The 71,282-nt window shown below is 40.8% G+C and overlaps 4 protein-coding genes and 2 long non-coding RNA genes across 8 annotated transcripts; 5 read left to right on the forward strand and 1 right to left on the reverse strand.

Moving 5' to 3' along the window:
• Positions 1–5,475: 5,475 nt before the first annotated feature.
• Positions 5,476–7,753, forward strand: LOC113138727 (uncharacterized). The gene is made up of 3 exons (XR_003296490.2): positions 5,476–7,188; positions 7,337–7,459; positions 7,583–7,753. It is a non-coding gene; the product is annotated as an uncharacterized LOC113138727 (long non-coding RNA).
• A 2,795-nt stretch (positions 7,754–10,548) lies between these two features.
• LOC113138725 (endosomal/lysosomal potassium channel TMEM175-like) lies at positions 10,549–23,372 on the forward strand. 2 transcript variants are annotated; one of them, XR_003296488.2, is made up of 9 exons: positions 10,549–10,845; positions 11,595–11,633; positions 11,772–11,869; positions 11,948–11,999; positions 12,364–12,399; positions 12,505–12,588; positions 12,756–15,580; positions 15,727–15,849; positions 15,973–16,143. XR_003296488.2 is itself a non-coding variant. In XM_026321409.2 (8 exons), the coding sequence occupies exons 1-7, from the start codon at positions 10,666–10,668 to the stop codon at positions 12,858–12,860; spliced, it is 594 nt and encodes a 197-aa protein (XP_026177194.1). In that variant the 5' UTR covers positions 10,549–10,665; the 3' UTR covers positions 12,861–12,866; positions 23,145–23,372. The 2 variants fall into 2 exon arrangements, 1 of the variants encoding a protein (XP_026177194.1); XM_026321409.2 differs by lacking the exons at positions 15,727–15,849; positions 15,973–16,143 and adding an exon at positions 23,145–23,372 and having other exon boundaries at positions 12,756–12,866.
• A 135-nt stretch (positions 23,373–23,507) lies between these two features.
• On the forward strand, positions 23,508–26,619 carry LOC113138726 (uncharacterized). The gene is made up of 3 exons (XR_003296489.2): positions 23,508–26,056; positions 26,203–26,325; positions 26,449–26,619. It is a non-coding gene; the product is annotated as an uncharacterized LOC113138726 (long non-coding RNA).
• Positions 26,620–31,217: 4,598 nt separating this feature from the next.
• Positions 31,218–37,126, forward strand: LOC113139234 (LIM domain transcription factor LMO4-B). Its single transcript, XM_026322295.2, has 5 exons — positions 31,218–31,588; positions 32,306–32,544; positions 32,652–32,748; positions 33,130–33,288; positions 33,552–37,126. The coding sequence occupies exons 2-5, from the start codon at positions 32,330–32,332 to the stop codon at positions 33,558–33,560; spliced, it is 480 nt and encodes a 159-aa protein (XP_026178080.1). The 5' UTR covers positions 31,218–31,588; positions 32,306–32,329; the 3' UTR covers positions 33,561–37,126.
• A 28,296-nt stretch (positions 37,127–65,422) lies between these two features.
• bcl2l16 (BCL2 like 16) lies at positions 65,423–68,169 on the forward strand. 2 transcript variants are annotated; one of them, XM_026321145.1, is made up of 3 exons: positions 65,423–65,563; positions 65,662–66,268; positions 67,611–68,169. In XM_026321145.1, the coding sequence occupies exons 2-3, from the start codon at positions 65,786–65,788 to the stop codon at positions 67,737–67,739; spliced, it is 612 nt and encodes a 203-aa protein (XP_026176930.1). In that variant the 5' UTR covers positions 65,423–65,563; positions 65,662–65,785; the 3' UTR covers positions 67,740–68,169. The 2 variants fall into 2 exon arrangements, with proteins under 2 accessions (XP_026176930.1, XP_026176931.1); XM_026321146.1 differs by having other exon boundaries at positions 65,454–65,559.
• Positions 68,170–68,231: 62 nt separating this feature from the next.
• On the reverse strand, positions 68,232–70,843 carry tubb2b (tubulin, beta 2b). The gene is made up of 4 exons (XM_026321144.1): positions 70,694–70,843; positions 69,714–69,822; positions 69,510–69,620; positions 68,232–69,406 (listed from the first exon to the last, which is right to left on the reverse strand). Exons 1-4 carry the CDS (start codon positions 70,748–70,750, stop codon positions 68,346–68,348), a joined length of 1,338 nt encoding a protein of 445 aa, XP_026176929.1. The 5' UTR covers positions 70,751–70,843; the 3' UTR covers positions 68,232–68,345.
• Positions 70,844–71,282: the final 439 nt, after the last annotated feature.

Raw genomic sequence — 71,282 nt, forward strand, 5'->3', positions numbered from 1 at the left:
CATCAAGAAAGAAATTATCGGATTTTACAACACACGACCAGTACCTGAGTTTTTCACGTGCAAAAAGTCGGAAGGAAGGAGTGAGAGACCTTCGACTAAAGAAAGACCTCGCCCCACCCACCCCCTGGGAAGGGGTCACCCTTTCCACCTGTGACCAGCCATAGGACAGAAAAGGTGAAAGAAGGAGAGAGAAGGGAGAGGAGAGAGATGAAAACAACAGAGGAGGTGAAAGAACAACAAAAAGAGGAGAGGAGAGAGATGAAAACACCAGAGGAGGTGAAAGAACAACAAAAAGAGGAGAGGAGAGAGATGAAAACACCAGAGGAGGTGAAAGAACAACAAAAGGAGGAGAGGAGAGAGATGAAAACACCAGAGGAGGTGAAAGAACAACAAAAAGAGGAGAGGAGAGAGATGAAAACACCAGAGGAGGTGAAAGAACAACAAAAGGAGGAGAGGAGAGAGATGAAAACACCAGAGGAGGTGAAAGAACAACAAAAGGAGGAGAGGAGAGAGATGAAAACACCAGAGGAGGTGAAAGAACAACAAAAGGAGGAGAGGAGAGAGATGAAAACACCAGAGGAGGTGAAAGAACAACAAAAGGAGGAGAGGAGAGAGATGAAAACACCAGAGGAGGTGAAAGAACAACAAAAGGAGGAGAGGAGAGAGATGAAAACACCAGAGGAGGTGAAAGAACAACAAAAAGAGGCGAGGAGAGAGATGAAAACACCAGAGGAGGTGAAAGAACAACAAAAAGAGGAGAGGAGAGAGATGAAAACACCAGAGGAGGTGAAAGAACAACAAAAGGAGGAGAAAGCAATGCAGAAGAGGGAGAAAAAGGAGAAACAAAGATTAGAGAAGGAGGAGAAAGCAATACAGAAGAGGGAGAAAAAGGAGAAACAAAGATTAGAGAAGGAGGAGAAAGCATTGCAGAAGAGGGAGAAAAAGGAGAAACAAAGATTAAAGAAGGAGGAGAAAGCATTGCAGAAGAGGGAGAAAAAGGAGAAACAAAGATTAAAGAAGGAGGAGAAAGCAATGCAGAAGAGGGAGAAAAAGGAGAAGCAAAGATTAGAGAAGGAGGAGAGGAAAAGTGCAAAAGAGGATCAAAAAGAAATGAAGATGAGAGAGAAGGAACAAAGAGAGAGAGAGAAAAGGTTGAGGAAAGAGAGAGAAAAAATAAAAAAGGCAGCCAAAAAACAACAAAACATGGAGGAGAAAGCAATGCAGAAGAGGAAGAAAAAGGAGAAACAAGGACCGGAGAAGTATAGGGAGGACATGGTCAGAAGAAAAAAGGCGGTCCCAGAGAGAACAGGGAGAACACACACTAATGTCACTCTGTGGACACATATTTATGCCTTGTGGCTCCGCTTTAAAAGAAACAGGCTTGAAAAGGACCTGGAGTACCATCGTAAAATGAGGAGCTACATCAGCTTATGTAAGAAAATCAACTTACAATTTCTCACATACAGTTTCATAGACATGTGCATTGTCTCCTACTCACACACTTTGAACTGCATATTACAAAGTCTGAGATCTTAGATTATTTGGTCCCTGCTATTAATATAGAAAATGAATTCACCTTAATTATGCTCTGTATTATGCTATCCTCAGTATGTGGTTTCTGTGTACTTTAATGCTGAGAGGAAGTGACAGGACATGTTTTCATGTTACTTAATAATACAAATGGTGTCTGTTGACTCTTTGTCGCTGGTGCACAACTGCACTACAGAATGACCCCTTCTTTTACTTTCAGTTGAACTTGGGCCCCCTGACTACAACTACAAGGAACTGTTGAAGCATCATCGTGAAATGAGGAAGGTGATGGAGAAACTAGAGAAAATAAACATCAACTGCAACACCTCAATGGAAAGACCTGCAGATCACAAAGTGCAAAGAAGCAAAAAGAAACAGAAAAAGAGGAAAAAGAAGGTACATCGCAACCCCCCCCCAAAAAAACTGTGTGTGCAGTACATGGCTGAATATTAATTGATCACGCAATCGTGTGACAATTGCCTAATTTTAAAAAAAAAGTTTTTAAAAAAAGTTTAAAAAAAAATTAAAAATGAGAGAAGCAAATAATATAGGGGAGAGTGGGGTGAGTTGTGCCAGTTTTTACTTAAAGTGACTTTAAAGTGAGGCCATGATAGTAAGGTCTCCAACTACAAAATGAACTTAAATTTCAGGATGTGGTGCATCTCTGGGAACAATCACTTTTGACCTGAAATGTAGTGTTACGCCCCAGCCTAGGGGTTGCCGGAGCGTAACACGATTGAGGAGTTTTCCTCCAAACCTCTTCCACTCTCAACAAACACGAACCAATAATCAAATTACAATTAACACGAATATTTATTCTGTTTAAACACAGAATACAATACAGAAGGTTCAAAACAAACATAAGCGAATTTAGCCCTACTCAAACAAAAACGCTCCGTGAGCCCTACGATACTATATGAATAATGGAAAACAAACACAAACGCTAAATATAGCCCTATGGTCTCAAACAAACAAAAGATCAAATAACAAAAACGCTAAACAGCCCTATAATAGCTAATCAAAAGAAATAACACAAAATCACAGGTCGCTAGCCTGGAAACTCCTAAAACAAATAGGAGAAAACAAAACACAAACGTAACCTAAGTGTCTAAATATTTCTAATCTAAATAACGAAAATCCTATCATTAACACTACCTACAAAACGAAACAAAACCTAATATCTAACTAACTAACTCGAAGTCGAAATCTCTAGCAAAGTAGTTGGGAATGGCAAAGGTGGGAGAATAGCTCTCCTGAGCAGCAGTCCGTGGGCTTCTTATAGTCCTTCCGGAAGTGTTGGACCAATCCCGGAAGTCCAATCCACGGGCTTCCTACATCCACGCCCACTCCATCCTCCGTCACACCCACACACATACACACGTAATGGGGAGGGCCAATAACACACAACCACACACACAATGACCCCTAGGGTCATAACAATAGTATTTAAGAAATATAGCTTTCCATCCATCTTCTACCGCTTATCCGGGGCCGGGTCGCGGGGGCAGTAGCCGAATCAGGGATACCCAGACTTCCTTCTCCCTGGACACTTCCTCCAGCTCTTCCGGGGGGACACCGAGGCGTTCCCAGGCCAGCCGGGAGACATAGTCCCTCCAGCGTGTCCTGGGTCTTCCCCGGGGCCTCCTCCCGGTGGGACATGCCCGGAACACCTCCCCAGGAAGACGCCCAGGAGGCATCCGAAACAGATGCCCGAGCCACCTCAACTGACTCCTCTCGATTTGGAGGAGCTGCGGCTCTACTCCGAGCTCCTCCCGGGTGACCGAGCTCCTCACCCTATCTCTAAGGGAGCGCCCGGCCACCCTGCGGAGGAAGCTCATTTCAGCCGCTTGTATCCGCGATCTTGTTCTTTCGGTCATGACCCAGAGCTCATGACCATAGGTGAGAGTAGGAACGTAGATTGACCGGTAAATCGAGAGCTTCGCCTTCCGGCTCAGCTCCTTCTTCACCACAACGGACCGGTACACCGACCGCATTACTGCTGCCGATGCCCTGATCCGTCTGTCAATCTCACGTTCCGTCCTTCCCTCACTCNNGTGAACAAGACCCCGAGATACTTAAACTCCTCCACTTGAGGCAGGATCTCTCCCCTGGCCTGGAGATGGCAAACCACCTTTTTCCGGTTGAGTACCATGGCCTCGGACTTGGAGGTGCTGATTCTCATCCCAGCCGCTTCACACTCGGTTGCAAACCGCCCCAGCGCACGCTGGAGATCCTGGCTCGATGGAGCCAACAGGACAACATCATCTGCAAAAAGCAGAGATGAAATCCTGTGGTCCCCGAACTGGACTCCCTCCGGGCCCCTGGCTGCGCCTAGAAATTCTGTCCATAAAAGTAATTAACAGAACCGGTGACAAAGGGCAACCCTGCCGGAGTCCAACGTGTACTGGGAACAGGTCTGACTTACTACCAGCAATGCGAACCGAGCACCTGCTCCGTTTGTACAGAGACCGGATAGCCCCCAGCAAAGAGCCCCGGACCCCATACTAATGATGACTCCTTCATCATTTTCTTTGAAAGTGACGATGGGTTTTCCATCCAAAGACTTCTTACTACTTCGCCTTAGAAACTTTGCATTGATGTCGGCACCATCTACCTTCTCAACCAATCCAATGTAGTTGTAGGATTTGGTTTTGCCTGCAAAGTTCACAATGACAAAGTCCCCAGCAGACAGATCCTTGTCACCATCATCATCATCATTCTGGACATCTGAAATCTCATAGTCAGTGGTGTCGTTAAGTGGAATGGAAATGTCACTATCTTCTGAGCTACTGGAGACAACCACTTTCTTTTGTTGTGAGCAGTTGTGAGCTAACATCATGCTAGCTGTATAGACTCATAGTGTAGCTTACCAAAGCACTAAAACGTGTGAAATGTTTTCAAACTTGTCTATAACTGTTCAAACACGATAATCAACAAAACATGATCATAAAAACTTGACTTTGAAAGGCAAAAAACAGTTTTTTGAGCTTAAATGTGTTTACCTCCCATGCAATAAGGTTCTCCTCTTAGTAGGATGAGTGAAATGGCTGAGTCTTCAAAAAAAATTGATCACATGATCAATTTCTTCTATGGTTCCCTAGAAACAGGGGGTGGCACAACTCACCCTATGGCACAAATCACCCCACTCTCCCCTAAGTAAAAAAAAACAAAAAACAAAAAGGCAACCACCAGAAAGTTTATAACATCCTAGATGTTTGCTTCAGAAAATAGATTTAAAGTAAATAGAATAACGTTGACCATGACCTGGATGACTGAGAATCTCCACAGAAGTGTGAAGTCTTAAAAATACATGTAAAGACAGTATTACTCACTAGGACATCTGGAACAAGTCCTAGTCCTGTTGGAGAATCTGCATGTCACTGACATTTCAGTTGGTTCATTATTTTTACCAGTCCAGGCCTGAATCCAACATGCAGTTCAACACTGTTAAAGTGTGGCTGAAGTTCAGGTTTTAGAGCTCGATCCAAATGTGTGTCAGAGCATAGCACCACAGAGCAAATACCTCAATGTCAAATCTACTGGCTGTCAGAAAAATATATGAAGACTCCTCCTATTAGGTCCAGTCTCATGTCTGGCCACTAAGAATGGAACTATAATTTAAGATCATAGTTTTGGGGGGGCAGAAGACACTGAATGTTCATTAGAGGACAATGAGCGGGCGTCTCTCTCAGTCCCATAAGTTTTGATTCTGCATTCATTGGGTGATGCACATTCAGATTCTCCTGAAAGCTGGACTGATTAGACAAAATAAGTAAAAGTCATGCCTCTAATAAGAAAGGGTCAAGCACAGATGACTGGTTCTGGCCTGTGATGGCAAGATCCCCCTGCAGGACCTTGAGACAACCTGAGGCACACACAGCCACGAGTACTTGACCTTGACGCTACTGTGAGCAGGCACGGTGTGCGAGAACACTGACTTGTGTTTTTGTATAGTGCAGAAACACAGGACACAGTTTGACAGGAGGCATGAAAAATTAATTCAAATGTTAATAAATAAATTCAATAAATTTAAATAAAAGGCAGGTATGGAAGACTGGTTCGCCTATGACGGGTAAGATCCCCCCTGCAGAACCTCGGGACAACCTAAGGCAGGCACAGCCACGAGTACCTGACCTCACCGCCACTGTGAGCAGGCACGGTGTGCGAGAACACTGACTTGTGTTTTTGTACAACGCAGAAACACAGGACACAGTTTGACATTAAACCGAAACATGGATTAGAATTTACTAATCAAACAAAAACAAATTCAAAAACAGGCTGGTATGGAAGACTGGTTCGCCAATGACGGTTAGATCCCCCCTGCCGAACCCCGGGACAACCTGAGGCACAGCCACGAGTACCTGACCTCAACGCCACTGTGAGCAGGCACAGTGTGTGAGAACATTTACTTGTGTTTTTGTACAGCACAGAAACACAGGACACAAATTGACAAATTTAATAAAGAGATAACAGAAAAATAAGTTAAAAAACAGGCCAATATGGAAGACTGTTCGCCTATGACGGGTAAGATCCCCCCCTGCAGAACCTCGGGACAACCTAAGGCAGGCACAGCCACAAGTACTTAGCCTGGTTGCCACTGGGAGCAGGACCAGTGTGCGACACAGTGTTTAACACTGTTTGCTGCTCTTGCATAATAGCACGAAACCTTATTTAACAGGAATGCAGGAGCAAGAGTATGGATAAAATCCAGAACAGCCTTGGAGGGTCTGGTGTGCTCTGCCTTTGAGTGGAACATGGTTATTGAAACCTGGGACTGAGAGAGACGCCCGCTCATTGTCCTCTAATGAACTTTCTGTTTCTTCTGCCCCCCCTAAAACTGTGATCTTAAATAATACTTCCATTCTTAGTGTCGAGACAATATTGGCGACACCAACAACACCAAGCAAAGTCCAGGTGCCAACAAATAGCACTTCTGTTGCTGCCCGTTTAAATTTTTTAGGATGGATCAGGTGGTTGTCACAGTGTGTTTAGCGGGCGGCTAAACACATTTGAATGGGGAATGTTTAATTATTACACTTCTCTCTCTAGTGAAGAACAGACTACATTTCTGCCTCAAAACCTCTGTAAGACAACATTTGCTACAGGGTTTGGGCCATTGGCTAAAAATCATAGTTACTTCATGGGGGTGGTTGCAAGGTACCTTGTAGTGATCTCTGCACGACACGGGGAAAAGCCTCTCCTGAGTGCTCCAGCATTGCATCACCACAGAGATCAATTGTTCTACTTACTGCCGGACAACATCAACAGTCAAATTCAGCCTGCACAAAGTCCTGCCTCCCACTCCTCAGTCTACTAACAGTTTGCAAGAACCTGCTCACGGCCCCTTAAACACCGTCTAGTCCAATGTCCAAGTGTATGTACATTCTCTTCCACTGTGAGAAGCCCACACAAAGACCTTCCTGTCCTTCCTCAATCGACTGATGTTTCCTGGAACTGGATCCTCCTTACAGACTCAGTCTACTAACAGTTTGCAAGAACCTGCTCACGGCCCCTTGAACATTGTCTAGCCCAATGTCCAAGTGTACATACATTCTCTTCCACTCTAAGAAGCCCACACAAAGACCTTCCTCTCCTTCCTCAATCGACTGATGTTTCCTGGATCCTCCTTACAGCCCTCAGTCTAGTCTACTAAATGAGGTGTGTGACTTTTTAATACTAAGAATACTTGATATATATATATATATATATGTATCTCTCTCATGACTTGTCTTGACAAAACAGTAACTATTTCTGGTGTCATGATGACAAAAATTTTAAAACATTCTTTGATTTACTTTTCTGTCAGCTAACGGGGTCTCAAACCCTTGATAACGTCCATCCTGAGCCTGAACACACCTGGTCTCCTCTACTGAGAAAAGCCTCCTCAAATCCTTCCCTCTCGTTCCTCAGTCCTCAGACTTTTTATCAGGTTTGTTTGTTAATACAAAAATTACTTTAAACACATTTTTCATTAATTGCCTTGATAATCTTAAGTAATTCTGGTGTCCAGATGAGAAAACTTTTAAAACATTTTTTGATTTTCTTTTTTCAGCTAACCTGGTCTCCAACACTTCAGACCTTTAACGGTACTACACCAACTATATGAACCTGAAGACGCCTGCTGGTCTCCTCTTCTGTAAAAAGCCTCCTTGAATCCTGGAGCTGCTCTCTCTATATCATTAATTCTTTTTTTTATTGATAATAAAAATTAACTAAAGATAAATTCTTGTTTTATTGAATTCATTCATATTTAATAATGTAGACTATTATTTTCTTATGTAAGATAAGAAACTATTAATATTGTCTCTAAAATTTCAATTAGCCAAAGACTTAAAAAACAAACTGCTTATAAAAAAATCCAGTTCATACCATCATATTCAAACAGGTGACAAATTAAAGGAAAAAGACTATTTAGAACCATAGAGCTCACTTTGCTTAACAGTAATGTTTTTGAGGACAGTGTTACCCAACACACAACACATAAACATTATACACACTTATCATTTCACACTTCCTCTAATGTACGTCTCTAATGCTCTTTACCACTGGTAAACACAGGAAGGGAAAACATTATTTGAACAGTGAGCAAACTATAAATGCCAGTTGTATCCAGCTTCAATAGAGCAGAGTTTTTCATGACTTGGTTCCATATCAGTTGTCAGGATGTACATGTATATTCACATGGGTGATTAGTGTGACACACAATCCCAACAATGGTTTCACAACTACCTACAGGTGCTGTAACACACTAGGAAACACAGCAAAAGCTCCAACATCAATAAACTGCTCAGAAATGTCAGATTATTGTAGATTCCACTTCAATGAATGTGATCAAGTGGCATTATCACCATGTGGTCTTCACTAATTGTAAACTTTCTCACCTGGTCTTTGCTGTCTCTGTCAATCCTGCTCTCTTTCCTTCTCTCCCTCGCTACCCCCCTGTCGTCCTCTTGGTGCTGTCAACCAAAAGGCAAATATTACAACCAAACAGTGACTTTACTATTGATTCATGAGTCATTCAACAAACTGATTACTGGGTTGACCTGGGCAGAAAACATCATGTTCACCTTTAATTGGTGCCAGAGGTTTGGACTGTAGCTGCTTCATGTTACTGCAGTAAAAGGAGCATGAAGCAGAATTAATTATTACATTAAGTCTATTAGAAATACCTTAGTTATATAAAGTCTATGCGTGTTTAACCGTATAATTAACGAATATCTGTAATGTAACCATGGAAACTGTGAAATAGGGCTGGTTTACTACTCAAACTTTGATCTCAGCTGAACATTGGTGACAAACCAACTCTGCTTCCACCTACAAATATTAAATCACACTAATTATAGTGACATATGATACAATTTAATAGTTATGGCTTTCTTACAAAACACATCAGAAATTAATTTAAATTTGGCCTAGGCAAATGATGGTAAACATGTACAGTCATCAGAAAAGGTTTTAATTTAGCTTTGCAGTTAATTTGTTATTGCCAAGGACTAATAATGTAGTTGACTTCAGCCTGACTACAACACTTGAAGAAGAAATTCAGTTCCTTTTTATACTACTACAGCATACTCTGTAAAGTACACAGCTTGTACTCTTAAGAAAACATCATTACCCCAAGTAAAAGCATAGTAGCGTGTGCAGCTCCTCCAGACCTTGCTCCAGACAGCTTTTAAAACATCAGTACTCGTGTATAAGTTGAAATAAGTTTGCATTAACGTTATCGGTTTTGTGAAAAAGCTCCGCTTCATGCTATGATCAATCTTTAATGTTAGCCCACCTGGGCACCGATAACACCTGGGTGTCCGAAGACATCGCTGCACCCTCTCTGTTGCTCACCCACTAATGGGTGTTAGCTTTGCCCATTAGTAGCCCACATATGCAGTTAAGAACGCTAACTTTTGATAAGACTTTAAAACATCTAACAGCCCAAAAACAGTTATTTGGGATTATTCATTTAAATCCAAAAATATTCACAGTTGACACTGAGCTCTAAAAGAGCATTTTAATACTAATCTAGCTAGTTGCTTACTGGATGTCCGGCTGCTAGCTAGCCAACATTCATTTTAGCTAGCTAGGCTAACCAACTTGACTAGCTAGCTAACTCACTGCCAAACTAGGCAACTACTGAGTTAGCTAACCGGAGCGGCAGTAAACAATGTTAGCCCATATTCATCATGTATAATAACAATACCACACATGCTGTTACAGACTATTGTTAATATAAATATACATACTCAAATATTTGTTTGACTTTGCCAAAACTCATTTCAATCAGCTTTACCAGTCGCTTCAGTCCGATTGGCGCCATTTTTTTGGGGGACTCTTTTTCCCGTCGTCCCACATTCCTGGAGAGTTTCTGAGCATGCGCACAGCCTGTCGATGAAAACAGCGCTTTATTTTTATTTCATCAAATTAAGAGGTTTTTGTGGTATTTACAACTTCTATTTTAAATCAGAATAGACAACATACAAATGGGGGAATAAGGGCATTTAATTCATTTAACAGCTCACAAAGTTCACTTAATTAATTTTCAAATCAGTGGGATATTAATACACTTAAAAGCTCTACAATTTCAGAATCTGATCATTAAAAAACATTTAAAGTAGAAATTAAATGACTGTATCATACTGTAATTATTTGAAAATTTTCAGGAACAATGTAAATTTGCCTTATGACCCTGACTTTGACTCTCTCTGAAATAATTTCAACAAAAAACTGAACATTATCGCTTTCATAAAGGGACATATTACAAGACATTTGGGTTAGACAAACTTTTTTTTAACCATTTTTAGCACAGTGGCACATTATTTTAAAAATGGACCCTGTCTTCTTTTAAGACAGGGATCTTATAATAAACTAATAATTAGCTTTATTCGTATAACATTTTTAAAACGTTATTTACAATGATTAACTAAAGACAATCAAAATACAGTAATTGGAATAAACTAAGAAAACACCAGTTCAGGTTTTAATGACCGCGTGACTACTCTTCCCTCGTCAACGATCTTTGCTGAGGACGCTGCTTCCTGTTTCCTGCCTTGAATCAGCTGTGCGTCCGGTGTTTGTAAACAGATCTGTCCGCAGGGTCCATGGTCTCTGCTGCGCCCTCTGTCAGCCTGTAGCTCCTCCACGATGGGGGACAGCGACATCATAGAGCACCACGTCGACGAGGACATGGAGAAGAAAGGAGCGTCCTCCTCGGTCCTGGAGAGCGTGAGTCCGTCCGACAGAGAGGGCCACAGCAGCACCCAGTCCTCCCACAGACTGCTGGCCTACAGCGATGCTCTCATCTCCATCATCGCCACTGTCATGGTAGGACACGCTGAGCTTTGCGTCTGAATAATGACGTCTGATGGTTTAATGGGCAGGGCTGGTGTTTGGACCGCAGAGACCAGGATTAGTCAGATTATTGGATCAATACTGGTGGAGGATGTATGAAAATCATTCAGTCAAGCAAAGCAGCAGTGCAAAAAGTCAACTCTCACCGTTATACTAGTATAAATAAATATATAATTTGCAGTTTCTGAAGGTGGAGCTAGTTTGAGATAAGATCTCAGGCAGGAAACTTACAGCAGCAGCAGCAGATGAAAAAAACATATATTATTAGCATTTGTGGTATATAAAGTGGAGTATGACAAAACAAAAACAAATAGCAGCATATTAAATACTGCATCCAAAAAGTTACTACAACTGAGACTGAGAAATAAAGTGAGGAGTCAAGGACACTGTTATACATATAAACTGCACTTTTAGATACTTTACTTCCTTAATACACTAAGTATGTAGTAGCTAACCTTGGCAGAGAAATACAATGCAAAGTAAAATTGTTCTTAAGTACATTTTTGTGTGTCTTAGAGTACCCAGTCCCTAAAACTGGAGTTTTATGGCGTCAAAGAACAAATAGTCCCCATTTCATAGTATTTAGCACTTGTTCACCAGTGCTTATAATATTTTCAGTCGAAAATCTGATTTCAGTTCACAGAACAGGATTTCCACGGAGTATCATCGTAGTATCATTACTACATTTGATAGTTTTCTAATACTGTTCTGTCTTTCCACAGATTTTACCTGTTGCCCATACAAAAGTGGAAGATAATGAGGTAATATGAAACATAAATCCTACAGTCAGTGAGTAAAACTGCTACCGGACAGGTCGGTGTGATTACAGTGAGCCCACAGACGACTGGGTCAGGTATATGGGACATTTAATGCAACTTCCTGGTTTGTGTGCACTGCAGGAGCTGACGGAGAGTGTTCATCTTCTGCTAACAACAAAAATCGCTGTTTATTTAATGACGTTCCTCATTGGGACTGTTGCCTGGGCTGCACATATCAGGCAAGTTATTGGTTAATAATAATTATTGTTTGTATGGTTTCATATTTATTAATCGCCGCTTTGTGTCTTGTTTCACAGGTTGTTTCAGGTGATTGTACGCATTGATGATTGCCTTGCCTTGCTGAACCTTGTAAGTACAACTGAGCTCATATGCAGTTTGGCTGTTGGTCAGATGTTAGATGTGGCTTTGTCACATTAGCTTCAAAGTTACTATTCCAAAGACTAAAAGGTTCAAATTATTTTTAATTGTGGCACTAAACATCCACAGGTTTGTACGTTCAGACTGTTACATCAATGAGAGTTGACTGTTAGCATCTAAGTGCATTATAACTGCAGCACAGGGGACATGAATGTGGTGTTAGGATCAAATAATTCTGACAGGTGTCCCTACTGCTAAGCGAGTACAGAGTGGTACTAGAAGTATACTGTTTGCATTTTACCCGAGAGTGAAACCGTCCGTCTACTGTGAAGTTCTGCTTTCGGTTCTATTTCAGCCCTGTATGATGCTGATAACCTTCCTACCATACACAGTGAGTATGATTCTGCAGCAGCAGCTGAATCAGTCACCCTGTTTGCAAAGTCAGTGTTTATTTTGTTAACTACTTACTTTACTTTGTTGTTTATTTTCTTTGCAGTTCTCACTGATGGCAACTTTCCCTAAAAACATCCTCGGGCTTTTACTCTTCTGTGGGTGTGTGATGGTGATCGGCGTCATTCAGGTGAGCCGGAGAGTTTCATTCAAATCCTTCCTGAAAGAATTTGTTACCTTGAAATACAAACAGCAAATAATAATAATAATAATACTGCCTACTAATAGTACTACCTGCAGTATATAATCTTTTTAGTTTTGATTTACAAAAACAAAAAACCCTTATCCTTTCCACAGTCGGTGATTGTGTTGTACGCCTTCAATGACACAATGACAAAGTCCCCAGCAGACAGATCCTTGTCACCATCATCATCATCATTCTGGACATCTGAAATCTCATAGTCAGTGGTGTCGTTAAGTGGAATGGAAATGTCACTATCTTCTGAGCTACTGGAGACAACCACTTTCTTTTGTTGTGAGCAGTTGTGAGCTAACATCATGCTAGCTGTATAGACTCATAGTGTAGCTTACCAAAGCACTAAAACGTGTGAAATGTTTTCAAACTTGTCTATAACTGTTCAAACACGATAATCAACAAAACATGATCATAAAAACTTGACTTTGAAAGGCAAAAAACAGTTTTTTGAGCTTAAATGTGTTTACCTCCCATGCAATAAGGTTCTCCTCTTAGTAGGATGAGTGAAATGGCTGAGTCTTCAAAATAAATTGATCACATGATCAATTTCTTCTATGGTTCCCTAGAAACAGGGGGTGGCACAACTCACCCTATGGCACAAATCACCCCACTCTCCCCTAAGTAAAAAAAAAACAAAAAACAAAAAAGCAACCACCAGAAAGTTTATAACATCCTAGATGTTTGCTTCAGAAAATAGATTTAAAGTAAATAGAATAACGTTGACCATGACCTGGATGACTGAGAATCTCCACAGAAGTGTGAAGTCTTAAAAATACATGTAAAGACAGTATTACTCACTAGGACATCTGGAACAAGTCCTAGCCCTGTTGGAGAATCTGCATGTCACTGACATTTCAGTTGGTTCATTATTTTTACCAGTCCAGGCCTGAATCCAACATGCAGTTCAACACTGTTAAAGTGTGGCTGAAGTTCAGGTTTTAGAGCTCGATCCAAATGTGTGTCAGAGCATAGCACCACAGAGCAAATACCTCAATGTCAAATCTACTGGCTGTCAGAAAAATATATGAAGACTCCTCCTATTAGGTCCAGTCTCATGTCTGGCCACTAAGAATGGAACTATAATTTAAGATCATAGTTTTGGGGGGGCAGAAGACACTGAATGTTCATTAGAGGACAATGAGCGGGCGTCTCTCTCAGTCCCATAAGTTTTGATTCTGCATTCATTGGGTGATGCACATTCAGATTCTCCTGAAAGCTGGACTGATTAGACAAAATAAGTAAAAGTCATGCCTCTAATAAGAAAGGGTCAAGCACAGATGACTGGTTCTGGCCTGTGATGGCAAGATCCCCCTGCAGGACCTTGAGACAACCTTGCTTTTGTATAGTGCAGAAACACAGGACACAGTTTGACAGGAGGCATGAAAAATTTATTCAAATGTTAATAAATAAATTCAATAAATTTAAATAAAAGGCAGGTATGGAAGACTGGTTCTTGTACAACGCAGAAACACAGGACACAGTTTGACATTAAACCGAAACATGGATTAGAATTTACTAATCAAACAAAAACAAATTCAAAAACAGGCTGGTATGGAAGACTGGTTCGCCAATGACGGTTAGATCCCCCCTGCCGAACCCCGGGACAACCTGAGGCACAGCCACGAGTACCTGACCTCAACGCCACTGTGAGCAGGCACAGTGTGTGAGAACATTTACTTGTGTTTTTGTACAGCACAGAAACACAGGACACAAATTGACAAATTTAATAAAGAGATAACAGAAAAATAAGTTAAAAAACAGGCCAATATGGAAGACTGTTCGCCTATGACGGGTAAGATCCCCCCCTGCAGAACCTCGGGACAACCTAAGGCAGGCACAGCCACAAGTACTTAGCCTGGTTGCCACTGGGAGCAGGACCAGTGTGCGACACAGTGTTTAACACTGTTTGCTGCTCTTGCATAATAGCACGAAACCTTATTTAACAGGAATGCAGGAGCAAGAGTATGGATAAAATCCAGAACAGCCTTGGAGGGTCTGGTGTGCTCTGCCTTTGAGTGGAACATGGTTATTGAAACCTGGGACTGAGAGAGACGCCCGCTCATTGTCCTCTAATGAACTTTCTGTTTCTTCTGCCCCCCCTAAAACTGTGATCTTAAATAATACTTCCATTCTTAGTGTCGAGACAATATTGGCGACACCAACAACACCAAGCAAAGTCCAGGTGCCAACAAATAGCACTTCTGTTGCTGCCCGTTTAAATTTTTTAGGATGGATCAGGTGGTTGTCACAGTGTGTTTAGCGGGCGGCTAAACACATTTGAATGGGGAATGTTTAATTATTACACTTCTCTCTCTAGTGAAGAACAGACTACATTTCTGCCTCAAAACCTCTGTAAGACAACATTTGCTACAGGGTTTGGGCCATTGGCTAAAAATCATAGTTACTTCATGGGGGTGGTTGCAAGGTACCTTGTAGTGATCTCTGCACGACACGGGGAAAAGCCTCTCCTGAGTGCTCCAGCATTGCATCACCACAGAGATCAATTGTTCTACTTACTGCCGGACAACATCAACAGTCAAATTCAGCCTGCACAAAGTCCTGCCTCCCACTCCTCAGTCTACTAACAGTTTGCAAGAACCTGCTCACGGCCCCTTAAACACCGTCTAGTCCAATGTCCAAGTGTATGTACATTCTCTTCCACTGTGAGAAGCCCACACAAAGACCTTCCTGTCCTTCCTCAATCGACTGATGTTTCCTGGAACTGGATCCTCCTTACAGCCTCAGTCTACTAACAGTTTGCAAGAACCTGCTCACGGCCCCTTGAACATTGTCTAGCCCAATGTCCAAGTGTACATACATTCTCTTCCACTCTAAGAAGCCCACACAAAGACCTTCCTCTCCTTCCTCAATCGACTGATGTTTCCTGGATCCTCCTTACAGCCCTCAGTCTAGTCTACTAAATGAGGTGTGTGACTTTTTAATACTAAGAATACTTGATATATATATATATATATGTATCTCTCTCATGACTTGTCTTGACAAAACAGTAACTATTTCTGGTGTCATGATGACAAAAATTTTAAAACATTCTTTGATTTACTTTTCTGTCAGCTAACGGGGTCTCAAACCCTTGATAACGTCCATCCTGAGCCTGAACACACCTGGTCTCCTCTACTGAGAAAAGCCTCCTCAAATCCTTCCCTCTCGTTCCTCAGTCCTCAGACTTTTTATCAGGTTTGTTTGTTAATACAAAAATTACTTTAAACACATTTTTCATTAATTGCCTTGATAATCTTAAGTAATTCTGGTGTCCAGATGAGAAAACTTTTAAAACATTTTTTGATTTTCTTTTTTCAGCTAACCTGGTCTCCAACACTTCAGACCTTTAACGGTACTACACCAACTATATGAACCTGAAGACGCCTGCTGGTCTCCTCTTCTGTAAAAAGCCTCCTTGAATCCTGGAGCTGCTCTCTCTATATCATTAATTCTTTTTTTTATTGATAATAAAAATTAACTAAAGATAAATTCTTGTTTTATTGAATTCATTCATATTTAATAATGTAGACTATTATTTTCTTATGTAAGATAAGAAACTATTAATATTGTCTCTAAAATTTCAATTAGCCAAAGACTTAAAAAACAAACTGCTTATAAAAAAATCCAGTTCATACCATCATATTCAAACAGGTGACAAATTAAAGGAAAAAGACTATTTAGAACCATAGAGCTCACTTTGCTTAACAGTAATGATTATGATGACAGTGTTATGTCTGAGCAGTTCCTAAATTATGACACATGGGAATAAATTAAACTCCAACTTATTTCAACATTATTTAAAATAACATAAAATCTGCTTATTTCTACATGAAAATAAAGATTTTCTCTTTTTGATGTCAGACAACAGGAAATTTGTAAGAAAATCAGTTTGTTTTCTCCAAATGAAGTTTGGATGCCAGGATTAAATTCATCTATCAGACAAAAAAGATGAATGTCTGTTATTGGGGCCTTTATAAGTCCTGGTTCATTTGTTGGTAACAGTTGATTTGTTGATTTGGTTGGAAAGAAATAAATTCACATCCAATGGATCTAAAACATGCAGCAGACAACAAATTGCTGACTAGAGTTAAACTTCTGAGTAAAGTCACTGCAGTCGGCCCAGAAAAACACTGAGAACAAGACAAAGCTGTGGCTCATAGTGACACAGGGTCAAAGTTCAGTCTAATGGCTGCTTCAAATGCAAAACATCCTTCAAACAACAGGAGATAAAAAGCCTTATACTGTGACACTTTCATCAGTTTCTCTTCTAACATTTCAGTTTTTACATTTAAAGAAAATCTGATCTGGTGACAGTTTTGTTGCTTTGTTAAGGCTCCACTTAGTTCAAAACACAGTATTATTTTAAAATATTCTGAGCTCATCAAACTTTGTGCAACAACAAATTGAAGGAACAAATGAGGACAGGTGGCACCATCATTTTTACCATGATCTTTACACTGACTAGTTGAACCAATGAGTCCAAACCCACAATGTGAATGATATTTCTGAGTGGAGTCTTGGTGATTAGTTACAGTGATGGTTCTGTTTCCTTTGGACAGAGCTCCAGTATGTGCTGCTGCAGAATGAACAGCAGTAATGAGGCCCAAAGGGCAGTGACATGTGCTTGAGAGCAGCAGGTTGGAGTTGAAATCCTGATCTGTCAGGATCAACTGGTGTTTTTTTTTAAAAGAGATCGGAACAGTAGAACTAGAACACTAGAATGATTAATACATCATAATGGAACATCGTATCTAAGCAGCAGAACAGAACTCCACAGTCATTCCCACATCGACCCTTGGAGAGGTAAGACCCCTGTGCAGCTGGGAGAAAAACTGCTTTTTATTTATTGTTCTCTGTGTAAAGAAAATGACTAGACTGTGTTGGGGAAGAAGGAAATTTAATTTCCCTGTTGTTCTCTCAAGGAAAATACTTTTTTCATCTGTTGAATTCCAGAGAACTTTACATGTTATGTTAGATGTGCATCTTTTTCTGTAAACAGGAGAAACAAACACACATTTTGTCTTGTACCACAGTTTGAATTAGAAAATGTGTCTTTACCTGTGTTGTATACAGAACTGTTTTTCATATATTTTAAATGTAATGCCAATTATACAATTGGAAATAATGCAAAATGCAAGTGTTGATTTACAAGTAATTCATAGCCACTTGCAGAATTTCCACACTTTAACTAGAAATACTGGATTTTTTGGCTTTTAAGGTTAATCGATGTCATTTGTCAACATTCGTTCCAAAATGTTTCCACTAGAGGTAAAAATGCTTTGAAATCATATAAAGCTTCATAATGTGTTGTGTCCTTCTTTAGTTTCATTATTTATGTCAATTATTTATGCAATATTTTAGACATTTCCCAGAAATGTCAATGTTTTACTGTACGACACATTTTGTTTTACCAAATGACACAGTGCAATTGCAACATGCACTACATAAATCTAGTGATAACAGAAATATACATAAATCTGATATTGAATGAATGTAATTCTGAACAACACCAAAGATACAAAAACGTCAGCCTTTCATTCACGTTCTAACATTTTCTAACAATTTTATAATGTCCTCCATCTTACAAACAAAATGATAATACTTTTAAGTTTTAGCATTTTAGATTCAGTTCTTAAGTAAAACAGTCCTCAAAGTTAATGAAGACAACTGCTGGTCAAATGATAAAACATTAAAAATCATTCAGTTTTCTCTTTGGCATATTTTTTAAAGACTCAAGATAAGCCTGTAAAAGTTTTTGCATGATAGACCTTTTAAAAGCATTTTTAGTATCTAACGAACATTGTTCCGCAAAGATCTATTTTCTTAAATGTCATTTGGCAAAACGAAGATAAGAGGCCATTTTGAGCTATAATCTCATGGGTTTAGTTCAGTGACATGTGATGACTTCACTCAGAAGACCCCTGAAGACCAATGAAGTTGGAGGAAAGTTTCAAATTTTCTCCTCAATTTAAGTTAATTTCACCTTTTCCAAGTGTGGTACCATGTGTCACAGATTTGGGTGTCATTCGGTCAAACCTCAAAAAAGTGTTGATAAAATTGTATTGTATTGATTTAGATATAAAATTTAAATCTTGCAAATCAAGGCTTGGAGCCTTATTAGATGTTGAGGAAGTGATTGGTGAGGATGGCTGAACAGGTGACTGCTGTGAGAGAGTGTTGAGATGGCTAATGTGGTGAGGGCTGTTGAAATGGTCAAGATGGTGAGGACTGTCTCAATGGTAAATGTCCCTTCTCTTTTCTAGTTTCTCCTCTCTAGCAGCAGGATCTGCCCTTATCTTTGCACAGAAACGTGCAGCCCTTTCCTTGTTGCAAAGTGGCATCTGTTAAAATGTAAAACATATATTTTAAATACATAGAAATATATTAAAACAGCAAAATCTATTGTGGTTAGTTATACAGACTCTATAGACATTTTAAAAACTAGATGATAATAAAATAAATGAATAAATAATTCAATAAAATGCTCTATGTCATTTGGGATAACTACATGTCTTTTGGAACTTTTACCATATGACAATTTTTGTTTTACCGAATGACATTTTCATATTTTGTCGTTCCTAATACAGGCTTATCTTGAGTCTTTAAAAAACATGCCAAAGAGAAAACAATGATTTTTAATAATGTTTTATCATTTTACCAGCAGTTGTCTTCATTAACTTTAAGTGAGGACAGTGTGGAAAATGGTCTGAATTTACAGCTGACTGAGTTAGAAGGTTTAATGAAGGTGAAATGTCAAAAACTGTGTCCTGCTTAAAAAAAACAAACAATGATTCTAAGTGAAATAATCCCTGTGTTTTTCTTTGTGCAGTTCTATTAGAGAGAGTTTTACACGAGCGCATCAAGAAAGAAATTATCGGATTTTACAACACACGACCAGTACCTGAGTTTTTCACGTGCAAAAAGTCGGAAGGAAGGAGTGAGAGACCTTCGACTAAAGAAAGACCTCGCCCCACCCACCCCCTGGGAAGGGGTCACCCTTTCCACCTGTGACCAGCCATAGGACAGAAAAGGTGAAAGAAGGAGAGAGAAGGGAGAGGAGAGAGATGAAAACAACAGAGGAGGTGAAAGAACAACAAAAAGAGGAGAGGAGAGAGATGAAAACACCAGAGGAGGTGAAAGAACAACAAAAAGAGGAGAGGAGAGAGATGAAAACACCAGAGGAGGTGAAAGAACAACAAAAGGAGGAGAGGAGAGAGATGAAAACACCAGAGGAGGTGAAAGAACAACAAAAAGAGGAGAGGAGAGAGATGAAAACACCAGAGGAGGTGAAAGAACAACAAAAGGAGGAGAGGAGAGAGATGAAAACACCAGAGGAGGTGAAAGAACAACAAAAGGAGGAGAGGAGAGAGATGAAAACACCAGAGGAGGTGAAAGAACAACAAAAGGAGGAGAGGAGAGAGATGAAAACACCAGAGGAGGTGAAAGAACAACAAAAAGAGGCGAGGAGAGAGATGAAAACACCAGAGGAGGTGAAAGAACAACAAAAAGAGGAGAGGAGAGAGATGAAAACACCAGAGGAGGTGAAAGAACAACAAAAGGAGGAGAGGAGAGAGATGAAAACACCAGAGGAGGTGAAAGAACAACAAAAAGAGGAGAGGAGAGAGATGAAAACACCAGAGGAGGTGAAAGAACAACAAAAGGAGGAGAAAGCAATGCAGAAGAGGGAGAAAAAGGAGAAACAAAGATTAGAGAAGGAGGAGAAAGCAATACAGAAGAGGGAGAAAAAGGAGAAACAAAGATTAAAGAAGGAGGAGAAAGCATTGCAGAAGAGGGAGAAAAAGGAGAAACAAAGATTAAAGAAGGAGGAGAAAGCAATGCAGAAGAGGGAGAAAAAGGAGAAACAAAGATTAGAGAAGGAGGAGAGGAAAAGTGCAAAAGAGGATCAAAAAGAAATGAAGATGAGAGAGAAGGAACAAAGAGAGAGAGAGAAAAGGTTGAGGAAAGAGAGAGAAAAAATAAAAAAGGCAGCCAAAAAACAACAAAACATGGAGGAGAAAGCAATGCAGAAGAGGAAGAAAAAGGAGAAACAAGGACCGGAGAAGTATAGGGAGGACATGGTCAGAAGAAAAAAGGCGGTCCCAGAGAGAACAGGGAGAACACACACTAATGTCACTCTGTGGACACATATTTATGCCTTGTGGCTCCGCTTTAAAAGAAACAGGCTTGAAAAGGACCTGGAGTACCATCGTAAAATGAGGAGCTACATCAGCTTATGTAAGAAAATCAACTTACAATTTCTCACATACAGTTTCATAGACATGTGCATTGTCTCCTACTCACACACTTTGAACTGCATATTACAAAGTCTGAGATCTTAGATTATTTGGTCCCTGCTATTAATATAGAAAATGAATTCACCTTAATTATGCTCTGTATTATGCTATCCTCAGTATGTGGTTTCTGTGTACTTTAATGCTGAGAGGAAGTGACAGGACATGTTTTCATGTTACTTAATAATACAAATGGTGTCTGTTGACTCTTTGTCGCTGGTGCACAACTGCACTACAGAATGACCCCTTCTTTTACTTTCAGTTGAACTTGGGCCCCCTGACTACAACTACAAGGAACTGTTGAAGCATCATCGTGAAATGAGGAAGGTGATGGAGAAACTAGAGAAAATAAACATCAACTGCAACACCTCAATGGAAAGACCTGCAGATCACAAAGTGCAAAGAAGCAAAAAGAAACAGAAAAAGAGGAAAAAGAAGGTACATCGCAACCCCCCCCCAAAAAAACTGTGTGTGCAGTACATGGCTGAATATTAATTGATCACGCAATCGTGTGACAATTGCCTAATTTTAAAAAAAAAGTTTTTAAAAAAAGTTTAAAAAAAAATTAAAAATGAGAGAAGCAAATAATATAGGGGAGAGTGGGGTGAGTTGTGCCAGTTTTTACTTAAAGTGACTTTAAAGTGAGGCCATGATAGTAAGGTCTCCAACTACAAAATGAACTTAAATTTCAGGATGTGGTGCATCTCTGGGAACAATCACTTTTGACCTGAAATGTAGTGTTACGCCCCAGCCTAGGGGTTGCCGGAGCGTAACACGATTGAGGAGTTTTCCTCCAAACCTCTTCCACTCTCAACAAACACGAACCAATAATCAAATTACAATTAACACGAATATTTATTCTGTTTAAACACAGAATACAATACAGAAGGTTCAAAACAAACATAAGCGAATTTAGCCCTACTCAAACAAAAACGCTCCGTGAGCCCTACGATACTATATGAATAATGGAAAACAAACACAAACGCTAAATATAGCCCTATGGTCTCAAACAAACAAAAGATCAAATAACAAAAACGCTAAACAGCCCTATAATAGCTAATCAAAAGAAATAACACAAAATCACAGGTCGCTAGCCTGGAAACTCCTAAAACAAATAGGAGAAAACAAAACACAAACGTAACCTAAGTGTCTAAATATTTCTAATCTAAATAACGAAAATCCTATCATTAACACTACCTACAAAACGAAACAAAACCTAATATCTAACTAACTAACTCGAAGTCGAAATCTCTAGCAAAGTAGTTGGGAATGGCAAAGGTGGGAGAATAGCTCTCCTGAGCAGCAGTCCGTGGGCTTCTTATAGTCCTTCCGGAAGTGTTGGACCAATCCCGGAAGTCCAATCCACGGGCTTCCTACATCCACGCCCACTCCATCCTCCGTCACACCCACACACATACACACGTAATGGGGAGGGCCAATAACACACAACCACACACACAATGACCCCTAGGGTCATAACAATAGTATTTAAGAAATATAGCTTTCCATCCATCTTCTACCGCTTATCCGGGGCCGGGTCGCGGGGGCAGTAGCCGAATCAGGGATACCCAGACTTCCTTCTCCCTGGACACGTTGAGTACCATGGCCTCGGACTTGGAGGTGCTGATTCTCATCCCAGCCGCTTCACACTCGGTTGCAAACCGCCCCAGCGCACGCTGGAGATCCTGGCTCGATGGAGCCAACAGGACAACATCATCTGCAAAAAGCAGAGATGAAATCCTGTGGTCCCTGAACTGGACTCCCTCCGGGCCCCTGGCTGCGCCTAGAAATTCTGTCCATAAAAGTAATTAACAGAACCGGTGACAAAGGGCAACCCTGCCGGAGTCCAACGTGTACTGGGAACAGGTCTGACTTACTACCAGCAATGCGAACCGAGCACCTGCTCCGTTTGTACAGAGACCGGATAGCCCCCAGCAAAGAGCCCCGGACCCCATACTAATGATGACTCCTTCATCATTTTCTTTGAAAGTGACGATGGGTTTTCCATCCAAAGACTTCTTACTACTTCGCCTTAGAAACTTTGCATTGATGTCGGCACCATCTACCTTCTCAACCAATCCAATGTAGTTGTAGGATTTGGTTTTGCCTGCAAAGTTCACAATGACAAAGTCCCCAGCAGACAGATCCTTGTCACCATCATCATCATCATTCTGGACATCTGAAATCTCATAGTCAGTGGTGTCGTTAAGTGGAATGGAAATGTCACTATCTTCTGAGCTACTGGAGACAACCACTTTCTTTTGTTGTGAGCAGTTGTGAGCTAACATCATGCTAGCTGTATAGACTCATAGTGTAGCTTACCAAAGCACTAAAACGTGTGAAATGTTTTCAAACTTGTCTATAACTGTTCAAACACGATAATCAACAAAACATGATCATAAAAACTTGACTTTGAAAGGCAAAAAACAGTTTTTTGAGCTTAAATGTGTTTACCTCCCATGCAATAAGGTTCTCCTCTTACTAGGATGAGTGAAATGGCTGAGTCTTCAAAAAAAATTGATCACATGATCAATTTCTTCTATAGTTCCCTAGAAACAGGGGGTGGCACAACTCACCCTATGGCACAAATCACCCCACTCTCCCCTAAGTAAAAAAAAAACAAAAAACAAAAAAGCAACCACCAGAAAGTTTATAACATCCTAGATGTTTGCTTCAGAAAATAGATTTAAAGTAAATAGAATAACGTTGACCATGACCTGGATGACTGAGAATCTCCACAGAAGTGTGAAGTCTTAAAAATACATGTAAAGACAGTATTACTCACTAGGACATCTGGAACAAGTCCTAGTCCTGTTGGAGAATCTGCATGTCACTGACATTTCAGTTGGTTCATTATTTTTACCAGTCCAGGCCTGAATCCAACATGCAGTTCAACACTGTTAAAGTGTGGCTGAAGTTCAGGTTTTAGAGCTCGATCCAAATGTGTGTCAGAGCATAGCACCACAGAGCAAATACCTCAATGTCAAATCTACTGGCTGTCAGAAAAATATATGAAGACTCCTCCTATTAGGTCCAGTCTCATGTCTGGCCACTAAGAATGGAACTATAATTTAAGATCATAGTTTTGGGGGGGCAGAAGACACTGAATGTTCATTAGAGGACAATGAGCGGGCGTCTCTCTCAGTCCCATAAGTTTTGATTCTGCATTCATTGGGTGATGCACATTCAGATTCTCCTGAAAGCTGGACTGATTAGACAAAATAAGTAAAAGTCATGCCTCTAATAAGAAAGGGTCAAGCACAGATGACTGGTTCTGGCCTGTGATGGCAAGATCCCCCTGCAGGACCTTGAGACAACCTGAGGCACACACAGCCACGAGTACTTGACCTTGACGCTACTGTGAGCAGGCACGGTGTGCGAGAACACTGACTTGTGTTTTTGTATAGTGCAGAAACACAGGACACAGTTTGACAGGAGGCATGAAAAATTAATTCAAATGTTAATAAATAAATTCAATAAATTTAAATAAAAGGCAGGTATGGAAGACTGGTTCGCCTATGACGGGTAAGATCCCCCCTGCAGAACCTCGGGACAACCTAAGGCAGGCACAGCCACGAGTACCTGACCTCACCGCCACTGTGAGCAGGCACGGTGTGCGAGAACACTGACTTGTGTTTTTGTACAACGCAGAAACACAGGACACAGTTTGACATTAAACCGAAACATGGATTAGAATTTACTAATCAAACAAAAACAAATTCAAAAACAGGCTGGTATGGAAGACTGGTTCGCCAATGACGGTTAGATCCCCCCTGCCGAACCCCGGGACAACCTGAGGCACAGCCACGAGTACCTGACCTCAACGCCACTGTGAGCAGGCACAGTGTGTGAGAACATTTACTTGTGTTTTTGTACAGCACAGAAACACAGGACACAAATTGACAAATTTAATAAAGAGATAACAGAAAAATAAGTTAAAAAACAGGCCAATATGGAAGACTGTTCGCCTATGACGGGTAAGATCCCCCCCTGCAGAACCTCGGGACAACCTAAGGCAGGCACAGCCACAAGTACTTAGCCTGGTTGCCACTGGGAGCAGGACCAGTGTGCGACACAGTGTTTAACACTGTTTGCTGCTCTTGCATAATAGCACGAAACCTTATTTAACAGGAATGCAGGAGCAAGAGTATGGATAAAATCCAGAACAGCCTTGGAGGGTCTGGTGTGCTCTGCCTTTGAGTGGAACATGGTTATTGAAACCTGGGACTGAGAGAGACGCCCGCTCATTGTCCTCTAATGAACTTTCTGTTTCTTCTGCCCCCCCTAAAACTGTGATCTTAAATAATACTTCCATTCTTAGTGTCGAGACAATATTGGCGACACCAACAACACCAAGCAAAGTCCAGGTGCCAACAAATAGCACTTCTGTTGCTGCCCGTTTAAATTTTTTAGGATGGATCAGGTGGTTGTCACAGTGTGTTTAGCGGGCGGCTAAACACATTTGAATGGGGAATGTTTAATTATTACACTTCTCTCTCTAGTGAAGAACAGACTACATTTCTGCCTCAAAACCTCTGTAAGACAACATTTGCTACAGGGTTTGGGCCATTGGCTAAAAATCATAGTTACTTCATGGGGGTGGTTGCAAGGTACCTTGTAGTGATCTCTGCACGACACGGGGAAAAGCCTCTCCTGAGTGCTCCAGCATTGCATCACCACAGAGATCAATTGTTCTACTTACTGCCGGACAACATCAACAGTCAAATTCAGCCTGCACAAAGTCCTGCCTCCCACTCCTCAGTCTACTAACAGTTTGCAAGAACCTGCTCACGGCCCCTTAAACACCGTCTAGTCCAATGTCCAAGTGTATGTACATTCTCTTCCACTGTGAGAAGCCCACACAAAGACCTTCCTGTCCTTCCTCAATCGACTGATGTTTCCTGGAACTGGATCCTCCTTACAGCCTCAGTCTACTAACAGTTTGCAAGAACCTGCTCACGGCCCCTTGAACATTGTCTAGCCCAATGTCCAAGTGTACATACATTCTCTTCCACTCTAAGAAGCCCACACAAAGACCTTCCTCTCCTTCCTCAATCGACTGATGTTTCCTGGATCCTCCTTACAGCCCTCAGTCTAGTCTACTAAATGAGGTGTGTGACTTTTTAATACTAAGAATACTTGATATATATATATATATATGTATCTCTCTCATGACTTGTCTTGACAAAACAGTAACTATTTCTGGTGTCATGATGACAAAAATTTTAAAACATTCTTTGATTTACTTTTCTGTCAGCTAACGGGGTCTCAAACCCTTGATAACGTCCATCCTGAGCCTGAACACACCTGGTCTCCTCTACTGAGAAAAGCCTCCTCAAATCCTTCCCTCTCGTTCCTCAGTCCTCAGACTTTTTATCAGGTTTGTTTGTTAATACAAAAATTACTTTAAACACATTTTTCATTAATTGCCTTGATAATCTTAAGTAATTCTGGTGTCCAGATGAGAAAACTTTTAAAACATTTTTTGATTTTCTTTTTTCAGCTAACCTGGTCTCCAACACTTCAGACCTTTAACGGTACTACACCAACTATATGAACCTGAAGACGCCTGCTGGTCTCCTCTTCTGTAAAAAGCCTCCTTGAATCCTGGAGCTGCTCTCTCTATATCATTAATTCTTTTTTTTATTGATAATAAAAATTAACTAAAGATAAATTCTTGTTTTATTGAATTCATTCATATTTAATAATGTAGACTATTATTTTCTTATGTAAGATAAGAAACTATTAATATTGTCTCTAAAATTTCAATTAGCCAAAGACTTAAAAAACAAACTGCTTATAAAAAAATCCAGTTCATACCATCATATTCAAACAGGTGACAAATTAAAGGAAAAAGACTATTTAGAACCATAGAGCTCACTTTGCTTAACAGTAATGTTTTTGAGGACAGTGTTACCCAACACACAACACATAAACATTATACACACTTATCATTTCACATTTCCTCTAATGTACGTCTCTAATGCTCTTTACCACTGGTAAACACAGGAAGGGAAAACATTATTTGAACAGTGAGCAAACTATAAATGCCAGTTGTATCCAGCTTCAATAGAGCAGAGTTTTTCATGACTTGGTTCCATATTAGTTGTCAGGATGTACATGTATATTCACATGGGTGATTAGTGTGACACACAATCCCAACAATGGTTTCACAACTATCTACAGGTGCTGTAACACACTAGGAAACACAGCAAAAGCTCCAACATCAATAAACTGCTCAGAAATGTCAGATTATTGTAGATTCCACTTCAATGAATGTGATCAAGTGGCATTATCACCATGTGGTCTTCACTAATTGTAAACTTTCTCACCTGGTCTTTGCTGTCTCTGTCAATCCTGCTCTCTTTCCTTCTCTCCCTCGCTACCCCCCTGTCGTCCTCTTGGTGCTGTCAACCAAAAGGCAAATATTACAACCAAACAGTGACTTTACTATTGATTCATGAGTCATTCAACAAACTGATTACTGGGTTGACCTGGGCAGAAAACATCATGTTCACCTTTAATTGGTGCCAGAGGTTTGGACTGTAGCTGCTTCATGTTACTGCAGTAAAAGGAGCATGAAGCAGAATTAATTATTACATTAAGTCTATTAGAAATACCTTAGTTATATAAAGTCTATGCGTGTTTAACCGTATAATTAACGAATATCTGTAATGTAACCATGGAAACTGTGAAATAGGGCTGGTTTACTACTCAAACTTTGATCTCAGCTGAACATTGGTGACAAACCAACTCTGCTTCCACCTACAAATATTAAATCACACTAATTATAGTGACATATGATACAATTTAATAGTTATGGCTTTCTTACAAAACACATCAGAAATTAATTTAAATTTGGCCTAGGCAAATGATGGTAAACATGTACAGTCATCAGAAAAGGTTTTAATTTAGCTTTGCAGTTAATTTGTTATTGCCAAGGACTAATAATGTAGTTGACTTCAGCCTGACTACAACACCTGAAGAAGAAATTCAGTTCCTTTTTATACTACTACAGCATACTCTGTAAAGTACACAGCTTGTACTCTTAAGAAAACATCATTACCCCAAGTAAAAGCATAGTAGCGTGTGCAGCTCCTCCAGACCTTGCTCCAGACAGCTTTTAAAACATCAGTAGGGGAGACCGGGTATGGTTGTAACACTTTTTGCTTCAATACCTCTAACTCACTGAATTTTTGAGTTAGAATTCTCAAACTTTTATACAGAATACCCACATTTGTTGACTACAAATGACACCAATTCAAGCGCCTGCAAGAGTATCACAGACCTTGTGAGTTGATGTCAAATACATGGTGTTCCTTTGTTACAACCTACCCCACTACCGGGGTAGGTTGTAACACATACTGGGGTATGTTGTAACAGTAGGCAAAAAAAGAAAAAACAGAGGCCACACAATGTGATAGTCTTCAAATAGTCTTTAATGAGGTTTATTGAAATCAGAGAACAATCCAGAACAATGTCTGTCTCTTTCTCAATCAGTCAGTCAGTCCATAATACAGGTCTGCTGCCTGAGTCAAATAGTCAGCCAACTTTTTCTCTTGCATCTCAGAGAAAACTTTGTTGTTGCTCTGGTAACCAACACTGGGAAGGTCACTGGACCCCTGGTCTCTCAGCTTCTGCAATGATTTGCAGTATCTGCTCAGTGTTACATGGCAGATCCCATGTGCCTTCGCAACTGATCTGACTGACTTGTGCATAGTGTCTGCCTTTCCCTGTGACCTCATCAGATGCTACTTTTAAAACATTGGCAGGCACACCTCTGTCAGTCTTTCTCTTCCACTGCCTAGGCATTCTGTAAATCTATTAAAATGAAGAAAGTGGTGTTAGTTGTATGTAAGGGGATGGTTGTAACACTATTTAAAGATGTGTTACAACCCACCCCACCCCTGTCAGCCATTGTTTAGCTAGCCGTATTAGCTCAGTGGCTTGAAATTATCAGGGAAAAAGTGCATCACATTTAGCCTGAGAAACCACAACTTCATCTAATGTATGTCATATGATTATAACTGCAAAAGTTTAAGTACTAAACAAATTTTTTTTCTTGGTCAAAATAGCTACTGTTTTACCTCAAAATCAGTTTTTTTTTTCTGTAGAATCTGCATGTGTATGTTTCCAGCCTTGACAACTACCCCGTGCGATTGGGAAGGAAGCAGACAAACACTGATATGATCATATGCCTCCTACCTTATCCCTGATTGGTGGAAGTGGTGGTGTTACAACTCTCCCCATGTTACAACCATACCCGGTCTCCCCTACTCGTGTATAAGTTGAAATAAGTTTGCATTAACGTTATCGGTTTTGTGAAAAAGCTCCGCTTCATGCTATGATCAATCTTTAATGTTAGCCCACCTGGGCACCGATAACACCTGGGTGCCCGAAGACATCGCTGCACCCTCTCTGTTGCTCACCCACTAATGGGTGTTAGCTTTGCCCATTAGTAGCCCACATATGCAGTTAAGAACGCTAACTTTTGATAAGACTTTAAAACATCTAACAGCCCAAAAACAGTTATTTGGGATTATTCATTTAAATCCAAAAATATTCACAGTTGACACTGAGCTCTAAAAGAGCATTTTAATACTAATCTAGCTAGTTGCTTACTGGATGTCCGGCTGCTAGCTAGCCAACATTCATTTTAGCTAGCTAGGCCAACCAACTTGACTAGCTAGCTAACTCACTGCCAAACTAGGCAACTACTGAGTTAGCCGTCTCTGAAGGCTTTTATCAGAGACGACTGACTGCAGTCACTGAAGGCTTTTATCAGGCCTCTGTACTGTAATAAATAAAAGTAACTAACTTCAATAGGCACTTTATTGACAAAATGTTTATCATTTTAAAGTATTTGTGCAACACAACATTTAATAGTGTAATGTAAAGGTGAAAGACTTTGAAACCTTTATATATTTGATCAGTTTTCTTTTCCCCCTATTCCATCTTTAGATTATGTTTAACTGCCATTTCAGCTGCCAGTGAAAATAAAATGATATCTAATGTATAGTGGCAGTGGTACAGAAATGTGCAATGTGGAAATGCATAAAAAACTTAACACTTAACACAGAACGGTGAAATATTTACCTTGGATGCAATTAAGGGAATTGAGACGTACCCAGGGAATCTGCCAGTGCCATTGTGGCTGGTATGGGTAGTGCACTTGATGGCAGCCTACGATCCTCATTGGCATCTGGCCAACATGGAGTGTGTAGTCCACAGCATTGGCTCTGCTGTACAGCACTGTCTGATCTAAAGCCATGTATGTATACATGTAGCTTACAGTGCAAATCTGCCAGTGTCTGCTCCCAGCGTTATAGGATGCTGCGCTCTACTGGAAGTGAGCTGGTAGTACAGCAGGGTGTTCATGGTCTGGAACAGACCTACAGGACCAACTGAGAATTCATCTGGCCTGTTCAAGTGACCTTGAGCATCAGTGACTTATGGGCCAGCCACTTTACACAGTGCTACTTTTTCCTTCATGTGTGGCGAGTAGGGGCAATTAACAAAAGCTCAAATGAGTTTTCCTCATATTCCATACATTACATCTTTTATCACTGTATATGAGTAGAACTGTTTGGCTTTATTGCTTCATTTTGCCATATAACACATACAGTTTCAATGAGGTTATAATAAACAATTGAAAAATTGGTAGAAGGAAGGAAGGATGGGCTTTTTATTTGGGGACACAATTACACACCACTTAGACAAACCCTGTACCGAGACAGTGTGATGTACTGATGTGTTGATAGTGAAATTTCAACTTTGATTTTTACCTTGAAGTGATCCTGTTGTGGAAAGTGAGTGGGTGTGATTACCAATTAAAGATGGTAAAGAAAAGAAAATATAACAATCAAAATAATATAAATAAATAAATAAAAAGCAACAACTAAACGATATGTTTTGTGTTCTGAATTTTGACAGTCGCCCTTTGGTTATCTTGAGAGTATCGAATCTAATTATCCTGTAATTCTTTAAGTAAATGGAAATTGGTAGTAAGATAGCTGATATGCAGTTATTTAAGAGTCAAATTAGAGGTGTGATGTATGAAAATGCCGTAGCCTGAATGGTTTCCTAGCTGTTTCACATGTCATCGGTGCACACACACAGTCTGACAGCCTTCTGGGAGCTAAGGCACGTGAAGGTGCATATTAATAAGCCACTATAAACTCATAAATCATTTTGACTGTGGACACGCCCCCTGCTCTCCTATTGGCTGCTGTGCGCTTCGCCTCGGCTGCGTCCCCTCTTGCTATTTTAAATAGCCCCTTGCGCAATTTGATGAATAGTGTCGCTGTCAAAGGCATTAGAAACAGATCGCGGCATGTTGTCAGGCAGGAAGCTGTAAGAGAGGAGAAGAAGAGGAGCTGCGTCATGTCTCTTCTTCGCGGTTACATGTAGTTTTTGAGCTGGATGTCGGGGAGAGTTTACTCAACTGTTACCGTGGCCGTGGCGTCCCGGGGTCAATGCTCTGTTGCTTTAGCCTGTTTTCTCCCGGGAAAACCATGGACACCAGAACGTGCCAAGTCTGAGTAACGTTACTGCTTTAACAGTCTAAGCGCGTCGAGGTTCTTGTAAACACTGTTCTTCCGTATCAAACTTCACCTGCGGAGAAAAAGCTTTGGCTCGACAAGGTAACGTCTCTTCCTTTTTCCTCTTTCTCTCTCTCTTTTTTTTCTCTCCGAGCGCGCATTTGTGAACACGCTTTCCTCTAAGTCAGCGTCTCCTGCCTGGAAACTCTGCGAAAATCTTTCACACACTGTGGAAAGTTTCTGTTTGTTGATGTGATGTAAACGTATTATAACGCTTCTCGTGTTACATTTGCGCTCACTGCTGGCATTCTTCCTGAAGTCCCATTTCGCGACTTTCTCCTTCCCTCAAAAACACACACATTACCGTGTTGCCTCTAAAGCCATGTCGCATCAGTAAAACTACTTTGTACTCAACTTAGTGGGATATAAGCCCCACACTTCTAATGTGCATTACAACTCGTGATGCTCTATGTGCATAGAGGCCTCATTGGGAATGATGAGCTACTCTTTTGTGTGTTTATGTTACAGGTCACAAAGTGTCCATGTTGTCAGTTGCAGTCATGCTGAATGCCAGTAGGTTCGTTAAAGCAAATGGAAAGATCTGATGTGTGTGTAGTCACAGATCCTGTACAACAGGACCACACATGCACCAGCCCCCCATACTATTAATGTGTGGCAAGTACATATCGCTCAAAGATAAATTAGAAGGAATGTTAGAAGGAATCAGCACTTCAGTATAAGAGATGGTAAAGTGAATATAGCCGAGAATGTCCCTTACACCTATTTCAACTGTCAAACCTTAATCTTGTGTGAGTCCAGGAGCCTCTGAAGACCCACATCAGGATGGTGAACAGTCAAGCGTCAGGCGTGCCACCTGCCTCCAGGTCTTGTGCAGGATGTGGGGGGAAGATTGCTGACCGCTTCTTGCTCTTCTCCATGGAGCGGTACTGGCACACTCGCTGCCTCAAGTGCTCTTGCTGCCAAGCCCAGCTGGGGGACATAGGCACCACCTGCTACAGCAAAGGGGGCATGATTCTGTGTCGGAGTGACTACATTAGGTGAGGAAGGAAGAGGTGGCAGAGCAGGAGGGATGAGGACAGGAAGCTCTTGGTTTTAGATTCTGGGGACAGTACAGACTGAACAATGTGTGATTTTGTGTTTGCAGGCTGTTTGGGCACAGTGGGGCATGCAGTGCTTGCGGCCAGTCGATCCCAGCCAGCGAAATGGTGATGAGGGCACAGGGAAATGTTTACCACCTCAAGGTAAATCCCAAACCCTCACATCAGTGCACTTTGTCTCCTGCTGCTTGTTTGACAGAAACATCTGGGATTTGCTGACAACAGAGAGTTACAGGCAAAGATGTCTCCCTTACTATCAGAAGAAAAACAGTGTGTCCTCTCTTTTTTTTCTTGTCTAGACTTATTTTTATATTTACAACAGATCACAATGCAGTCTCTCAGCCCATACATTTTACTTGTTTATCTCTCAAGTTCCAGTTTCTCACACCAGTTGATGTGAGATTGTGGGTGAGACTTCAACCACAAAATATAGAATAACGGTGTTAATGTAAGCTGATATAATGCCCTAAGTATATTACTGTGTTGGATCTGTTTTGACCATTTTGTTTTTCTGTTCCTCTGCAGTGTTTCAGTTGTGCCACCTGCAGAAACAGACTGATGCCTGGTGATCGCTTCCATTACATCAATGGTACAATCTTCTGTGAGCATGACAGACCTGGCGCTGCCTTGCTCAACAGCCACCTGCCGCCACTTCAGAGCAGCTCTGTGCTGACAGACCAGAAGGTAAAAAAGGGTTACTGATTTGACACTACAAAGCCTTTTGCATTTACTGCAGAGTGTAAACTGTCCTCACTGTCCTGTAATGTAAATGGAAAAAATCAGTTGATTTCCCTCAGGGGAAGATCTTTTCTTTAGCATAATGCAACCAGCAGAGTTCACACTGGAATGTATCAGTAAAGGAATAGAAGAAATTATTATAAGAGTCAGAAAAATAACACTCAGGACAGAAAGTACAACCCTAACTCTTTTTGCTCTCTGGTCTGTAGGTATGCTGAGTGGCAGGAGTGCTGCTTGTTGCCCTCTTCTTTTCTTCCTAGCTTCAGTTCTCATCGGTGCACTCTTCTCCTCCTTCTACTGTCGCTGTTGTTGTGGATTCTCCTTCCTGCCCCACCACTCTTCCCCCAGAAAGGTTCCGGTTTCTTAACAAGATGTCCTGTCTGTCACCATATTGGAGACTCTGTATACTGCATACAAAGTCAAATTTATGTTGTATTCAATGTTAACGTGGTCTGTGGATCGAGCACTTACAGTGTGTGTGGACAGCACTGGCAGAGGGCTTCTTCAGGACTAAGAAAAAAAACTGGAGAAAACAAAGACAATGAAAGCTAGCCCCAAGTGGAAAAGGGAACAAAAGATGTTTAAATGAACGTTTGATGGACTGTTTTAAAATGACTGTCAAAGCTGTGCTTATGGCATGTGGCATTGTTTCCCCAGAGCATCAATGTTTTAATGGACTCTTCATCTCTCTCATATGTTAATTGAGGATTGAATGTAACATTGAGTGTGAGGCAGTGTATCCAGTGTATCTAAAAAAAGTTGTAGGGAAACCTTTAAAGCTTAAAAACTGACCTGACATCTAAACACACACCAGAAACCTTTAGGAAGAACTCAAGAAAAACAAAATCCTAATGTTGCTGTTATCTGTGATTTCTAATTTTTCAGATGCTGCCGCACAAACAACTGACGTGGTCCAGTGAAGATTTTTTTTTTTTTTTTTCCTGTGGAGTTTTATTTCTTTATCAGATGCTCTTCAATGTGGAAAAACAAATTGCGTCAAAAATGAAAATCCTATTAAAATACTTCTCCTGTAATGTGAAAAAGTGAGCCGAGGTCATTTTGAAGCCCCTTAGTGGCATTACAGTGGCATTGTGTTGCATGGTACATAGCATGGTGGATGTGGCAGGCTCTCTCACTCTCTTTAGCCCTGTATGGTGAAAACATGCCTGATTACCCTGAGGAATGGAATTAGGGCACTTGAGCTCTGACCATTTACAGAAGCAATTAAACATGAGCCCTGTATCTGTGCTGCTGGAGCTCCTAAGAGGTTGAACTTGGGGCATATCCCGTGGCTGACTGGCTCGGTGGCTGGCTGCCTGCCTGTCTCTAATGAAGCCTAATCTGAAAGCAGTCTAATTAAAGGGGAGTGGCCCCCTCTACATCCAGGGCATTTGAAACAATCTGATGTATTTACCGTTTACCGTGTTCCAATTAAAGCTCCCACACAGCCTGGTTTGTTCCCCATCACAGCCCTTTGTACTTTGCCACTCTGCATGGCTCCTGAAAATGATTTTCCTGAGCTGCATCTAATTCGCTCTCAGTGTGCCTTTTTAATGCTACGTAAAAACTTAAAAGTCTCAGCATACCATCGAAGGTTGGGAGATAATGTTAGTGTGATAGCAGCAGTGGAGTATGCAGTGTGCAGGAAAAAGATGATAGCATCTGCTCCACTTTCACACCTTGCCTGGGAGCATGGCAGCCATCAAACTTGCTCTTTAATGCGCTTAGTTATTTCAAAATGTCCCACTTGTCATGGTAGGTGCTGATACTGCATCAATTATTTATTCCACGTCTGATCAAGAAGCGTCACGCAAATTCATTAACGTATGCAAATGATCACAATTACAATTATCTTTGTATCATGATGGTGAAGAAATAAAACCTCGGCACATTCCCGAGTCCCACCGCACCACAAGTTACACTTTGCATTCAAACTAATCAAGCCTCATCTGCCTTTTCCTAATTAGCCGGAACGTTTTCAGATGCCAATTAGCAGGTCTCATGAAAAGGCTCTTTGCCATGAGGCGTTGTCTTTTATCAGAGCTTCTGCAGGTGTGTGCCTCACCATGTAGCCTGTGTCATAGGAAAGTGTTTATTCCTGCTAATTAATCATATTAACACATGCAGATGAGTGTAATTGCCTGAGCTCCTCCACCTTGCACTGTGTGAAGACACATAATGATGCCAGGATATTTTTACATGCTCACGATGATGAGGGAGAGGACTGACAAAGCCTCCTTCTTGCCCAGGCACTCTTGTGATATTTTATCCAAGATGGCTTCCTTACTGTTGCCCCATTCCCTTCTGATGCTGAGCCACTGTTCTGCCAGCCAGAAGCCTTTTCTATACAGTAAGGCCTCTCTCTCTGTGGAGAGGCCACACAAAGCAGTTGGAACCAGACAATGTGCTGGCAGTAGCAAATGCATCTCTGTTATGGTCCAGTCTGCTTTGTGCCGCCAGATGTGAACTAAAGTGTGAACAGCAGGAGAACATAGGGGTTCAGTTTCCAATTTGGTTAACAGCTGTTGTTAGGAATGGTTTCAAAATGGAATTATTGCATTTTGCCTTTATTTTTACTCAAATTTTATCTGTCTGTAATGCTAAATATTCATTACTTTGGAGTTTTTGAGCTGCTTATCCATGAAATTGTCAGCTTTCATTTGTAATGCAACATCTAAGCTTTTACAGATGTTATCCTAATTGGGCATCAGTAGTCACATTAAGCTCCACCAGTGTGATTGTTCACTAAACCATTCATAGCTCATAATTTTTAATATGTGAACTTTCTAAACTGTTCACAAACGACAGCAGCCTTAGCAAATGTTTGCTGCCTCATCAAAGTTGTGAGAAATGTCACTGCTTCTGTCGCTCCCCATTCCTTAGTTAAATTTCTGGTTTTGTTGGAACATGATGACTTTGATAAGGACAAATGGTAAAAAAAAAAAGTTTTTGACGCATCACAGTTTGTGGGAGTTTATGGTGACTCTACAGTTCGGAGAGTTGAGAACTTTAAACTGAAAAAACAATAATGGTTTAAAAAGGAAAAACATTAAAGATTTAGAAGTAACATTTAAAAAACAGACTATTTCTTTAAGTGTTTGCAGTGTGGTCTGTGTATATCTAGTAACTGGGATTTGAGTTCTCATTGCTTATAAGAGTTAATATAATTAATAAGTCTATAGGCAACAAATGTCTGTGTGAAATACAGCTATATACCAAATGTCAATTCCTATGCAGTTTTAACCAAAACTATCCTCCTTCATAGATATCACTACCTGTTTCTGAGCCTGTAAGTGACTTCTGACATTGCAGTTTTTACTTTTGTTTATTCACTACTTTGCACTGGTTCAGTCAGAGTCTGAGCAGACTTTTATGACCAGCACCATTGTCTTTATGAACTGAACTTGCCGTGGTTCTGTAGCATGTAGATAAAAAATGACTTTCTGTCTGTTCACTAACTAATGGTGAAAGAAGAACTGAGATACTTAAGTATAAGTAAGTATAAATACAACAGTGCAATAGTACACCATACAAGTAACAGTCTGCATTCAGAAGTTTACTTAAATAAAAGTACAAAAGTATGATGAGATGAGATGAGAGCTGGACTACTTTCACACTCCTTTTACTACTAAGTACTTATTATTTACACTATAAGACACATATAAGACTACCTGAATTTCCCTTCAGGGATTCATAAAGTTTATCTCATCTCTCAACTAACATATATGCTTATAATTTGAGTTACTTCACATACTGTACTTGTGGTTAGCTTGTGAATTTTCTACCAAGGATTTAAAAAGTACTATGACAACCCTGTATTTTGTTTTTTAATTGAGTACTAGTATCATATTTTCCTCTGAAATGTACTAAAATCAAAGCATGAAATAGCAGTAAATGAAAGTGTCAAGATACCTCTAAATTGTACTTAAGTACAGTACATGACTATATAAATAGTTAATTTCAACCACAGATGCCAACTATTAATTATGCTCTACATATTCCAGACAAGTCTGATATGCATACTAGATTGCTTCCTGTCAGAAAAGGCCTAAACTGGGTGGTTAGAACAGAAGTGTAAATGCTTCTGTGAATTGCATGCTGTTACATCCACAATCAAATTAATGATATACAAACAGATGTTTACTTATATGAAAACGTCACAGATCATTAATTTTAAAATGAGTTCTGACTGTTTAACAATATTGTGGATGTAACTGGTTCTACATTAGTGAAAAATAGGAAGATGAGAATGGGAGAGGACACAGAGGTGCAATGTGTGTGGCGTTTGTGCTGTACATGAATGCTGATAGACAGGTTTGATCCACCCTTAGGCGCTGAGCTCAACGTATTTGCTGTAAAACCGCCATCTGGTTGTCACCATTTTCAAAATCCAAGCATGTAAATGAAATGGTAGTGTATTAAAAAATGTCTGGCATTTAACTGTGCTGATGATTCTTCTGCAAGCTGCCAGAACTATTTATGGAAACTTCCAATCCCTGAACATCAGATGATTGTAGAAGAGTAGCTACTACAGCAACCAACATACACCTAATTTATCATAACCATATTGTGTTAAACAATCAATTGATTTCTGAATCTTCTTTGAACTCACTGATCCTGTGTATTCTACATTGCATGGGACTGAAACATGAGACACTGCTGGAACATGTAGGAAGTGAGGCATACTGCAGCCATAACTCACTGCTTTCAGCATGGGAATAGACATAGTAGACATAATGACAAAGAGAGCGACTTTACAACTCTGAGCCTCATACAGGAATGTCAGGAAAGGGAGAGGGAGAAAAGTTCTCCTGGCCAATCGGAACTCTTTGAATAATTAAAGTGATCGGCTTAATTAGCTCAATTACGTTAATTTGACCACGGAACACGGCCATATGGTGAAAGGAAACAAAAGAGGGGGGAACTAATTAAAAGTAAAATAATGAGGATTTTAATTAACTGGCTCCCCAGACAGCGGAGCGCAGGGATCAGGAGCCTGCTACCATAATTAAAGTGCTGTAACGCTGGCAACATCTCTTCTCTCTTTCTTATATCTGTGAGGGCTCTATCCATCTAATTAAATCTGTAAATAAATTAGCAACATTGAGGGTTCCTGCTTGACTTAACACTGCTTGCCATCCACCCCCCACCTTCCCAATAACACGCTCACCTTACTTTCAGCACACTACACCACCCTTATGTAGGCAAAGGTTGAACTAAAGTCTGTCATTAACAAAGCAATATGGTAAAGAATTGTGTGTGTGCATGTGTATTTCACTCTATCATGTTTGTGCAGACTGATGTTTGCTCCCTATCATAACCCCGGATGCTGTTTTGAAACTCTACCTGCTGTGAGCACTGAGCGACACAGATCAGAGGAGGCCAAAGCAGAGATGACAGAGGCATCACCTCTATGTGCTGCACATGTTCACACTGCAACCAGCCGCCATGTGTGTTCAATACATGCCATCTGGGCTTCCATTTTCTTTCTCCAATACAGTGCACTGTAGTGTCTCAGTGCTACCCTACCCTTCAGCTACACTAGTCTTGCACTGCCCATGGCCTTTTTATTTTTCATTCTCCTTTTCACACAGTCAAACCTGCAGAAGCCCCCACCAGGAAGCAGGGGCTTTTTTCATTAAAATGCACTCAGATTGACAAGAGACTTATTTGCATATTAAATTAACAAGCACTTAAGAGTTCTGAGCGAGCTGTTACACTGCCAGCTCCGAATAAATGAGGAGCGAGTGAGCGTTCGACTGTCATTACCCATGGCTGTCACTGTTGGACATGGTTGAGGAATGGTGTGTTCAGAGATAGAAAGACACACAGAGACAGATAAATGTGACACTGTCAACAAATATATTGCCTCTTCCACCTCTGCTTTCCAGCTATAGTTAGAATGATGCATTGGTTTGATGATAGTGACTATTTTTTCATTACAATCAGCCATTTTCATCCATATGATGGTGTTAATATAAAACTGATTAGTGTTATCAGAAAAGACCCTCATCTGATAATAATGCACAATGTAGCTCAAACAACACATATTTGGATATGTTCTACTAGTAGCAGTGTGGTCATGGCACATTCTTCACATCACATCTCACTTTCTCCAAATACTCTTTGTGTATCTGTTTGGAATGAACATTGATTAGTAAACTCTTAAAACTTGCTTGAGTTGGAATCTGTAAACATCAATAGTACTCAATCAGTGCACAATACACAGTCAAATAAGTCTGTGATTAAGCTGCATTATCACATCATAATATTGAATCATTGACAACAATGAATGCAACCCTGATGTTGGCTGATGGATTATACTACTCAACCAAGCTTTGATGGCAACTGATTTTTATACGATATGAGTGAATTGAAGCCAACAGATGCCTGAAACAGTAGGAAATATAGAGTGCAAATAAAATTCAAAATGATATGCCAGAGTCTATCAGTGATTGTTGTGTTATGTGGAAGATCTCTCATTGGATTTCCATTTAGTAGCATCAAAATATACAGATGGGTGTGAAATGAAGAAAAGGCTAGACCCCTACAGCATTCAGGCTTCAATGAGGTGATCCAGTGATGGGAGCATTCTCTTCCAGGATTACAATACCCCCATCCAGATGACATGCATTGTCACTCATTTGATGAGTGTGAAAATTATGTGAATCATATGCTGTGGTTTCCCAGTCACCACATTTCAACCCAAGTGAACACCTCTGCAAAAATCATGTTCATCTCTCCAGTACAGTTCAGACTCTTAGAGAATCAATGCCAAGGTGCACTAAAGCTGTTCTGGTGGTATGTGGTGACCAAATGCCTAAGACATTGTAGGCTGGGTTTTCCTTTCATTTGTTTCCTGTCTGTATATATAGTAAATATGTCTTTACAAAGACAGGTCTGTCAGTCTTTAATCTCAGAACAATAAAAGGTGCCCCTTCAATCTCTGCAGTTGTGGTGATGATGTTCCCTGAAGTGCTCTGCATTAGGGGTGTACACAGGGGTGTTTAATACCAATCTTAGTAGACTGTGAGAGAAACTCAGGGGAGAGTGTCTCACTATAGAGACTCACAGACAGCTTTAGACTAACAGCATAAGGCTGTTTACAAAGGGGCTGAAGCACCAGTTTGTACACATTTTTGCTGATTGCAAAAGCAGCATCACTTCAATATCAGACTGCAAAATATAGTGATGGCCGGCTTGCTTTGTCCTCTTCAGTGGTTTTACAGCAATGATACTGAACTGTTTGGACAGCAGTTTAATTTATCTGTGGTTTTACGATGGAAACAAATGCTAAATAAAACAAGCTTCATCAGCAGGCAAATCTCAGTGCCACCCTGCAAATCACTCCAGAAACTTTTACAAACTTGTCTCTACTTTGTTTTTTAGTTTGATTGATTACTATCATCTTTCTGATTGTCATTCATTTTATTACTGTTCTTTATCACTAGTTCATTTTATCATTGCTGTTTTATCACTTTTTCATTTTGGTTTATTGCTTTTACTTGTATGGCATTTTGTAATTTTATCACAAGTGCTTTAAAGAGATATTTTTCAGTTTATTGTGTTATAATAATGTGAAAAACAAGTAGAATTTGTAATGCATTGTGTATCATTACACAGTGACCTTTGGAATTGTAGCTGTAATGCAACCATTTGTTCTCATAGCCTAAATCCAGTATCTCTCAATAAAACATGTCTATCTGAAGAACAAAAACCTGCTAACCATTTTTTAAAGCTGCATACAATCTAAGAGCTAAAAAGGAATGAGTTAAATTCAGGACTTGCTTAAAAATAATTTTCACTTTTTTTTTTATTTTTATCTCATTACTTCTGGCTTTTCTTCAGGTCCACCTCTGTAAGGGGAATACTACATTTTTTTCCAGGCAGTCAACAATCTTGCCCAGCAGTACCACCCCAGAGTGTTACCTCTGGAGGAGGAACTGCCAAACTGTTGTCAGATTAGTGTCTGGGGATCAAGCTCCTCTGTTTGTCTTGAGACAGGTTTTATGATATGGGAGCTGGGAAAGGCCAGGCCCTCATCAACCCCCCGCTCCACCAAGCCAGGTGGAACACACATGCGTTCATTAGTGCCCTTTAATGAGGAGCAGATGCAACAATGCTGCATCTCACTCTCTTGCTCCCACACACAATGAGTTGTGCACAAAACAAACACACACACACTGAAAAAACAGCTAATGCTGTAGAAGGTCATGGAAGCAATGTTAATGTGTACTTACAGTATAAAGTGGCAGGCATGCGCTAGCACCGTTTTTTCACAGCAAGAAGGTCTCTGCCTTTCTGTGTGGAGTTTGCATGTTCTCCCTGTGCTTGTGTGGGTTTTCTCCAGGTACTCTGGTTTCCTTCCACAGTCCAAAAACATGTATGTCAGGTTGATTGGTGACTCTAAATTGCACATAGGAGTGAGTGTGAGTGTGTGAGGTTGTTTGTCTCTATGTGGCCCTGTGATGGACTGGTGACCTGTCCAGGGTGTACCCCTGCCTATAAAAAAAAAAAATTCCCGTCTCACCCCTATGGGTGGTGTGTCTTCCTCAATCTCGGGTCCTCTACCAGAGGCCTGGGAGTTTGAGGGTTCTTCGCAGTATCTTAGCTGTTCCTAGCACTGCGCTCTTCTGGACTGAGATCTCTGATGTTGTTCCTGGGATCTGTTGGAGCCACTCTCCCAGTTTGGGGGTCACAGCCCCGAGGGTGCCGATTACCACGGGGACCACTGTTGCCTTCACCTTCCACATCTTTTCTAGCTCTTCTTTAAGCCCTTGGTATTTCTCCAGCTTCCTTCTTTCTGATGTTGCTGTCACTTGGGATCGCTACATCTACCACTACGGCTTTCTTCTGTTGTTTGTCCACCACTACTATGTCCGGTTGGTTAGCCATCACCTGTTTGTCGGTCTGTATCTGGAAGTCCCACAGGATCTTAGCTCGGTCATTCTCCCTCACCTTTGGAGGCGTGTCCCATTTTGACCTTGGGACCTCTAGCCCATACTCGGCACAGATGTTCCTGTACACTATGCCGGCCACTTGGTTATGGCGTTCCATGTACGCTCTGCCTGCTAGCATCTTACAACCTGCTGTTATGTGCTGGATTGTCTCAGGGGCATCTTTGCACAGCCTGCACCTGGGGTCCTGCCTGGTGTGGTAGATCCCGGCCTCTATCGATCTTGTGCTCAGGGCCTGTTCTTGTGCCGCTACGATCAGTGCCTCTGTGCTGTCTTTCAGTCCAGCTTTTTCCAGCCACCGGTAGGACTTTTCGATATCAGCCACTTCTTGTATCTGTCGGTGGTACATGCCGTGCAGGGGTTTGTCCTGCCATGATGGTTCTTGCTCTTCGTCCTCTGCATCGGGCTTCTGTTGCCTGAGATATTCACTAAGTATTCCATTGCTTGGGGCCATCTTCCTGATGTACTCATGGATCTTGGCCGTTTCATCTTGGATGGTGGCTCTGACGCTCACCAGTCCCCGGCCTCCTTCCTTCCTCTTAGCGTACAGTCTCAGGATGCTGGATTTGGGGTGAAGTCCTCCATGCATTGTGAGGAGCTTCCTTGTCTTGACATCAGTGGCTTCTATGTCCTCTTTTGGCCAGCTTATTATGCCAGCGGGGTATCTGATGACCGGCAGGGCGTAGGTGTTGATGGCTTGGACCTTGTTCTTCCCATTTAGCTGACTTCTTAGGACTTGCCTTACCCTCTGTAGGTATTTGGCTGTGGCTGCTTTCCTTGCGGCTTCTTCCTGGTTCCCATTTGCCTGTGGGATTCCAAGGTACTTGTAGCTGCCCTCAACATCCGCTATGCTGCCTTCTGGGAGTTCAACTCCTTCAGTCCTGACAACTCTCCCTCTCTTTGTTATCATTCGACCACACTTGTCCAGTCCGAATGACATTCCAATGTCGTTGCTGTATATCCTGGTGGTATGGATCAGTGAGTCGATGTCTCGCTCAGTCCTGGCATACAGCTTGATGTCATCCATGTACACGAGGTGGCTGATGGTTGCCCCATTTCGCAGTCGGTATCCGAAGCCAGTCTTAGTGATGATCTGGCTGAGGGGGTTCAGGCCTACGCAGAACAGCAGCGGGGACAGAGCATCTCCTTGGTAGATGCCGCACTTGATGGAGACTTGTGCTATTGGCTTGAGGTTGGCTACTAGGGTTGTTTTCCACAGTCCCATTGAGTTCCTTATGAAGGTTCTTAGGGTCCTATTGATGTTGTACAGCTCCAGGCATTCCAGGATCCATGTGTGAGGCATTGAGTTGTAGGCTTTCTTGTAGTCAATCCAGGCGGTGCACAGGTTGGTCTGCCTGGTCTTACAGTCTCGAGCGGCTGCTTTATCCACCATTAGTTGATGTTTTGCTCCCATGGTGTCCTTACCCATTCCTTTCTGGGCCCCGCTCATGTATTGAGCCATGTGCCTACCCATCTTAGCCGCTATGATGCCCGACAGGAGCTTCCATGTTGTAGAGAGGCAGGTTATCGGACGGTAGTTGGATGGGACTGCTCCCTTTTGGGGGTCCTTCAGGATCAGGACTGTCCTGCCTTCAGTTAGCCACTCTGGGTGAGTCCCATCCATTAGCAACTGGTTCATTTGAGCTGCCAGGCGCTCATGGAGGGCAGTTAGCTTCTTTAGCCCGTAGGTGTGGATCATGTCAGGCCCCGGTGCTGTCCAGTTCTTCATGTTTGAGACCCTTTCTCGGATATCTGCCGTTGGTGGGTCTGCTCTCGTGTTACTGCCCCCCCACTGAGAGTACACTTTGGATGGTTCGGTGGAGAACATCCTGTTTATTCTCCGTGCTTCTATTTCTCTGGTGTACCTCTTCAGGCGTGTGGCCAGGGCTGTGAGTCGTTGTTTGGCAGTCTCCAGGGCCTCAGGTATGGACAGCCTGCTGTATTTCTTACCCAACTTCATCCCCCTCGCTTCCAGACCGGGTTTTCCCCAGAAAGTAGCCCAATCGTCTATGAAGCCCACATCGTTTGCTGGACACCACCTAGACAGCCAGCGATGGAACGACGACATGCGGCTAAACATGTCATCACTGGTCAGATTGGAGAGGGGTCCAGAGAAAACTACGGAGTCCGACATTAATTTAGCAAAATTACACACCGACTCAACATTAATTTTAGTGACCTCCGATTGGCGTAATCGGGTGTCATTGCTGCCGACGTGAATAACAATTTTTCCATATTTACGATTAGCTTTAGCCAGCAGCTTCAGATTTGACTCGATTGTCGCCAGCTCTGGCCCCAGGAAACATTTGACTATGGTCACTGGTGTCTCTAGCTTCACGTTTCTGACTATGGAATCGCCAATTATCAGAGTCGGTTTCTCAGCGGGTGTGTCGCTGAGCGGGGAAAATCTATTAGAAACGTGAACAGGCAGGTGATGAGCCGTGGGCTTCTGCTTAGGAGTATGTTTCCAGTGCTAGGAACAGCTAAGATACTGTGAAGAACCCTCAAACTCCCAGGCCTCTAGCAGAGGACCCAAGATTGAGGAAGACACCACCCGTAGGGTTGAGAAGGGATTTTTTATTTTTTATATTTTTTAATATATAAAAGCTCAGAGCAGATGCTCAACTTCTCATCATTGGCAACAACAGCAGATGAGGGGCAGCGGAAACATGACTTTATCCCAGTCTGAAACAGTCCATGCTATATACAAGCCAATGTATCACAGCTATTTTAGATGAACAAGCAAAGCACTAGCACTAAATAGCCTAACGTATTATAATCTTTACTCCCCCAGAAGAGCCCAGAGAAGCACCAAAAACTGAACTTTGAGGGGGGTCCCAAATAATTTATAGCATAATCAATTTTGTTTAATAAATTAACAATCAAAAAAACTACAATATGGACTAAATATAAAAACATTAGGTTTGACATCCCCTCATTCTCCAGTCCCACACTTCCTCCAGGATACAGGGGATGTTGTTTAAAGATAATTAGGGTGTTTGCTGCACCTGCACTCTTCAGTATGAGACCAGTCCATTTTGTTTTGAATAATGTCAAAATGGAGGCAAATACCAGTAAAATATAATGACAATACTTTCGAGGCACATTTAGAATGTACCAACACAAAGACCTAGAAAATCCATAGTAACATTAGCTGTGACTTTGGTGATGTTGGGCAAAACAGCTGCTGGCACAGAGCTCATCAAAATGTATGTGTATGAAATTTGAATACAAGTGTCCTGTACAACAGCAGCAGCAAAAAACAAACAAGATGTTTTACTTCTATGCAGAGTATCCTGTGTGTGTTTCAGTGAATATATATAATAAAGCCCTTAGCCATCTAAGAGAAAACAGAGAGGATTCAAGACTACAGCTCCTAATGACTCCAGCAAAACACCTGTCAAGTCAGGACAACTGGTAGGCAGACTACAAGTAGCAGCTATAATGTTATAGCTCTGTTTTTTCTGGTTTCCTGTACTGCTGTCCCATTTGAATTTTTGTTTTTGAGGATCTGGATGCCTTTTTGAGGCAACAGAATTGCTTTAGCAACTCCTCTTATTTTGAGGATGCCAGATACAAGACAAGGCAAGGGGGTGGGGGGACAGAAGGGATAGGGATAGGTAAAAAGAGTTGATAGAATAGAGAAAAAAAAACAACAATTGCAGTCATGTATATACAATATTGTCATGAGCTGGGGCGTGGTCAGGAGCAAACTTCACACAAAACTCAGGAGTGAGGGAAAAAGGGGCTTTATTGTACAAAAAAAACGAAGTTAAACAAAAACTAACACACAAAGCAGGAGCACGTGAAGCATGAACATGACGACAAAGACAGGGACTCAAGGGAAACAAGGCATGAGGGTCTGGGTCACACACTGAGGGAGACGCACCAGACCAAACAAGAAAACATGAACATGGAAGTTAAGGAACACAAGGCATGAGGGTCTGGGTCACACACACAAGAAGGACTCACAGACCTAGGGGGAAACATGGACACGAAAATCAGGGAAGGCAAGGCATGAAAACACAAGGGCATAAAACATGGAATGGGACAAAGACACTTGAACAGAGGGGACAAAGCATGAACAAGGTAACAAGACAAAAAACCTGAATCCAAAAGGAAGCTAGACGAACACACAAAACATGGTGAGGACACACCACAGAAAACCAAAACTACTAAACTTAACCTTGGGGAAACAAAAGAACAAACCGTGATCGAAAGGGTCCAAAAACCAAGGAAACAAGCGGGGTAGAACGTGGCAACAGAAGTCAGGCAGAAGTCAAGGCGTGGGACGTAGGTAGCAGACAAGGTAAGGCAACAGACATGGTACAACGGACGTGATCCAACAGACGAGGTGAGACAACAGACGACCTGGCAAAGGGCAGTGACTGAAACAAGGTACTTAAAGTGAAGGACAAAACAAGGCACAGGTGAAGACAATAACTAATTAGGTCAAAAGGTCAAGGGAACAGAAAACAACCAAAACAAAATCCTGCCATGATCCTTCAAAATAAGACAAAAAGGAAGTACAAAATTGCGGATCATGACAAATATAAACAATATCAATGCTTATACTGTGTCATCTAGTTTAAATTCTAATCTCATACTCTTTATATGCTACTAATAAGTTATGGAGAAGAAAGGCATAAATAGAAATACAGTTAAATAACAATGGAAAGTGAACAGCAGTAAATACTAGTTACCATGTTTATTAAAGTTCAGTTGTTATTTGTTAATGTGTCCAAATATGTTTTTGAAATAGTTTTTCTTCAAAAACTACAGGAACACTGAATGTGTAAATAACACTTAGACCATAACAACATAACAACACAACAATTATAATTCATGTGGAATCGTTATTTATTGTTAGGTGGTAAGAATTGTTTTTTCACATTGAAGGCAGCAAATATCCTTATGTCTGCATGAGTATTAAGCACAGAGCTGGTGTTAAGACATGGTCAAGCTAGGTTAGCTTTAAGGCAGGAAGCAGGTAAAAACAACCAATCTAGTTGTTAAAAGTATAAGAGTCATTTTTAACGAGTCCAAATAGCAATATGACTGTTGTATGCTCCCAATGGAAAGGTTAACATGCTGATGTTAATAGGTATAATGTTAATACCATATGTGCACTGTCTTAGTTTAGGGTGCTAGAATATATGTTTTTCAGTATGTTCAGCCTAGTACATAAAACTTTTTTTTTTAAATTTAGATGCATATTGGTGAGATTACAGCCTGAAAAACTATATTTAATGATAAAGCTAGTTAGAGCTGGACTTTATTTCTTTTACTTTGTTTTTATTTTGAATCTTCTGTAACAGATGTAAACACAGTAGTTACATTAAATGTCACTAACTTTGTGTCTTCTCTCTCCCCTAGTTTGTGCTCTCTCCCTCCCAGCGACAGAGAGAACAGAGAGAGAGAGAGCATGAGGTGGGAGGAGAGGAAGAGAGGGGAGGGGAAGGGAAAGGGGGGGGGGGGGTTAGGGTAGGGGAGCTCAGTGCACCGATGGTCCTCGGGCAGTCTAGGCCTATAGTAGCATGACTAAGGGATGGTTCAGGGTTGCCCGAGGCCAGCCCTAACTATATGCTTTGTCAAAGAGGAAGGTTTTAAGTCTAGCCTTAAAAGTACAGAGAGTGTCTGCCTCCTGATCCCAGGCTGAGAGCTGGTTCCACAGGAGAGGAGCTTGATAACAAAAGGCTCTGCCTCCCAGTCTGCTTCTGGAAACTCTGGGAACCACAAGTAGACCTGCACTCTGAGAGCGAAGTGGTCTATTGGGATAATATGGTACTATGAGGTCTTTAAGGTATGAAGGAGCTTGATTATGAAGGGATTTGTATGTGAGAAGAAGGATTTTAAATTCTATTCTATATTTTACAGGGAGCCAATGAAGAGAAGCCAATATAGGAGAAATATGATCTCTCTTGCTAGTTCCTGTCAGGACTCTGGCTGCGGCATTCTGGATTAATTGGAGGCATTTTATGGAGATATTGGGACATCCAGATAGTAATGAGTTACAGTAATCTAGCCTTGAGGTAACAAATGCATGGACTAGTTTTTCTGTATCATTTTGAGACAGGAAGCTCCTAATTTTGGAAATGTTGCGCAGGTGAAAGAATGCAGTTTTAGAGATTTGTTTTATGTGTGAGTTAAAGGACATGTCCTGGTCAAAAATAACTCCAAGGTTTTTTACAGTAGTGCTGGAGGCCAGGGCTATGCCATCTAGAGTAGCTATAATTTTAGAAAAGTTATTTCTGAGATTTTTTGGCCCAAATATAATGACTTCTGTTTTCTCCGAGTTTAAAAGTAAAAAGTTACTGGTCATCCAGGCCTTTATGTCAGTTAGACAGGCTTGAAGTCTGGTTAACTGGTTTGTGTTAACAGGTTTAATAGATAGATACAACTGAGTGTCATCTGCATAGCAGTGGTAATTAATAGAGTGCTTCCTAATGACATAGCCTAGAGGAAGCATGTACAGGGTGAACAGAATCGGTCCAAGCACAGAACCTTGTGGAACTCCATAACTAACTTTTGTTCGAGTGGAAGGTTCATCATGGACATGAACAAACTGGAATCTGTCCGATAAATAGGATTGGAACCATTTTAACGCTGTTCTTCTGATACCAATCACATGCTTCAGTCTCTGTAATAAGATATTGTGGTCAATGGTGTCAAATGCAGCACTAAGGTCTAGGAGGACAAGTATAGAAACAAGTCCATTATCTGAGGCTAAGAGAAGATAATTGGTAACTTTTAATAGTGCTGTTTCTGTACTATGATGTGCTCTAAATCCTGATTGAAAATCTTCAAATAGTTCATTCCTGTGTAAGTGGTCTGATAGCTGCTTAGCAACAGCTTTTTCTAGGATTTTAGAAATAAATGGCAGGTTGGATATTGGTCTATAATTAGCCAAGACTCCTGGATCAAGACTAAGCTTTTTGAGTAAAGGTTTGATTACTGCCGCTATAAAGGCCTGTGGTACGTAGCCTGATACTAGAGATAAATTTACCAAGTCTAATAAAGATGAGTTCATTAATGGCAGGGTGTCTTTAAGAAGTCTAGTCAGGATGGGGTCTAAGAGACACGTTGATGATTTCGATGAAGCAACTACTGATGTAAATTCAGAGAGATCTATGGGACAGAAGCGGTCTAAACATAACTGAGTTCCTACAGATGATTCAAGAGCTACTGTAGTAGAAGATTCATTTATTGCAGGTATAGGAAGCATCTGCTGAATTTTCTCTAATAGTTGTGATTTTATTTGTAAAGAAACTCATAAATTCATCACTGCTGAGAGCTAAGGGAACACTGGGCTCAACAGAGCTGTGACTTTTTGTCAGCCTGGCTACAGTGCTGAAAAAAAACCTGGGATTGTTCTTATTTTCCTCTATTAGTGATGAATAGTATGCAGTTGAATTGAAAATTCAATTTGAATTGAAATTGTAATGCCTCTAACGCAGAAATTATAATGCACCCTCATCTAGCAATATCTAGTACCTGTTCCAGCAGACTTTAGCTACGTTCCATTGAAAATAGTTGGCGGGACTTGTCGGGACCAAAGTAGAAGATATTCAATGGACCAGCTTTGGAAAGAGTTTTTTCAGCACATAGATCAGCTTGCATATGGAACTAGAAATCAATTCTGATATATGATGCAACATGTTTTTTTGTTAGTTTTTTTATAGAGGGCTTTAAAGTCACTATTCCCTTATTGCCCATTAAAGTTGACTCACAATATCCCAGCTTGGTTGTAAAAAATTAATGCAATAATTGTATGCATGATGACCAGCAGAACCAATATTAACAAGCTCAGGTGTGACATGAACAGAAATTATTTGTCACAGTGTACACTTTCAATCTCATTGTTCAATCGAATGTGCTATAAAATGAGTAATTTAAAGGGAATTCAGTAGAATGACCTAAAAAGGTTGTTGGTGATCACTGGTATATTAATTCTAAATATAATTCTACTGAATTTTACTTTAAATGTGTTTCATTATATAACAAAACAGTGTGTTGGCTGGAAATAGAAGCCAATAAAGAAGAATCAGCGGACAGTGTTAAGCAACTGTGGATAATGGCAACATAGCGTAATGACTGAAAAGTTACATTTACTATCTTAATTTCAGCAACTTACATCAACATTTTAGTCATCAAATGTAAGTCAGCTCATATGGGACCTTGAGGTCTACTGAAAATATATACTGTATGAGCATTCATGCCATATGATCTTTTTGTTTGTCTAAGTTGTACAAGCAACAAATACATTATTTAATTTTGTTGGAGAAAAGGTGAAGATGTCCAAGGCATCTAAATAAATCTTAACAGCTTTTTTAAAAATAAAACAAACAAAAAAAAAACAAAAACAGGGAGCTGTTAGGATTTAGCAAGAATCTTTTGACGTGAGCTCAAGAAACTGACAAACAGAGAGGTAAGGAGTTTAACAATCTTTACTGGCAATTAGGATGGATCTGGTGGAAGGTCCGGAGTGTCGAGATCACCTAGATCTATAAGAAAAAAATATAATGATTAGAATGGGCCAGAGGTCATAACGAGGAAAAAGCTGTGTATTGGTTCACTTACTTGAAAGAAAACCTGTTACTCATCACCTGAGAGTGGGGGACTAGGTTTTGGGCAGGGAAAATAATTTCCAGTTGATAACTACATATGATTGCTTCAGAGGAGGTGTAACTTGAGATGTCTCATTCCAGATATGCAGGTAGGTGAGATCAAAATATATATTTAATTCCTTCTCAGTGTTGATAATTTCTAATGTTCTTCAGGTCCTTCGTTGCGGCGATAATGCCACCTTGCTTGTTAATGTTCATTAACTTGGGAGTTGTATGATTCCAGAAGGATGAGTCTTTTAGACAAACCACAGAAAAGTTTCACTTATCTGTCTCCATGTACTTTAGTCGAATCCACAGAAAAACTGTCTCAGTCCATTTACAAAGTACAGACTGGTTCGTCTCCTGTTGACCAAATCCAGCAATGCAGGTCAAGTCACAGGTTCTCTGGTGAAAGCGCACAAAAAACAAAACAGCATGCTGGTCTCAAACAAGATTCCAAGTTGTTTCAGACAAGAATCTGATCAAATGGCTGGAGCGTGTCAACAAGAGTGTTAACCACAATCTGGCAAGGAATGAACTGTGACTGTCATGGTCCTTCTTAAATGGTGAAGTTGGCAGGTGGAATTAATCAAGCAATTAGGTCAATTTACTGGAAGAAACTAAGCGTCGGCAGGACGTAAGTGTCCAAAGGAAGTCCATAATCCCAGAAACCTAACAGGAGCAGCTGTAACTACTGTAGAAGTTTGTGTAGTAGCTCAGGCTACTGATCCTGAAACTTGCAAGGACTCTAGATTTGTCTGAGAAATGTCAAAGAATTAACCATTTATAGCAAATTTGAGTTGATGGAAAACTGTCTACTCTTTGAGGGAGCGCTCAAAGATTCTGAGTGGCAAAAAGGATTCTGCAGGGAGAACTAATCCTCCTCACTCCATGTGCCTTAATGTACAGTTTTTCCTCCCCTGTGTGTTCCTGTCTGTTTATGAAGTATACACTCCCCTCTAAAAGTATTGGAACAGTGAGGCCAATTCCTTTATTTTTGCTGTAGACTGAAAACATTTAGGTTTGACCTCTACAGATGAATATGAGACAAGAGATCAACATTTCAGCTTTTATTTCCAGGTATTAACATCTGAAGCCTGATACACAACTTAGAAGATTTAATTGTTTGTAACGGAACACCAAATTTTAAGGTGAGCAAAAGTATGAAAACAAATCAACCCGGTCTCATATCACTTCGTGACATAGTCAAATTTAATCTATTGTTTCGTGCACGCAGACATGATTTTTCCACTTTCTTGTGAAAACCTGTTTATTTCAAGTGGAATTGACTTTAGTGCCTCCTCCACGTATTTTTTCCCGTCATAAGCAACCAGGACTGTCGTCATTTTCAAAAACCAAACATCGTATCATCCACCGTGTGGCCAGTAGATTTTATCCTTGTTTTGATTTCCTTATTCTTATATTTCCCCGGGAAACAAAGTCTGCATCTGATGTATGCTCCGCAGCCAACATATCCCAAGATTCTTTGCGAAAGGTGACAAAAACAAACATATCGAATCAGTGTTAATTTGGGCAGATTTTAATTTAGTTTTAGTCATAGTCTTTTGACTAAAATGCAATTTTAGTTTTAGTCAATTTTTAGTCATCTGCTTTGTTTTAGTTTTAGTCTAGTTTTCTAGTCGACTAAAATATATTGGGTTTAATTTAAGTGTAATTTAGTTAAACTATTGTAATATACAAAATAACCTAAAACTAAATAAAAACAAGTTTCATTAAACATATATGGAATATGACCTTTCCAAGCAAAAGGTCAACTCCAAAATATTGAGAAAAACTGTATTTAGCAGTAATGCCATTGCATCAAACATGAAACTGACCCATATATCTTCTCTTTGTTTTCTCCAGCTATTTCCATTTCATTATAGTTTAAGTCAGACACAAACCCAGTGTAGGCTATGATGATGTTGTGTACTCGCGCATCCCGCGTCACCAGGTGGATCAGTTACTTTTCAAATGTGTATCTAAGAAGATTAATTCTGAAATCCTAGAACTGCCACTGTGCTACCTACAATACACACATATCTTATATTGGTCCACTTATCCACAAACACTGATAAAGGCTTGAATGCTACATTTTGCAGTTTACATAATAAATATCACTTAAAAATATCCTTTGCATTGATAAGTACAATCCCATTCTTCTGCTTACACATTTGATGCAAGGGTAACTGAGATTCTACCTACAACCTAAAACCATTCAGCCATCTATACAATTCTGAAGACCAAAGTGCAAGCAGAGGAGTATGCTGATCAGAAAAGGTGCAGCTGAAATGTCAGTGTGTAGTTTGTATATGTGTGTGTGTGTGTGTAAGGTTTGGCATTTCAGACAAAGATATCATTGCAGAGCAGGGTGAGAGGTGTACAGTGCAGCTTCAGATGGTGTGTGTGTGGGGGGGTTCTTTCTCACCATGAGTGTGGTGGACTGTGGTTTTCCTGACTCAAGCAGGGCCTCCTGCGAGACAACATTGGTGAGATGCTGGAATGCAGGCTAGGAGTTCAAGTCCCTGTGGCTCTGTTGAGTGCCTGGTCTTCAGTCCCCAGCTTGATAAGCAGCGTCATTCCTGCCTTTTCTGGTAGAACTTCCCCCTGTTGGAAATGCCAGCTTAGGGCTGAGGGCACAGCTCACCCAACACAGCTTCACCTCATTGAACCACAGGGCACCTATGCTTCTTATCAGCCCCCATACACCTGTACAGCTACTACAATAGGGAGTCGGGGAGGTTGGGGGGACAGATGGACGAGGTGGCCCTCTCACTGGTTTGCCCTTACTCTTGCATGTGTGAAAGAGCCAATCTTTTCAGCGAAAACAGACCTGACAGTTTGAGGTTTTTTGAGTCAGCGTCATCAACTTTATTTGCTGTTGAACTGAACTTTTCTGTTCACAGTGGAGGTTAGGAAAGGTGCTGCTAGATAAGCGATCAAGCCAACATCCTTCCACTAATCTCTGGCCCCATCTTTTGCTCTCTGTGCTTGTTCTGCTGGTCATGGTATCAGAAATAGGCGGGTGCTGAACCCAAGCATCATTTCTGGGTTGGTAGGTAAGAGCTAGGATGGATTTTTGTAATAAAACAAGCTCATTGCTGCTGCTATCTGTTTGTTGGTGTGTGCAACCACTCTGCTGCTGCTGTGGTTGACTTGATATATTTTGGATTTAAGTGGGCTGCTACATGCTTCTTTGCATCTATGCGTATGTGTCCACACAGGCTTGGCTTTGAGTGTATGTGTGGCTACCCACTTCTGTGTGTATTTTCTATAATTGCATAAGCCAATGAGGAACTGATAAGCCTAGTGGAGCCAGAAGGCAGACACTTAAAGATGTCTACATTGATAATATAGGGAGAGTTTAAAATGGGAAACCTCCTCTACATCATACAGACACACACACAAACACTTATATCATTTTTAAACTGGGCTTCTACACTGAATTGTATATACAGTTGCATGTGTCTGAATAAACATTCCCTCAAGGAAGCAGGTGAACAGATTAATCTCATCACTACCGGGGTTCGTAGAGCTCAGGTTGAATCTTAGTCAGTGTGATGTTATCAGTTTGCCATTTTTTGTCATATCCATGTGAACACTGGAGCTGCATTTTGGTGCTCTGACGATCACAAAATAAAGAAAAAAATTAGCTCTTTTCCAGTGCAATGCAAATAACAAATGTTATGAGATGAAACCTAAACACATAAATGTCTGCAGAGCCTCTGCTCCAGTTTTGGGAGATCAAAGCACTGGACAGGCAGTGCTGAAGCACGCTTATGTAACCACAGAGGCAGTAAGCTTAAAACAGCTATGATCTCAGCACTCGTTGAAATGAATCCTTCACAGCTCAGCTCTGTGTGACTATGGCCTTGAAAGAAACGGCAGAAAGGGGTTAAAAGCTAATTGATTGCATGTTGTCAGAGTGCATGAATTGTGTCTCTGCCCGTGCTTGTGAACATGTGTATCTGAGCACAAGTGCCTGTGAGTGTGTGTTTGTTGGGTGCCCATCCCTCCCGTCTGTTTTTGAACTTGGAGATGAAGCCATCTGCACTGCTCTCTGGAGACACTGGGCTCCCTCGTCTCCTCATTTCTCCTCCATTTTCTGCTCCTGCTGTAATGGGAAAATTGCTCTGTCTTTCCGCTCTAGTTGGGATTGGCAGTGTTGATAAGCATTGCAGGGACAATTAGAGGTAGGAGTTTTCATTGAGAGTCTTCCAACGATGTTGAGCTGTCATTGGTGGCTGATACCCCTCGGGACAGACCACTGCGCTCAACATGACTCCCTACACAGAAACAGAATGTCCCTGCTCAGAGGTAAAGTTCAGTGTTTGGGTGCAGCAACAACCTTACCAAAGAACCATAGTCCTTTCATAGTTGCAAAGGCACTGATCTGAACAGCATTCACCTTCAGTATGTACTCAGACAATAGCTGTGTGCAGCACCTGGTATGATTCCTTTTTGTTCCTTTTCTTGTAGTTGTCTTGTGACGCCAGTTGCACACAATAAAGAGAACATAAAGGCTTTTTTCTGGGAAGTCTTGGCTCTGTTTGGATGTGTATGATGGGCCTGTCATTATTTCAGCAGGGTCCAACCAACACAGCTTTACCTTTCCCTTTGTTCCAGAGATGGAGCCAAATTAGGGAAATCTCACTGTGATGCAGTCCCTCAACTAATTACTGTTAAAGGGTCTCATATGACTTGGAGATAGGCAAGTAGTGAGAGGCTGGAGCTTGCAGGCAGGCAGAAATATGAAGGTGTGGAAGGGGCTGGGGGCATTGTTTATAATCTAAGTGAAGTGGACCATCACAGAAGGAGTCAAGCAAAGGCCAAGTCAGTTGATGGAGGGAACGATTAGAGGAGAGTGAGAGGAGGGATGAAAGAGGGGGGAGGTAAAAGCAACATTCCTGTGGAGAATTCAACCCCCCGTCTCAGTAACAGGACACTCTTGTATCGGCAGTGAGGGTGTTGCATGTGGAAAGCCCAGAGCCAGTTGGAAGCAGAGCTACTACCTTTGCTTTTGTGTTGTCCTGTTCTGTGCTGCAGCTGGAAATTTGCTACTTGTGTGTGTAGTTTTCTCTCCAAATCTGAACTATACAGTCACAGTTCGGACAGTTTCATTCCCAGAGCTATTCATCCCACTCTGCCCCTGTTCCATCTCCCAGGACCAGCTCTTCAATTCCTTTGTACATTTTGGGTCAAACAAATATTCAAGCTGCTAGATTTATCTCAAGCTCAGATAAAATCTGTAATAATAACACTAGGTGAGTCAGTGGTGCTCCATTCACAGCACACTGCTAATTGGCCATAAATGGGCCCATCTGGTTTGATTTTGTGTTTGGTGAGGCAGCAGGATAGCAGCTCCCTCTCAGCTAAGCTCCACTAGCTGCCTGCTCAGCCCATGGCCCCGCTAACACCAGAGACCACCTAAGCTGATGAAACCTAAACTACACCTCTCCACACCAGCATGTAAAAAAGTGGAAGTACAGCATATTCCTCAAGCTTAATGGCTGCAATGTAAATAAACCTTAAAATAAAGTTTTGTTTTTGTGCTGATTGAAAAACACTGAAGACAAGAATGTCTGTACACAGCATGTACATGAATTTTTGCTAAAAATACAATCTCTTATAAGATAGTATGGAGGTTAAACAGTGCCAAGTTTCAGTTGCAAATTTAAACTTTTTATTTACAAATTTATTTTTCAGATGTTTTAAATTTGAAAAACTATTGGCACTGATTTAGCTCCATGCAGGAGTATTGACTGAGGAAGTAAAGAGTGATTTTAGTATTGATGACAGTGCTTACCTGTCATATGGGACAGGTACTGGACACAATAAATGCAAAGATAAAGTAAGAAAAAACATAAAGGTATAGCTTAAAACAGCTACGGTATAGGAAAAATGCATCATTTGCTTTTAAACTACATCTTTCACACCAATCTAACCCTTTACCATCTAACACAACAACAATGAAGTTACATTCCCAAAGTCACAAACTCTATTAACCTTTGCTTAGTTTAAATTCAAATAATGACAAATTTGACTGGTTCCACTCTGTGGGGTCCAGACCTGTTGGCACCACTTACCCACCTTTAGCCTCAGATCAGTCCCAGCATATCCTGCCTGCTCTGTTTGCACAGCTTGCTGCCCAATGCTCATAGTAGTACATTACATTACCTCAAAGCAGAACACCTATCCCAGCTTGTCGTAACATGATGTGTGATGCAGCGAGATCAGCAAATATGTAAACCTGTTGGTTCTGTGAAGCTTGGGAAAGGATTTGCGGAGACTGAATCAGTTAGTGTACTCTAATACATATGTGGTCATCACAGGACACTTCCAGTGGTTGTGTTTCTAATACCATTACATTATCTTGATATCTGTATGTTGAGCATGGACAGAATGACTTTTCTATGGACAAAAAATACCCTTGTCCCTCCCCTCTCTGTGTAAGGTGTACAGCATTTCTGTTTTGAAATACAGCTGTGTAATAAATTCATTGGCAATTAATGCAGGAAAATGCTAAGTATATACATAACTGGACAATAGAATAAAGCTACAGAGAGATGTAACTAACTAACTTCTTATGATAAGTGATGGATATTTTAATTGATAAAATGAGAGTTTGGGAAATGTATGTAAGTTTTTTCTTAGTGAACGTCAGTTTACACGCCAGCAGACTGAAAAAACAGAAACCCAAATTTACTATCTTCCTGTCCCACTAAAATACATTGAAACACAACACAAACCATAATTAATTTGAATTGCATTTATTTTTATTTAATCAAACAAATATTATTATTCTTTATGTGACTTCACTTACTTAGATTAAACTGCATTTGATTTTGCCATGGGAAGAACCAGCACTTAGGGGAGAACCAGTCTTACTGTGTCTGGTCTTCTTCCTGGGCTTCCTGCTAATAATGAAACTTCCAGTCTCTTGTGTAAATTTTTCCACACCGCAGTGGGATCAAATGTAAGCTTAATAAATAACATATATCTATAACTTTAGTCCAGTTATCTTATGAGTGAATAAATTGAGCTCCTTGTCATAAATAATGTATAGAGTACACATCTAAATATTGTAGTTTTGCAATGCTTCTAAATTATGTAATCTCAATTTTGAGTGACATTCCTCTCATAGTCACTGAGGCTGAGGCTCCTGATGGAGTGACAAAACAAATAAGGCCAGGTGAGTGATAAGCCTCTGCTAACAACTGGCACAGTGGTGTGACAGGTGAATTGGAAAACAGGAAAATCCATTTCATTCCCATTCATTTTGGTAATAGCCATAGTGATGCGGAATATTTCCACTAATGCATCGCTTGCAGGTATGTGACTAACAAAAATAGATTTATAATCTCATTATCTCCAAAACCACTAAGCAGAAGGAAAGAGAGAGAAATAGTGTGTAATAAACAAGAGCCAGAGAGAGAGTGTGATTGTGCACCGTGTATGTTTGTGTGACTGTTCATAAATGAGTGTGTTTGAGAGGGGGGAGAAGAAAGAGGAGGGAGAGGGAGAGAGCAGGAGGGGGTTGGCTGGGTGTACAGATATGCACCCTCACTTCCTCCCACCCCCAGGTGCTCTAATTGAGAGGAGGCTTTTGTTATATAAACAAGAGGTACACCTCAAGTTGAAAATTAAATATTTGGAGAGCAGACGGCATACTTTTGAAAGTGATATATATTCCAGTGGGTGAATGCTAGTGTCAAAGGGGTGCCGATGAAGAGGTGGTTATTGGCATGGAGAGCCTGCTCTCTGCACCAGAGAGTCAATTCTCACCTTCACAACAATGAACACAGCAGCCTCTAAAGCTCTATTTCTGTATGCTCCAATTCGATCACGCTGCTGCTGATTGTTCTACATCTCAAAAGGCGGTTAAAGTGGTAATCTGTTCTCTGTAATCTGAAAAATAACAAGTTCCTTGTTATTTTTCTTTTTTACTTTGTCTCCATGTTTGGTGCTAAGCGCTCATTACTGCAGTTTTTGCTCTGCACATCCCAGAGATCAATCAGTGTGTCTGGTACTCTGACGTCTTTTTCCTTGCATTTTTGAAGTTTGAGTTTCTGTAAGTGGCATGCTTTTGTGTCTTCGGCAGTGTGGCTATTGCTGCTCATGCTAATTTGTGTTTCAGAAATTGGAAAGTCTGACTTCCTTTGCGGAAAAGTGTTAAGGAGCAACTAGTCAGAAATCCAAGTAGTAACAATGAGCAATTTTTCCCTTAACACAAATACTGTAAAGATCAGACAATAAGATCCTATGGTTATGCTCTGAAAGGTTGTCTTTATTCATTTTTTCTTAAGCTTTTATTGAATTAAGAAATTATTCAAATTTACCACAAAATGAAATTTAACCATCAAGCAACAATTTGTGTGGAAACAACCCACATGTCTACCTACCAGCTTTGTACTGTAACAACATCTGCGCTATTAAGGTGATGAAAACCATAAAGGCTCTAAAATATCAGATTAACTGACCTTTTTGAGATTGTTGTGATTAGTGTGTGATAGCTGCTTGTGAAGGATAAAGGAATGCAGAATTTTCTGAATGAAACTGTAGATTCATTATGATGAGGTTGAATATCAGCCTTCAAATTCAACCACCAGGTTTGTTACAGCTGTGAACTATTGTTACCAACATTCAAACTGTAGCCTGTAGAGATGACTTTGCCAGGTCATTTCACCTGGTAATCAGAAGAGATAGCTACAGCAAATAGAAAGTAAAGTACATAAATTTGTTACAAATTGCTCTTAGTTATTAGATAATCTGAGAATGTAACCTTTATTTTTAGATTCTGTTCCTGAAGTAAGAAAACCAAATTTCTATTTACCTTTTTAACTGTTACCTAAACATTTGGCCTTTCAAGACATGTCATGTGGCTTACAACACCTAATGTTGTGCATTCTCTGTAATTTTTAGTAACCATTAATAAACAACATTTTCCATATGCCCTTGACATCAGTGGGTACACTTCACAAAACCTGGACTGTTGGTATGTATGAATCCTGGGTGGATTAGCACACAAAGCAGAGCACAAAGGTCTGATCTGGTTACTTGAAATATCAACATGCTAAATATACTGTACCAGCAGTACTTTATCATCCCTACTAACGAAGGCATCATTGATTGGTTGCTGTAGTTTCATTGAGGCAGTCATGTCATCAACTCTGTTCAAATGTATGATAAATCTTTACAACATATATTTTCAAATACACTTAAAATGGCAAACAGTCAGCGCTAGCCTGCTAGCCAATATCGTTAAATTATAAAACCAGTGGTTATCTCCACATCAGCACTGATTTTCAGTCTGATGCTTCAAAAACTAAATTCTGCACCAACGATTACTGACTGTAGAAGAACAAGCCCAAACTAAGAGTGTACAAGGGAGGACTCCTCATATAGAGCTGGCCTCTGGCCTTGAGGCCTTGTGCCGTTTTGGGCTGTCCCCAACAGAAAGAGACAGTATTCAGTTTTACTGCTGCTACCATCCACATCCACACCCCAGCTAATCAGAATATGACAGAAAATGATGCACAATACACTGGCAGATATGTAAGAAATCCCTTTAGTATCAGGTGGAAATGATTTTTTAAAAAATTAATTTTGTGTTCCCTCGCAATAGTTTTGCGTTCGCTTGCAAAAAGATTTCCATTGTGTGCATTATATTAGCTTTGCTGAGCCCTTGAACGCAGCACGCAAAACTCTTCCGTCACATTTTGAATGGTAGCTATTGAATGGTAGCTATTGAGGCCCACTTCCAGCAAAGTCGGCTGGTATGAATACAAATATATGATTAAAGAAAGACAAAGCCAGTTTAAAGTCAATCTGCGACCTCAGTGTTATATAAAGTTTTCACCTTGTTGAAATGAAGGGAGCCAGCAAAATAGCCTTCCCGGATGAAATGTGACAACAAGCAATGGGTTGTAATGAGGCGCATTTAGCAAGTAGCTAATTAATGTTATTAATGTAGTTGTAAGTAAGCTAATGTAATGCACACAATGCAAATCTTTTTGCAAGATAGCGTAAAAGTATTGCAAGAGAATGCAAAACAAAGTCTAAAAAATAATATCCACGTGATACTTAAGGCACTCCATAGATATAACATGTGATACGGCTTAACCCATCCATCCAACCAAGGGTCCACACAGAAAGGCTGGGTTGCAAACCCAGGACCTTCTTGCTGTGAGGCAACAGTGCTAACCACTAAACCACCGTGCTGCCCTTAAATAAATAAATAATAAATAATTATTTTTTAAAAATAATTTTAAATAAATTTAGACAGCAATGTCTTGTCTTATTTTCCTTTTATTTACATGATAGCACTGCAATTCATCACATAAGCTGACATGCCTCAAAATTTGTATTGTACAGTGTGACACAGTTTATGATTGTACTGAATCCATTGTCAAACTGAACCTACATGACTGCTGTTGGATGGTGTACAGGGGTCATCAGGGAAGGCTGCCCTTTCAGCTGTTAAAGAAAAGTACCCAACATTCATCACCAAGACTAGAGTTACAATATGATCCATCTGGGAAACAAAGTAACAATTAATTTGAGCATTTTTAGGGGCTACCATACAGTATCTTTTCACAAAATTAGCTATGCTGTACTGCCCCAAAACTCAAACTGTACAAATAAGTACATGAATTAAATGTACATTTAACATAGCTGAATTTTCAAGCCAGAATTCAGTTTGCAACATTATTTCTAAGATTTCACTGTACACATCAAAAATTAGGAAAGTCAGACTTCAGATATTTCTTTACAGAGAAAGATGGTTGTTGTTTCTTATTAACAGTTGCTGCAATTGATGACAATTTTGAAAAGCAGTGTTTAGTTTGAGATGCAGAAACAGCACAACACCTGTCTGCATTGATCAGCCACATGAGGGGAATAAAGTGTGCTTATGTATTGGTAGAACAGAATAATAGCATTTAACAATAGCTGCCTCTGTTCAGATATCCGCACTATCTAAAACGCCTGTACTGTGTAGCAGAGGCTAAATGGGAGCTGGAGAGTCTGGTGCGATCAATAAAAGCCATCAAACACCTGAGGGGTCCCCCAATTTTCCCACAAACCACTCCACCCCCTGGGCAGGGGGGAAACAATGGCGGGGCATCGATATCTGCAATTTGGAGAAGGTGGGGCAGGAGACAGTGAGCAAACCACACAAGTGGGTCACCTCTTCTCCAGACAGTAAATGGGCGCACAATCGTTTGCATCAATTCAGTGCAGTGGGAGATGGAGGACAAGATGGGGAAGGGGTGCCATTAGGAGTATGTTGGTATAGAAGGTGGGCGCTGGGGAGGAAGAAGGGGTGTGGAGGTTTTTAAAGCAAGTAAAGATAGAGACACAGGGGGATATAGGTGTTTTCAATTACCCACAAATTCAGAGCAATTTCCTCCTCTTTCTGACCACACCGCCTGCTGTGAAGCTGATGGGAGTCCTGAACAAAGAGGCGTGGAGATTGCAATTGTTTGACTGCAGGTTGGTGGGGAGGAGCAGGAGGAGGTTGGTTTTCATTCGTCTGCCTTCTTCAACCTTTCTCTGTCACCTTGCAGCTTTACTGGAGTCTTCTTCATCTTTTCTTTTTTTTGCAGTGGGTAGGGGTAGGAACTTCAAAGTGCATTTCAACTTCTGTGTAGATGTTGATAAGCCACTTCCTGAGAATGAGAGATACTCTTATGCTGCTTAAAGATAACAGGCAAACACACACAAACACCCACACATAGCCACACACACACTGCATTGTTCCATTCAGCAGAACAAGAGAGTGCTGTTCCTGCTTTGCAAAGTGGTTAAATTTGGTCTATGGCACAGCATGCCTCATCTCACTGATCAGTGTTGCCTTCAGTTAAAAACTTTTCTGCAACTCTGCTATTTACATTGTGTTCCTCAATTAGCAGAGATGCTTTGGATTAAAAAATAGCACATATTTTATGTGTAAAGTGTAGAGTGTCCTGGAGCACCATACTGACAAAAACACCTCAGCAGGGATGCAAAACGACAGAAATGGAACTATTGTGTTCATCAGGAGGAGGAGCCGTGAACCATGATAACAGTATCCACTGTCTGGGCCTGTCTGGCCTTATGAACTTATTCTTTTTTGAGAGAAACTAAGTCTAAGGTTCAAGCTATGCTGTGGAATTAATGTAGATCATACAATCAAATTATATAAATAAATTTAAGTTAACCATATGGAGAAAATATTGTAGAAAACAAAACAAACCAAGCAAATTAACAATGTGGGACAGACAAAGCATAATGACCTATCAGAGAACTGCTGCAGTACCCTTCACTTCCAGAAGGGTTGCTCAGCAACTAATAATGGTATTCATTTTTGACTCATCTGCCATTATTTTTCCTTAACTGATTAATCATTAGCATATAAAATGTTAGAAAATCGTACCTATAAAAATTTTAAAAAGCCAGAGTTAACATATTCAAACAACTTGTATTCTCCATCCAACAATCCAAAATCCAGAAGTATTGAAGCTTGAAACTGGGACTAGTATTTCTGATTAAAAGGATTTAAACACACTGGAAATAACTGTCATGTACAGTGGGAGTCAAACAAATTTTTGCCCTCTGCGCCCCCAGCAGGTTAGCCCATCCATGATGTGATTCATAAGCTGGTTTTTAGCCATACTAACTGGTCAGTCAGAGGGTCCACTGCGTTGGCCTAGACTGAAATCTCAACAGACAGACTACTGTGAAATATAGTTTGTAAACCAGTGAACATGGTAAACATTATACCGTGTAAACATCAGCATGTTAGCCTACACTGCCTCAAGCACTGCTAGAAACTGTTCTGAGTCAAGTAGCAACAATAAATTACAGCATGTTTCCTGCTAATCTTGCACCTTCCTTCAATTCAACCATGTACACATGAAAATCCTCTTTACAGGAGACAGGAAGTTTCCCCTGCTTGCAGAAGTTGCCACATAAACATATGAGAGGCCTGATAGCAGCCTCTATCAACCATGTCACTTCCCCTGCTCCCTGGCTCAGCAGGAACAAGTTAGCCATTTTACATACTCACCCTGATCTGAGGTTGTGAATGTATGTGTGTGTGTGTGTGTGTGTGTGTGTGTGTGTGTGTGTGTGTGTGTGTGTCTGTGTCTGTGTCTGTGTCTGTATGAAGGGGGTGGGTTGGGGCTCATTCTGGATGGTTAGCCTTATCGTCCCTCCCATGCACATTCACAATGTATGCTGCACCAGATGGCCAGAGAACACAGAGCCACTAATGGTACCACTTGATCATGTCTTTGCTCAGCCATAAATCAGTATGTTAACACCAAACATAAATGCCGTACACACAGCATTTGATTGATCCCCATGTGATATATAAAGCCATTTCATAAAAAGAGAGGGAACACTTAAAGGACAAAGTAGATTTAACCATGTGTGTCTGAGTGTTAGTCCATGGGAGAAATCTCAGAGGTATTACCCATGGTTTTATTGCACAATTACTTAAACTGAATTTGAATGGCTCTTCATGTTTGCATTTACATATATTTTTAGTTTATATAGAGATAAGATTACTGATGAACATGTGGGAAAAGTTAATTGGCCTAGATATAAATGGCTTTTATTTTGAAGTTCATTGTAAACAAGTGGTTTAGGGTTCAAATCCAAGGGAGAGCTATCAAATTCCATGAGCCTGCCACAGCTCTAACTACACACACATACACACACACACACGATTGTAAATGAGAGGTAGTATGTCTCTAGTAATACATTACTGCTGCCATGTGGTGAAATACAAGAATGACTGCACCTTTAAAGGATCTGTTCACCATTTTTTATCATTTTGTTTTTTTTTTTGTCTATCTATCTATCTATCTAGATGTTGTATTAATCCACAGTGGTCAACAGTTTTCAATGGAACTACCTTGTTTTTATATTTATTCCCAGTTTAATAGAAAATTAAGGAAAATAAGTATGAGTAATACAAGGACTGTGAAATCAAGGGAGCTGCATAGAATACAGCTACCATTAATTTAATTATTTACATACTGCCATGCCCAAATATCTGCTGTGATAAAGGTCTTTATCCCTAACAACCAATCTTACTCAATAAATCGTTTAAAATTATTTATTTATGTTGGATAAACAAACCCTTTAAAACCCCATGTAAGATCATAATTTATTGGGGATTGGAGCCAGAAGGTGTCCAATGAGTAAAAAACAATTACTTTCTCAAATTATAGTATAATGTAAGGCGATAATTTTGTATAAAACTCACCAATGTAAGAGTGGTAAAATGTATTCACATAATGTTCATGATAAAAACACAGCATTAAATGAGATAAAAAAAGTCCCAACAGAAAAGACACTATAACTCACACAACACACCTTTGCACTAAAGTCAATTTGCTCCTCATCAGTGTGCAGGTCCTCTGTGTTCTTTATTTAGCACTGTTGCTTGTGCTGGAACAGGAATATCTGCCAGGACAGCTATGATTGTACACAAGGTTTTAGAGATCAGTGTCAGTTTCCAACAAGGCCTCTATATTTAGCTGGTGAGGGGACTGGGTGACCCAGTCTGACTGCAACACAAACCGATACAATCCTCAGGACTCTTTGACACACTTTAACCTGCTGGCTCTTTCCTTAGCTTTGGTGTGTGTTCACCTTATTGAAGAGTAGGTGAGTTGAAAATACATTTCATGCATGTTTATTTTAATGCATGTTTATTCTCTCCCCTCTATACAAATGTGGTTTTTTTTTACATTTCATATTAACAGCATCCCCACATCACCATGACAAATTGATGTGATAAGTTGCTGTGCTCCTTGGCAACAGAGCTGTAATCTTTGGCCTTATGAGGATACAGGTTGGTGATAAGTGAAGTGGCAGCTAGAAGTGACCATGTGTCAGTCAGAAGTCCCACAGGCCAGACTGGGCCTGAATAGTCCTGACCCACTGGTGAGAGAGGCTTTTCTGATGGCCCATGACTACATAGATTATGTAACTACAGGAGGGGCAGATGGGATCAGTGGCCCTGCCCCTACTCCCTGCACTGCAGCCTTGCGCCATGCTGGAGATGAGCTCCTCAACCGTTTCCCCATCTTCTTCAGGCGCTGGCCTCGCATCTTCCAGGATGTGACAGAGAACACGGCCTGCCCCGTGCTCATGAGTATCCTGGATGAACACTTCTTTCCCCCTGCCCCTGGGGTGCAGCGCAGGGACCTGGCCTGGAGTGCTGTGTTGTCGGTGTATGTGCTGGCTGGCCAGATGGCTTTGCATTGCCGTGAGAGGGACATGATTGCGGTGCTGCCCCAGCTAAAGGAGTGTGTGGGGGCATATGTAGAAAGGGTCATCTGCCCAGAAATACGAGACAAAGGAGGATGGGTAAGTGTCCACATGCCAATATCTGCTACTACAGAGAAGATAAAAGAAGCCAATTTTCTTTAATATAACAACATAGAATTTTTAATTGGGGCAGCCCTACATCCCTGCGCTCTCATGTCAAAAACAGTGAGAATAGTGTGGGTTAAGCTCCAAAATCAGTGGATCCTACATTTCCCATGATGCGACTTTATAGTGTCTTTCACAACTGCCTGGTAAAAGCCTGCTTATTTGTAACTCTGTGGCTAACATTTTCTCTCAGTTTCTCTAAATTGACAAGATCCCTTCACATTTGTGTGATGGGATTGTTTTAATTAAATGTTAACTGGTTTTAATGATGGTGTGAAGTAGTTGTTTCCAGTACAATACTGCTAAAACTCAGGGTCTCAAGCAAAATATTGCTATGTGACACTGTTCCTTCCACCCTCTGTATATGGTGTTTACACCCTGTTCCCTTTGAGAACCCAGCAGGTACAGTGCACACTGCAGACTACACATTACAGCTTCAATATATTTGCCCAGACTCTGGTGGTACCATCTTGACCCTGGTTTGTCTCTGACCTTCTGAAAAGTAGTTTTCCTTTTCCATGTCATTCAGTTCAATTCAGTTTTATTTGTTTATCGCCAAATCACAATACAAATAATCTCAAGGCACTTTACAAAAACAAAAAACCCAACAAATCCCTTATGAGCAGCACTTGGTGACAGTGGAGAGGAAAAACTCCCTTTAACAGAAGAAAAAACCTCCAGCAGAACCAGGCTCAGTTTGGGCGGCCATCTGCCTCAACCGGTTGGGGTGAGTGGATAGAGGAGAGAGAAAAGAACAGCTGGCAGTTGGAGGTTCCACCATTGCCATTAACATGGTTAACATAATAATGCATCAACAATAATAGAACAATGATATACTATTGTGAATACTGTATAGTGAGTACCCTTACTTCTCACACTGTTAAGCATATTTTAATAATCATAAGTGCTTAAGTGCTAATTTTGCATTTGTAGTTTGAAGAAGAAAAATTTTGAATTCAATTAAATTGTAACATAGTAGTCCAACAATGGAATTTTGGCAGTTTTATTTTATTGATACTTAGGTAAACAATCTAGTATAGTACTTCCGTTCCTGTATGTATCTTTTAAGTAGTTTATTAAAAAGCCTTACCTGTTTTCTAACCCAACCTTGGAGCCATTTAAGTTATTTTTGGACCTTATGTGATTTGAGAATACTTACTGCATTTAGAGAAGAAGCTCTCTAATTACTACTAAACTGTCTTAATGACAGTTTGTCACTACATATTGTGAAAAGTATCATTTGATGTGATGTCATGTACTTTCTTGTTTCTGACAGAGAGACTTTGTATCACGCTTTGGACCAAAGCAGGACTTGGAGGGACAGGTGAAGAAAGTGTGCTACTGGACACTGCTGGCACTGGCCATAATTATACTCACCTACATCTTGTTAAAAAGAATATCGTAGCTAACACTGCCACCGTGTGGCCACAACCCAAAAATCTAGTGTACCACCATATGAAAACGTGGTATATGTTAGAAAGATTCAGATGCAAATTTCTTTGTCATAAGATCAAAGTTTGTACATCTAAGTATGGAGCTAACAGTGTTTGAGCAGAGGTATGAGGTTGACCTGGTATAAACAAAACCCATCTAAGCTGTTAGCTGTGCACAATGTGACTTATGTAGTAGACTGACCAGGCTGAAATGGATCACATTTCTGGTTATGACTGATCTTTAAGTGCTTAGCATGTGCATCAGAACTATTTAAATTGTTTAAAGCAATACTTTCCTCAAACTTATGGATTTGACAGTTTAGTTTATTTGCCACATGTCAAAAGGTATACTGCCAGCTTCAGGCAGTGTAATTCATCTGCTTAAATAAAAACCTAATCTACCATAAACTATGATGACATTCTTTTCAGTATAATACCAAGTCATAAAAATCAGGGAGGCAAACTTCACATGTGCAGAGAATTTATTAACACGAACAGCAGACAGAACACTGAAAACTGGAAAAGACCTGGAACATTACATTTTATTGTAAGTGAAAGCTTGATTTTTTTTTTTTTTTTTAGGCCAGCTCCTCCTCAGCCTCCTCTTCAAACTCTCCCTCCTCCTCAGCAGTAGCATCCTGGTACTGTTGGTATTCAGAAACCAGGTCATTCATGTTGCTCTCTGCCTCAGTGAACTCCATTTCATCCATGCCCTCACCAGTGTACCAGTGGAGGAAAGCTTTACGCCTGAACATAGCCGTGAACTGTTCAGAGATGCGCTTGAACAGCTCCTGGATGGCCGTGCTGTTGCCAATGAAGGTGGCAGCCATCTTGAGGCCACGGGGAGGAATGTCACAGACGGCAGTCTTGACATTGTTTGGAATCCATTCAACAAAGTAGCTGCTGTTCTTGTTCTGCACATTGAGCATCTGCTCATCCACCTCCTTCATGGACATGCGTCCCCGGAAGATTGCAGCCACAGTCAGGTAGCGGCCATGACGTGGATCACAGGCAGCCATCATGTTCTTGGCATCAAACATCTGCTGGGTGAGCTCTGGCACAGTGAGGGACCTGTACTGCTGGCTGCCTCTGCTTGTGAGGGGAGCAAAGCCTGGCATGAAGAAGTGCAGACGGGGGAATGGCACCATGTTTACAGCCAATTTACGCAAGTCAGCATTGAGCTGTCCAGGGAATCTGAGGCAGGTGGTGACACCGCTCATTGTGGCAGAGACCAAGTGGTTGAGGTCACCATATGAGGGGGTTGTGAGTTTGAGTGTGCGGAAACAGATGTCATATAGAGCTTCGTTGTCAATGCAGTAGGTCTCATCTGTATTTTCTACAAGCTGATGGACAGATAGTGTGGCATTATAGGGCTCAACAACTGTGTCTGACACTTTTGGAGAAGGCACTACACTAAAGGTGTTCATAATGCGGTCAGGGTACTCTTCACGTATCTTGCTAATGAGCAGGGTGCCCATGCCAGAGCCTGTACCACCACCCAGGGAATGGGTGAGCTGGAAGCCCTGCAGGCAGTCACAGCTCTCAGCCTCCTTTCGCACCACATCCAGAACAGAATCCACCAGCTCTGCTCCTTCTGTATAATGACCCTTTGCCCAGTTGTTTCCAGCACCACTCTGACCTAAAAAACAAGAATCAATCTTAAATTCAGGGTACATCCTGAGTAGCAGCTGAAAATATCTGGACAAATTTGCACATATGAGGGAGCTGGGTGAGTGACTTACCAAAAACAAAGTTGTCTGGTCTGAAGACTTGGCCAAAAGGTCCAGACCTCACAGAATCCATGGTGCCTGGCTCTAGATCGACCAGCACAGCACGGGGCACATACTTCCCACCTACAAACACCAGCAACATTAAGACAACATGAGAAGGTCCAAATAATCCTATGCATGTCAAACCCAAAAACAGGAGGGCTGCATCTGACTTACCAGAGGCTTCATTGTAGTAGACATTGATCCTGTCCAGCTGCAGGTCACTGTCACCATGGTATGTACCCGTTGGGTCAATGCCATGCTCATCACTGATCACCTCCCAAAACTGAGAAAAAGTACAGACTTCTGTGAATATATAAGGTTGATTAAGGGGAACCCGTTAAACTTGTTTGTAAGTTTCATTTTTTATGTATCAGTCTAAAGATATTGCAAGGTCGAAACCTCACTTCCCGCCATGCTGCCATTGGCGCGCGCGGCCTCACTTCCTATTGGCCGACTCATGGATTATGAATTTGAAAATTCTTCCTACGTCACTAACCGCCAACACCGCCTACACCAGGCAGAAGCCGGCATAGCTCAAACTGCCAACTAGGCCTCAGCGACTAAAACCGAGCCTCGCCATTTAACGTTGCAGTCAAATTATATTTGCTTTGAGGAAAAAAAAGAACAAAAATCGTTTTGTCAATATGACACCATACCCTTAACGAATCAAGGCATTTTGTGATTTCTATCGCCAGTGCGCACTTCCTTTTTCGCATTGCGGTAATGGCTGCGGAACCAACAATGGCTTGTTGGCAACAGAGCTGTTAATACTTATAATTCAGCTACTTAAATCCCATTGGTAAGATTTAAAAGTGTTTCTAATATCTCCTAAAAAAAAAAAATCCAAAAGTCTGAATATATGAATTCAGAGATACCACAATATGCTTACATTTAGTAGTTTTTAAACGTCTACTTCAACAAAAAAAATGTTTCAAAACCGTAACAAAAACCCGCTTAGTTTAACGTTAACGTTAAAATCTTAAAGTTAAACTTGATAAATAACTAACTCAGGCCAAACGATAGTCCTAGGGTGTGGTTTAGAGGACGCATAACGTTATGCGGACAAAGCACCGGCTTCCAAGAGCCAGAAAACAGGGTGTTTCAGAATAAAACTATTCAATTCACTAATCCAAAGAAAACGCAGTATAACAAACCTTGGCACCAATCTGGTTTCCGCACTGGCCAGCTTGAAGATGTACGATTTCCCTCATTTTTTCTGGAGGTAGAGCTCAAGCACAGACAATAGACCGTTGGATATCAATATGTGCGAGCCCAGCGCCTCGACGTCCTATTTTATACTACAAGCGGACCCGCCCTTAACGTTTGAGTTCAAATGTCCATTGGCTGAAAAACACAAGCAAGTTTTACAGACAGAAATTCAGACCAATCAAATGTTCGAATGTTTTTTAATGATTGGTCGAATTCCTCTGTCAATCACGTTTATCGCAAACTCATGACTAAAGACTAATCTGGAGGCTTTGGCCTACTTCTCTCATGAGGCCGGAAGAGAAATGAAACACTGACAGCAGATTTAATTCTGCATTTCACTATTGCCGTTTAGCGTCTGTTAAAGACAGCGACACGTTTCATTTGCCCATCAAACGAAATATTTGGAGTTATAAGACAGCAATACTCGCTGAATCAAATTCCATGTGAGTAACAGTATACAAAGGTCCAGTTTAGCACGAGTTTCACCAGTGAAAAACTGCTGCAACGTGACTCGCCATGACTGCGTTGTAATTA

The sequence above is a fragment of the Mastacembelus armatus genome, chromosome 9 (genome assembly GCF_900324485.2).
Source record: "Mastacembelus armatus chromosome 9, fMasArm1.2, whole genome shotgun sequence".
Lineage (NCBI taxonomy): Eukaryota > Metazoa > Chordata > Actinopteri > Synbranchiformes > Mastacembelidae > Mastacembelus > Mastacembelus armatus.

Excerpts from the sequence above, each read along its gene's own strand:
- LOC113138725 (XM_026321409.2), top strand. The coding sequence starts at position 10,666 with ATGGGGGACAGCGACATCATAGAGCACCACGTCGACGAGGACATGGAG. Across the intron at positions 10,846-11,594 it reads CCATCATCGCCACTGTCATG|ATTTTACCTGTTGCCCATAC; the intron begins GTAGGACACGCT and ends GTCTTTCCACAG. Across the intron at positions 12,400-12,504 it reads TAACCTTCCTACCATACACA|TTCTCACTGATGGCAACTTT; the intron begins GTGAGTATGATT and ends TTTTCTTTGCAG.
- LOC113139234 (XM_026322295.2), top strand. The coding sequence starts at position 32,330 with ATGGTGAACAGTCAAGCGTCAGGCGTGCCACCTGCCTCCAGGTCTTGT. Across the intron at positions 32,545-32,651 it reads TGTCGGAGTGACTACATTAG|GCTGTTTGGGCACAGTGGGG; the intron begins GTGAGGAAGGAA and ends TTGTGTTTGCAG. Across the intron at positions 32,749-33,129 it reads GAAATGTTTACCACCTCAAG|TGTTTCAGTTGTGCCACCTG; the intron begins GTAAATCCCAAA and ends GTTCCTCTGCAG.
- bcl2l16 (XM_026321145.1), top strand. The coding sequence starts at position 65,786 with ATGTGTCAGTCAGAAGTCCCACAGGCCAGACTGGGCCTGAATAGTCCT. Across the intron at positions 66,269-67,610 it reads TACGAGACAAAGGAGGATGG|AGAGACTTTGTATCACGCTT; the intron begins GTAAGTGTCCAC and ends TGTTTCTGACAG.
- tubb2b (XM_026321144.1), bottom strand. The coding sequence starts at position 70,750 with ATGAGGGAAATCGTACATCTTCAAGCTGGCCAGTGCGGAAACCAGATT. Across the intron at positions 69,823-70,693 it reads GAAACCAGATTGGTGCCAAG|TTTTGGGAGGTGATCAGTGA; the intron begins GTTTGTTATACT and ends ACTTTTTCTCAG. Across the intron at positions 69,407-69,509 it reads ACCAGACAACTTTGTTTTTG|GTCAGAGTGGTGCTGGAAAC; the intron begins GTAAGTCACTCA and ends CTTGTTTTTTAG.